This window comes from Netta rufina, assembly GCF_964035555.1.
Source record: "Netta rufina genome assembly, chromosome: 17".
Lineage (NCBI taxonomy): Eukaryota > Metazoa > Chordata > Aves > Anseriformes > Anatidae > Netta > Netta rufina.
Window position 1 is genome coordinate 10,029,710 of NC_140141.1, and position 60,948 is coordinate 10,090,657.

General features: G+C 42.1%; 2 protein-coding genes across 2 annotated transcripts; one reads left to right on the forward strand and one right to left on the reverse strand.

Annotated features, from left to right (window-relative positions):
* Positions 1-22,791: 22,791 nt before the first annotated feature.
* Positions 22,792-28,742, reverse strand: SPRING1 (SREBF pathway regulator in golgi 1). The gene is made up of 5 exons (XM_084296997.1): positions 28,492-28,742; positions 27,809-27,965; positions 26,393-26,544; positions 25,750-25,863; positions 22,792-25,124 (listed from the first exon to the last, which is right to left on the reverse strand). The coding sequence occupies exons 1-5, from the start codon at positions 28,600-28,602 to the stop codon at positions 25,041-25,043; spliced, it is 618 nt and encodes a 205-aa protein (XP_084153123.1). The 5' UTR covers positions 28,603-28,742; the 3' UTR covers positions 22,792-25,040.
* Positions 28,743-28,804: 62 nt separating this feature from the next.
* Positions 28,805-60,483, forward strand: RNFT2 (ring finger protein, transmembrane 2). Its single transcript, XM_084297364.1, has 11 exons — positions 28,805-28,957; positions 29,307-29,495; positions 31,441-31,930; positions 34,757-35,235; positions 36,372-36,448; positions 38,010-38,110; positions 40,606-40,759; positions 51,793-51,942; positions 56,436-56,501; positions 57,491-57,592; positions 59,255-60,483. The coding sequence occupies exons 3-11, from the start codon at positions 31,848-31,850 to the stop codon at positions 59,387-59,389; spliced, it is 1,347 nt and encodes a 448-aa protein (XP_084153490.1). The 5' UTR covers positions 28,805-28,957; positions 29,307-29,495; positions 31,441-31,847; the 3' UTR covers positions 59,390-60,483.
* Positions 60,484-60,948: the final 465 nt, after the last annotated feature.

Consider the following 60,948-nt stretch of genomic DNA (forward strand, 5'->3'; position numbering starts at 1 on the left):
GCATATAGATTATTTGGCTGAGATCTAAAAAGCCAAAGCTCCATCTGCTCTGATACTGGAGATTGGACAGTACATTTAATTCTGAGTAGCCATTTGCCCCAGATTCATGGTTAAGATTCTGCCCATGGATCATATTCACAGCACACTACTTCCACTGTCACCTGCTTTCCCCTAGACACTGGTGCATTTCAGTGACACTATCCAATAGAGATGTTGCTGATCTTGACACATCTCTTTCTTTCATGTCTTTTCATCCCCTACCATTTACATAGCTTCATTACTTTAACACCAATAATCCAAGCTAAATTACAGCATAAGCCAATAAGAAAATCATTCCAGACTTGGTATATTAAGAGCGAAACGACTGATTTTTAAAAACAGAAGACAGACAAATCCAATAATTTATCTTGATTGTATCAGTAGAATCATCCTCCAACATAAACACACAGATATGCTAAATACAAGTTGAATGTGGTCAGAAGGGATGTAAACAAAGAAAGAATTACAATAAACAAAGACAAATGAGAAACTAGCAAATAATACCGTGGTGGTTGCAGGGCTTGAAAACCTCTCAGATCGGACCAGAATATTTCTCACCTCTGAAGAAGCAAGCTTATGAAACCTAGACCTTGTAGTCAGATTGCTGCGTGCTTTTTTTTTTTTTTTTAATATTAAATCAGTAATTAGAAGCCCATTTGTTTTCCATAGGAGCAGACAAAATGGGTTTCCATCCTTGCTGCTCTGCTTCTAAAGCCATGAGAGCCCTATCAAAACCAGGTGCTATTGCAACTGCCATTCTAGATTTCACTTGGACTGAAAAATTGACAGCTGTTTTAATGTTAGCAATTTCTCAGTTTTGCTAAAGACCCATACAATTTTTATGTGATTCCCAACACCCATGAATGTGTGGAAGTGGTCCTGAGGCTGAAATTCTCTATAATTGCCTCTGTGGCAGAGTTCATCCTTCTTACTCAGGTAGTACAACTAATTTATTATATGAGTTTTATGTCTGAGCTTGTCAGCACTTAATTAATTGTATCTTAGAGAACCGGCCGGTCTGTCCTGACAAACTACTCCTCTTCATGCTGCTAGTCTTACTAGGCCATGGAACACTTGTAGCTTAACGTTAAATAACCAGCAACGCAATCACAAACCAGTGCACGGTGGACTGCAGCCTTATATAAGCCAGAGCAAGGCCCTCTAAATGGAGCACGAGAACCTGCAGCACTGCTGAGGGGGACCCAAACCCTCACTTTAAGCAACCACGCAGCTAAAGAGGCTACAACACCACCCACCCATCAGATGGAGAGCTGTGTGCAGCCAGGAACCTACTTACACACATAAGCTCTCGTGTTTAAGACACTCAGTCTTGCCAGAATTCATGTAGTTTAAGGCCAGAAAAATACCGTTAGATAACTTTATCTGACCTTTAAAATCAGAGACAGTTATGTTCCAGCCACTTACCTCATATGTGAACCCAGTACCTTGTGTTTGGCAAAGGATGTCTTTCCAGAAAGCTTTGTAGTTTATATTTGTATCAAACTGCCAGCATTGGGACCTTGAGAACAAATACAAGGCAACTTTCTTTGATTTATGTTAAGTTTTCGGTGGCTGCAACAATGCAATTTAACACCTGTATGCCATTGTGCAGAACGATTCTAGTTCGTTTTGTTTCATCTTTTCAGCGGTACCTATTTCACTTCACTTTCAGCAGTTTGTATATGTAGGGTCAATCTGTCCATTACAAAATGAATTTGCTTTAAATTAGACATAGGAAAGCACTCTGTCCAGGGCAGGACTACTTAAATTATTAATCACTAAATATATTTCCTCCCACCATTTTTTTTTCTTTTTAATATTTGGTCATTCTGTTTTGTTTAATATCACACCACTGCCACTACGGACACACTGCTCTGCCATTTTCCCCAGAAACAGACCCATCCTTTGCTCTCTAATTAGTGCTCCCTGTAATGTCACATTCTTCTGTTTCTTCCTCTTCCGAGGAACCACTGAGATTGTGGGGAGGATCCACATGTTTGGGCTTGGATACTCTGCGTTACGGGAAGAAAGGAAGTGGATGTCCCTTCTTCCTGTGAAAAGCCCTCAACAGGCCACAGACACACAGGAACAGATGCAAAAGTATCTGCTGCATAAACTCCTATACACAGCGCAGCACTGAAGCTTTGCATAGCTCACACGGCCTGAAAGCGGCATAGAGAAAGCACTTCTGGATGTTTTTATGTCTGTGCCAATAGAGCCATTGGCTGCGTTGGTCTGCTCGGTGCTCTGTGTGCCTTGGAACACACTTTTACTACACGCAGTTGTGTATCTTTGAAGGCAGCAAGGCTTTTGGATTGGCTCAGTAATAGTGCTGGGTGAATTGTAACATCCTGGAAAATCCCTTTTAAATGCCAGAGTAGGACTTGGAACACATCCAAGCATTTGCAGCAGGCACAGCAAAACAGCTTTTGGAATTTAACTTTTGTACTGTGCAGACACTTAAGACGGTAGAGGCACGTTCAGTAAAGCTAAGAGCACTTGAAGTCAAGCAGCATAAAATAACCCAGGACACTGGATTAACTGCTGGAAGATTCTGTACAGGGAAATTATGTGCTTGCCTGCCAGCTGAACAGGAGAGGGGAAGATTGCTCAGGAAGCTAAGCCTTGCATTTGTAATAAACACACTTACAGCAAGATCGCTTCTCATGCAGTGGCTGGATAGGGATTGCTGGAAGAAGACTTTATCTAGGAGGAGTTCCAGCTGTTTGTGGGGACTGCCGGTCTGAGCATCCCAAGCGCTGAGTGATAACGAGAGCAGATCTCACTCCACAAAGTGCTTGCTACTTGTTGTGCTAGCAAGAGAGCTCTCCTTTCTGGCTGGAGTCTGCTGGCTGCTCAGCAGAGGAGCTGTCTCAGCTTCAGGCTGCCAGCTGGTAGGGAACTCTTGGATGATCCCCTGCTGTCAGCCATGGCCTGAGCAGAAACCCCTACAGCTAGGTACTCATTTTGGGATCTTTTCCCCCAAGCCTGGAGCTATCGGTTTCTCCAGATCCCCAAACCAGACCTGGCTGGCAGTAAGCAGCTCATTTTCTTTTAGGTGAAGAGTGGCTATAAAACTTCAAGCCAAATCCCTCAATCACATTTCCAAAATTAGCTGGTTTGCAGCAATTAAAACTAATCCTACTTCTACTGTATTTCTGGGTCCTGCAAATGACTGGTTCACAAGCTGGGCACTGCAAAACTGGCTCACTTTTTGTTAAGGGTAGCTACGTACCTTCAGAGCAACCTGTATCCCAGGACTGCCTCACCCTTGCTATTGTATGTTGCTGTACCATCACTAGCTGACTCAGGGCTTTAAAGCAGTATCATCACCCCGGCAATTTTTACCAGCATCCCGAACATTTTGTTTGTTTGTTTTTACAGGTACTTCTGACTCTTACTGTTTGAAGAATTCTCTTTCTAAGCACTAAGGAATCGCTTTACCACAAATAGCTTGAATTTAGAGGACTACTACTGCCATTCTCATTGCAAGACGAGTTTACCTATAAAAGAACACGTGCTCTTGTTTCAGACTCTATCTTCTTGCTCATCTTGCAAAATTAGTATCAAAAGTGAAATCAATCTTAATGTATCCTTTACTGTTCTTAGCTGTTTGGTGGTTCAGGCCCTGCCATGCTTACTTTAGTACAGCTCAGTGCCTGTCACCGTGGAGCTTCTGTTACTGCTGCTCTTCTGAGACTAAAAAAGACCTAGACTGCTTTAAGCTGGGGCAGCACAAACTAATGGAACTGAGGAAGCCCTGGAGCTTCAAGGGCTTTGTTTAATATTCACAAGAAGTAGATCACTAGCTATGAAGCCTTAGTAGTTTGCGGTATTGGTACACAAATACATTTTCTTAAACAAATATTTCATCATCCATGACAAAGTAACCTAAGAATAGCACTAAGGAAAAAAAGGAAGTTGTTATATAAAATGAAAGGAAACTTCTGTGTTTACTACAAGTTTTCAACAAACTGCCTATGGAACATGCTGCAAGTTTGTATTTAAGGCAGTGTTAATTGCTTTAGGATTGTATCTTGTACAATTTTCATGTCCCTAAAAGGCTAAAATGCCAGAGTTTCAGCAGCATATGAGGGCAAAAGAGGAAAAGCAAATGTGGATTTGGCAGTGTGATGAGCAGTTGACAACAAACTGAGCAATGTAAACCAGTTTTTTATAACTTGGTTCTAAAAATGGAAAGCTCAGAATCATCATCTCACCAGGAACAAATCTGTTTTTCCCCAGCTCTAGGGAAAGTTTGTTTTCCTATACGACTCTAGAACAGCTGTGTACCGCTGGGACAGGGAGATTCTGTGAACCTATAAAGATGATGCCCGGTGGCTAAGGCATAAAAAAAAGACATGATGCATACGAAGAAGAGAGCTTGAGCTCTGTTGGTGAACCTGGGAAATCAACATAGCGAGGCAGTGAGATGCTGTGTTGGTAGATAAACAGCTTTTTATACCCAAGGCAGGAACTGATGGTCATGAATTCATGTATCAAAGCTCCACTTGTTATAACATATATTTTTTCTCACAAATTAAATTTTCATGCCATCTATAGCTATTTAGGTGCCAAAAGCACTGGCAGTGTAAATGATGAGAGAGAAGGCAGAGCAGTAGTACTTTAAAACACGGGTTTGGTAAGACAGAAGTAAATCCCAGACTAAAGGGAAAACAGAGGTCGCAACAGAGGGAAGTGAGAACACGATGTGATGACACAGTGCCCGCCTATTCAAACTATCCTAGAGTCATTAAGGTTGGAAAAGAGCTCCAAGATCATCTGGTCCAACCATCCCCTACCACCGATGTCACCCACTAAACCATGTCCCTAAGCACCATGTCCAACCTTTCCTTGAACACCCCCAGGGACGGTGACTCCACCACCTCCCTGGGCAACCCTTTCCAACACCTGCCTGCTCTTTCTGAGCACTAGTTTGTCTCTGTCCCACGTACAATGCTCCTAGGTGTCCTGTTATGCTACGATTTCTGCTCATTTGGGAGACATCTTTTGGAATAAAATATCCACAAGGACTGCTCAGTATTTTCTTCTGAAGTCCATCAGCATACTACACGTAAAACGCTCAGATCATTTTTATCTGCATGTGGCACTCAAAATGTAGCCAAATTAAATTTCATCTACTATCATAGTCATCGTCCCCATGATTTACTTATCTTTGCTTGACATTACAAGCTCCATAGCTTTTATCCACAAATTTTGAAAGCTTATGATCCATTTTTTCCAAGCCATTAATAGATTTAACATGTTAATCTCAACAGCAAATTCTAGAATACCCAGTTATTATTTTTGTTTCACTGCAAGATGCAGTCATTCTCAACAACTAGTTTCCTTAACACTGCATTTTGTGCAGAAATCACACATTTAACCTCCTTTTCCAGACGCTATCATGTAGGTGTTATCTTTGTGTCAAAACAGTGAAGATTCCAGACGAGGTGTAAATTCATATGATATAGTCCTCCTCAGTATCTGTTGAGATTCTGACTCCAAGAAGCCATCCAAAAAATGTGTTCTCAAGAAAATACTGTTGGTCAAACTTGGAAACCATTCTAAAAAAAGAAAGCCTATTTTTGTTTGTTTTATCTAACAAGGGAGGATTAGCAGGAAATTTTCTGTGGAAAATAATTTATGTGAGTGGTCTACTCTACCATTCTTACATCAGAAAATCTTCACTGGCTGTGGTTAGAAGTAAGGTGTTTGCAGCAGCTTATGTGATGTTAAAACTCCCAATAACTCTTGGTGGCTGCCAAGCTTTCCCTCCAAAATTTTTCAGAGCCCTGAACTGAATGTCTGCTGTGAAGTCGGAAGAACAGACCCAGTCGGTGCTGAAAGACACAACCATCCATGTTGGCAGCCTCTCCTGGTTTTATGCCGCTATGCAGCCAGTTGACAAAGTCATTTTATGGGGTCTTGGGCTTTAACTGGAAGCCTTTACTTCTGGGGTAACGTAAAGGAAATCCTCCTGGGTTTTCCCCTTCCACTCCAAACGGATTTTTAGGTCTTGCCTAGCATACACAAACATAAGATGATTGATGAGAATATTCATCCTCTGCTGCCTGTTTCATTTGCTAAGCACTTGGGAAGCAGAGAATAATGTAAACCAAAACTAATTCATAATTTTTCTTGTACAAGAGAGGAAAATTCTTCTATAGAGTGCTCTAAGAGACCTAAAAAAAAAAAAAAAAAGTTTTATCTGGAAAATAACAGCAGCCCTTTGGGAAAGGGATTTGTTGTTAAGATGACTGACCTCCCAAATCTTTCTTCAGAGTTCATGATTCATTTCTGTGAGCCCTCAGCTGGAAACTGAAGACAATCAGACAAGTAGTTCAATTACTAGCACACCACTAGCAGGATATTACCAAGGTATTTCATGGAGCAAGCCGGGTCTGCTGATGGCAGCGGTTAGCCAAATAAGACATGCTGACAGACAACACTTCACTTCTCTTTCTTCACATCACTGAGAAAGTGATTCCCACAAGGAAACTCTTGATACCTGATGCCATGAAGTCACAAGTAAACGGTCAATTTCTATAACCCCAAAATCAATTTGATTCTCTTACAGTCCATCATCCTAAGCTGCCAATGCTCTCCCATGCACCAACACACCCACTCACTCATACAAATCTGCATCTAAGGTACAGTTTTTGCTGATGTAGAATTAACTAATATTGTCCTCAGCAAGAGGACAATATTAGAACTTACTCAAATACCATGCCACTTTGAAAGATGCATTCTTGTTTGCTTTCACTGCACTAGCAGCTAACCTCCAACTGCCCCAGATGGAGCAGATTAATTTTGATGCATTCCTTCTTTCTCAATGTCATTCCCTGACCATGGCTCTGCAGTCCAAAAGCTTCATTTGTAATTCTATCTTGTGTTAGAAATTACAGTATTTATTAAGTCTCATTCTACATTTAAGACTGGTGATGGTTTAAAGAGGGTGATATCTGTTACAATGTCAAAGAGTCATAAAAGAGCATATACAATAAACTTGGCTGTCTGTGCTCATCTTAAATCATGTGTCACCAGGGAAAAGCATTCCCCAGAAGGGAAGGACAAACAAAGTGTATGGAAGGCAGAAAGTGGACAGACCATTGCAACACAAACCTATTCTATTTTCCCTTTAGAGGCCTCCCATCTGGAACGGTACAGAGAAGAGGAACATTTCATATTGTTTGTGGCCCATTGCTAGCAGTAGTCTGCCATCTGCTGATCCACGCAGCTGTGTTTATAGCCTTCAAGGTAAAGCAGTCATCCATCTTTTCTCACAGTCTGCTCTTATTTCAGCGTATGCTGGTACATGAGAATATGAAATGCAGTGTCTGCTCATCTATGCTACAGGCAAGCAGAAGCCAAAGCCAAAACCACAGGATATCAAAGTGCAGCTGACCATTACATTAAGATGCTTGGATCTCTGTCAAAAAGCTATTCCCCATGCTTAAAGCTTTGAACCATAACTTCAAAAAGAGAAGAGGAAAAAAGGGGGAGGAGGGGGAGAAGAGGAGGGTGAAAAAAAAAAAAAAAGACAGTTTACCTGAAGTACCTTCCTGCAACCAACAGAAAGTGGTTCTTAACACAGGCCAGCAAATTGCTGCCTTTCTGAGTAATGCTGGAGCTGCCAAGGAGCTTCATAGCTGAGCACGGTTAACCCCTTCCTTCTGTCCCTACCTCTGCAACGTGCAGTTGTTTACTTTCCCCTGCTCAAAGCCAGCATCCTTCCACCTATTTTCCCCATGCATGAGTACTGACAGAGCATGTGGTAACTCCATTCTCTGCACGTGGCCAGCTGTACAATTCCATTATGCAAATGACAATGCTGATAATTAAAAGTGTTCATCAAGTAACTGCAGAGGAACAGGAGTCTCCTTCATGACCAAGCCACACTCTTCATCATCGTGGGACTATAACAGCGCCTATCCATCACCTTTGCTATGCTTGCCTTAGTAGTTATCCAAGGCACTGACAAAATACCGTATTTTTCTAGGAGATGACTGACTTTCATAGGAGGCTGACTGTACCAGGGGTCTGATAATTAGAGATTTGGGTATTAACATCTGGAAATGAACTTTGAAAATACAGCCTGTTCTACCCTCCTTTTCTAAAGGAATTCACTTTTGAAAGATGAGACGTTCAGCCAGAAAAATAGAAGTGCATGCCTGGTGCATATCCAGGTCATACGCAGAAAAGAGGTTTCAATGGGACCTATTGTAATGCTCATGTTTTCTCAGACCTCTTTAAAGAAAAAAGAAGAAACAACACAGAAAATCGTAAATCAAGATGGCTTTGAGCACCCACCAGCACCATGAAGTACTAAATGAATTCTGAGGCTTTCTGACTTTCACACAGCAATACAAAATCAAAGATTTTTCACTCTCAATGACTTTCCATTAATGCATTTCAAGGGCAAAATGTGGAATTCATCTGAAAGGATAAATCTGAGTGAAAACAAAAATGGGAATGGGCTCAGAAATCCTCGAGTAAAGAAACCAAAGCAGGACAACAGACAGAGAAGTACTGAGAGGGAGGAATCAGTTGGGGTGTCTGGAAAACTCGTGTTCTGTTTGTCCATATTGCTCATGCAGCCTGAGCAGTAACAGCATTCACTTCACCAAGTGACTTAACCTTATCCCTGATGAGCCAGCCACCTTTGGAAGGAGACATTTTATTTTACATATCTATGAAGAACTAGTTCCATTTCGTTAATTAGCCTGAGGGTTCCAGCTGGGATTTGACCAGCTGTTTCTTGGAGGACAAAACTCTAACCCACCAAGTGACTATCAGACACACCAAAAAGATATCAGAGTCTAAAATTTATTATTTATTACTTGGACTGCATTTAAGCTGACACCTCTTAAGTTCATCAAATTGATTTTCTCAGAAGTGTCACAATCCATTAACAATTTGCCAAAATCAAAACAAATCTAGTAAAGCTTTTGATGTCCCTGATAAGACTTCTCAAAGCAAAACAGAAAAAAACGTTACGGTGAACATTTGCCAGTTGCTAGCACTTAGAAAATAACAAAGATAAAGAACGTTGATTTGTTTTGCTTTTTACTGTAGTGATGTTCTTTTACTCCTTTCTTACTACAGATATGGTATGGTGTCCCCTATATTCACACTGGAATCTTTTAGGGGGTAAGATCAGTGACAATATCAGCATAACAACGAAGTGGTAAACAATCAGGAACAGATTTAGAGTGGATATTAAGAAAAGGTTCCCTGACCATCAGACAGATGAGGTACTTTAACAGCTTTTCAGTTCTGAAGTGATTACAAAAGAGAAAAACTATTTGTAAATGGAGGTTAGTAAGCGTACGGAAAACACATCGGGTGCCTGAACTTGATGATGTGCATTCATAAGGCTGGAGGAAACAACTGATGATTCTCCTTCACAGCCCTGCCACGGGTCTATCATCTGATCTGGAGCAACTCTCCGAACTTCTGTATGGTTCATAGGGATCTTGGAGACTTTCACTGGAAAATACTATAAGGAGCCTAGGACTTGAGTATATACAAGTAAATACGTTGAATGTATACAAGGTAGGGAAAGGAAAAAAAAAGATCCTTGACCAGTGCTGACAGTTGTTAATTGTCATCCTGTTATTTTTTCCCTCCCATTAGAAAACACGGTCCACTACAAGCAAAGTGCTCCAGTTATTGAACGGGGAGGGCAGGCGGTGGAGAACATTGCAGCCACTTGCAACTGCTAAAATGTGTCTTGCTGGCAGCTTCATTTGGAGGAAAAATATAATCTCAAGTAAAAGTGATTTATCACAATGACACATCTCAACGCAAAGCTCAGCTAGAGCCACTTAATACACACACAGAAATGAGAATGAGAGGCAGACACAAGAGTAAAAAAAAAAAAAAAAAACAGCTTTTCTGATACCTTCAGAAATGACAGTCCTTCTCATCCATTCCCCACAGAAAGGGCAGCTTTCTTACCAGGCCCTCAATCCAATCCTCTCTCAAGTACATATTATCCATTTATCTGAAAATTCTTCATTGAAAAAAAGACTTTTTTTTTTGTTATTATCTGTGGTAATTTTAAAAATTTTGTATCATGGAAAAAAATTAGGAAGAAAAAAAAATCTTCTAATGGTTTAGTCTTCTAATCAAATCAAAATTAAAACATTTGGCTACCTTTTTTCCAGAAGCTAAATAAGTTTTGATTTAAGAATATTTTTATTTTTTCTTAGCTTTTTAATTTCATCAAAAAGCAATTTTGTAGGGGAAAAAATGATAGGTGTTAATGAGACATTTTTATATTAAACAATTAAATTAGTAAGTACTTATGAACTTCCTGGTTAACACTGTATTTGTCATGGTAGCAATAACAGAATTTTGGTATGCCTGCTCTAAAAAGCCAAACTTTGCTCTCCTGTGCAGCAGCCAATTTTCACGAGGTGTTAGCAGAGGAGCAGCAGATGCAGCTGAAGAGGTCTGACAGCATGCAGGAGGTTGAGGCACGCATACCCACAGCTCCGTTCGCTCCTTCACACCACATCTTCTGGTCACACTGTCCCAGCCTAAAGGCAGTGAGAGTAACAATATACAAGAACTAATCCTTTTACCTCTTCTTAGAACTGAACAGTTGCACGGGAAGCACTTTTCCTCGGGAGCTAGTCCAGGCTTGTAGAAGTTGCCATTCCTACTTCAGAGGGCAGCACGGTTCACACAGCTCCTGCCTCCAGGTGCCATGACCTGCACAGAGAGCAGTGCTGGAGTGCTACAACAACCTGAAAGCGTGAGATGAAAACACCCACAGCTCCTTTCCCCTCTGTAAAGAAGTTCATTACAGAAGCCATTAAAATACTTTTCAATGCAGGATGAGAACTGGACAGATGACAAATAAAATTTAAAAGTCATCAGATACTGTCAAGGCTTTTTACAGGGAAAGAAACCACAACACACAGGTGTAGCATTTATAAGCGCAGCATCTTGCCAGCAACAAGATCCACTTGTATCCAACCGTCTGCTACACCACGGCTCCGTTGGCTCACCTGCAGCACAATCCTTACAACAAGGCCAGCCATTCAGGCTGGTGCCCGAAGCAAAATCCTACAAAGGAAGACAGTTTTATTTGGCATCAGTTGCTATGGGTATCAGTGCATCTTGCTTTTAAATTAGCTCAGGTGTGGTTTGAACAGGAGAAATAAGGGATGCTGTAGAATTTTAGGAAGCCTGAGGACATTTCCCTTCAGAGATCAAATTTACCAGTGTCATATTCAACAGCTTCTCGTAAATAAAATAAAAATTCCTCAATAACCATGAATTGCTACCGGTTGTATTGGGATAACATTACAGTAATTTCACCACCTTAAAAGTTCTCAATTTAAATCACCAAGAAGAGGCAGAATTTATGCGGCTTGGCTCCAGATTTTCAATTCTGTCAAGAAAGCTGGGGAAAGAATAAAAATAGCAGCAAAGCTATGCAGTGAACACTGTCTTTGTCTACTGAATCATCAGAGTGCCCTAGTACAAAACAACAGAACCAGCAATAAGCAATCACACAGCAGCAGTTTGTGGGAATTAACTAAAATAAAGCACATGTATTCAGCAAGGAGATCAGTGAAGTGTCAGAAAAAGCTGCTAATTTGAATACTGCATTTGTTTACATACTAAGTACTTTTAATATAGTAATATACATCTATTTCTTCAAAGAAATCATAACTGACCACCAATAAAATAAATATCGATACAGACTGTAATGGTAAGCAACTGAAAATGACTGCAGTTTTATCTTTTGCTGCCTAGTATACAAAACACCAAAAAAAATTGCCCAACAGATGCAAAACCAAACAAACTAACAAATGATTAAACAGCTCCCTGGCTAGGCTTTGCCTGCCAAATCTCTGCCTGGAGAGGATTTTTATGTCCACGTAATGAACCCTCAAAATTATGGACTTACAAAGGAAACAGCTGCTTAACCATAATGGCAATTACTCTGGTCAGATCGCAGAGCACCCAACCTTGCGGCTGTGGCTCTGGGTGCCTGCCTCGCACACCATGAGACAATGCAGAGCTGGAACTGAGTTAGCATCACCGCACAGAGCTTGCAGCTGACTCACCCACATTGCTCGCCATGAGACAGGGTGAGGAGCACGACAAGGCTGTACGGTCAGCTGGCTGTGGGGCAGGCCCTCTCAGGAAGGATTAGACCCTGCCTTGTACACAGGCCAGGTGGCTTCATCCTAAACTGTTCAGGAATATTTGGAAGTATCCCATCATGGCACAGCCAAACCCAGCTCATACATCCTACATCTTGGGGCAGCTTTTAACCTACACTAGGTTAGCGGGGCCAAGCTCCTCTCCCACTCTGAGGCCCACCCAAAAGCCACACTGAGACATTGTCTTAGGCTCCAAAAGCAGAGAGCTACCCCCTAGTACCCACAGTATTAAGGCTGATACTATCACACAGCACTGCTGTCATCCCACTGACCTGCAAACCGTAAAACAACTCCGGGAGCACGGCTGTTCATCTTACTGAACCTTGTAGAAGGTGGTGCAGGCTCACATGCTTCGGTACAATTGGTTATTTCAGGAGAGACAGGAACTTGTCTTAAGACTGTTCTATAGCAGACAACATTATAGCTGGGGCAAACCTGGATGCAACCTAGTGGTGCATCTTTCTCGTGGTCATTGGGTAGTTGTGAGTGTCCAAACCCAGAAAGCAGGATACCTGACTCGGTGTTATACATACCATAAAAACACTGCTTCCCACAAGTTCTGTTTTCCATTATTATCTTGATTGCCTACATAAATATGAATAATCTCATATACAACATGCCGTAAACTCTCCTTCTGTTCATGTTATCCCATAGATGGAGGCTGATTCTCCCATTACTACAGAACCCACACCAAGTGGGGACACCAAACTGAAATGGTGCTCTGGCTTGCACAGAAATGATCAGCATGAAACATATGTACCTGTATCACCAGCTATTTATTCAGCAGCTGACAAAGGATACCAGTATCTAATGATACCTGCCCTGTAATTTCATACTGGCATGAGCATTTTTGGCTCAGTGACCTGCAGAAGTAACTGCACAGCACGACCTATGAAGTGCATCCATGGTACTGGGAAGTATTTATGTATAAACTGCTCATTCCAATTAAAACAGGATGTAAAAGTTACTTCAATACATAAGTGCACAATAGGATGCTGTTGAATGTCTCGTCTGCCAAATACATTTTTGATGGAAAGTGATTGCTGATATTATACAAGATAATTTCTCTATGAATTAAGTTAAACATGGCTTGTAAGAGACCTGGACAGCAGTATTTCAAGAAACAGCCTGCAGATTAGAGACAAGTGACAAGACTGATCTCTGCAGCTGCAATTAACTGTCTTCCTTCGGTCTCTCCTGCACAGTTCTAAGAAGGGCTACGTTTTTCTCCTGCTGATGAAGGTTGATTAACAGTCAGGTGGGGAGAGGCTCCGGGGATGGCATGACGCATTAATTAAATCACTTCTACCAGCTAAGTGATGACACTTTGATTTATAGCAGAGCTCATTCAACCAGACACTGGCATTTCCTGGGCACAGAGATGAGGAAAAGGCAAGCTGGGAAGCAGGTGGGAGAAGAGGGGGATGTGCATATAAAGGAAAAGAAAGCAAACCGAAGTGAATACCTGCAGCTGATAGAGACTATTTTCAAAACAAAGCGCTTGCTGGAGCAGTAGGAATGACCATGAAATAAGCCGAAAATGATTTAATCCACCTTTCTTACAAAGAAACTATTTCATTTTGTTTGTGTCTCTACCAAAAGCTGGTTTAGGATAGGGTCTTATAAAAATCTCTCCAATTAAATATGATACAAATTATTTCATAAGGCACATTTCAACCTGATATACTCCAAAATAGCTTGCGGTGTTGTGCCTGGAGATAGCACTGACTCATGTCTACAGTTACAAGCTCAGAAAGAGAAGATAGAAATCTCCAGAAAGCAGAGCAGGACAGCATTCCAGGGGCCAGGTTTAGATGCTATGCTCAAACCCGCACATGCTCCATCGCCTGTCAAGAACGATGTCTCCTAAACACTGTGTTTCAATTTCTCCCTCTGCCAAAGGGCGATAATGTTATTTCACAACCTTTGTAAAGGGTTACCTTTATCCAACTTTATCTATTTTGTTTAGGATTCTGACATTTGAAAAGGCTAACTTAAACAACCTTCCTATTAGAAAGCTTCTCTTTCGGCGACAAGGCTACATACACTGCCTTGTGAACTCTGGTAAAAATCACAAACCTGTACGAGAGAGAAAATACTTCTACACCCTGGAATCTGAAATAGGTCAAAACATGATTATCACTACAGTACTGTATTTCATTCCCTCTTCTCAGTCACCAGGCTTTGGTGATTCTTGGATTATTTTTTCTTTAAAAGCCTGAAGCAAGCATTTGTGAACATTGTGGGGTCTAAAATATGCTACTCACTGTACAGTCCTGGGTATTTATTTAGCAAGACATATCTTTATCCTTTTGAAAACAAAAGAGGTTTGTCTGTTCACAACATTGTCTTGGGCAAACAACATGTTGCCTTTTTGATAAAAACTCTGTAATATACACGCAAATTTTCTGCAAGAACCACTTTGGACATCTTAAACTACATCAGACTCAGTTCAAGTTTAATACATGAGGAGGAGACATATAAGGAAAAAATGAAACAATAAGTTTGATTCAGAGGATGTGTTCTTTTTAGTCGATATTACCATCTTTCTTGCTAACCTCTGCTACTGCAGCAGACAGGACTGGGACCATGTCATGGTAGCTGCTTGTATGAGGATTTAATGAAAAGAGAATTCTTGTTCTCTAATGTTTCACAAAAAATGAGCAAAACAAACAAAAAGACCCACCTCTACTGAGTGGCTTTCCTAGCAGCGAGCAGTAGTAAAGTGACTGCTCTTGTAAATCTAAATTCCGATCAGAAAAAGATCTCATGAGCCTCTTTGCTTAGCACATGCATCATGCACATTTGTCTCATCTCATTAACTTTTGCTTATCTAGATATATTTCTCCTTTTAGCTCAAAGCCTTGTTGTGTTTGTTGTAAACAATTTCTATCTCTCCCTCAATGCTACATCTCATTTATAGGTGCAATTACTGTTACACAAGATAATATCTTCAGCTTTCCTAGCATACCCCCTAGAATCTCCAAGTACCTGATAGCTAATTCATTGTGGGAGGCTAATATGAGAAAGCCTTCACAGACACAGCAGCAACACAGAAATTTGGGTCATAAAAGAATTCTGCAGCAGACCAGTACATAGATCAGTGCTTAACCAATATCATTTGTCACTAATCTTCTATAATGCATTTGGATTCTTTTGCATCATCTGCACTTAGTAACAAAATACTTTATTTAACACCAGACTTGGTAGGCAGCTAGATGGGGGTGGGGAAAAAAAGCCAGCTCGCTTTTCAACAGATCTACATGCATCTCCTTTTCATCATTAGAATAAATTTCCTGAGAGGTGAGCAAAGGTTTAGCTGCATGACTCTCATTAACGTTAACTTTATTTCAGTAATGAGGTGAAAGCACAATCACTGGAGCTAATATAATCACAGTGATGAGACACAAAGTATGCTGCAGTAAATACGGCTGAAGAAGATGACATTGACAGTCCGGATAGGTTGCATCGAGGATGGAAAAACAGGAATCAGGAGCAAAATGATGCAGTGAGGGTAAAGACCTTGCCTTTGCATCTAGAAAACTAACAGGAACGAGCCCACTGATGTGAATGAGAGGACTGACACCGGTCAAAGGACTGTCCTTCGAGGTATTCAGCACACCAATGCTCACTCAGCTTTGCTAGTTCCTAGCAAGAACTGAAGAAGCAAAGGGGTAACAGTACTGTGCCCTTAAAAGTCATTTAGGAAAGATAAGGAAGATTACTGTAGCAGCTAAAAAGGAACGCTGAGATAAAACGAAAACAGCAGGTGTGGAAAATCAAAAGCTATTGGTGACAGCCCTTGAAGACAATCCCAGTAATATATTGCACCAGCAAAACCTCATATAATGAAAAGCGTGAGAGTCGTCATGCCATTGCACTCCATTACTTTAGCTAATAGTATGATCTGAACAGAACAAGGCTGGGAAGAATTTTATAGTAATTAGCAAACCTGTTGGTGTCCATTTTTCTTCTGCACAACATATGAACAAAAGAAAAGTACCTACAGCTATTAAGGGAAACGGGCAAGAAGAAAAAGCGGGAAGATGGACAGCAATTTAGGTACCCCTGCAGAAATAAAAACAGTAATTACAGTTTTTATTACAAAACCAGCGTACAAGGATTTTTAGCTTTGCATTAAAAAAAACGCACTGCAATACAAAAACTACTAAATATGTAGCACATAAACATCCCCATCCAAGTACTACTAGTACAGAAGGAGCAGAGGAAACATAATGTATACATCCACCCCATATAATTCTTGCAACATTCAGTACCTCTGTAAGCAGCTCAGTTAACTTCATCCAGATGCCATAAACAGTTGTTTTTTTCTTTTTTACAATCACATGGAACTGATCCACCGCAAGCTGTTTGTACAGAATCCATGAGATTAACCCTATAGCTACAAATGAAGCATACTTATAATGACATGTAAAACCCGTGTCATTTTCACTTGATTTTAGTTATCTTACAGACCCTCTGAAGGCTGGCACAGAACCACTCAATAGCTGCCGATGCTCAGCACTGAAGCTAGGTGATAAGCCCTCTCACCTTCAGTATTAAGACAATGCATATTTGGTTTTGCCATCCCAGCTTGTTGCACTGTCCTAGCCACTGCTATTGCAGATATCCAACCACTGCAAGGAGAGCCCTGATCAATACATCTTTGTTGTGTAGACCTGAATTAACTACATCTCACTTTCCTTTGACAGCGACACAGATCACATGCAGCTGCTACTTCCACTATGAGAAACACGAATTCTGGAAAGTATATTCATTATCTGGTTGTTAAAAGCAATGGAGCGTGCAAGCCTCACCCTGCCTGGGTTACCTGAAAAATCAAGATTTCTGTTTGATTAAGTGACTGCCAGCTAGTCACCTTCCCACTCTAACCTTGATGTGGCAGGACTGCGACAAGTGCATATAGTGTAACATCACAAAATGTTTCACTGATGCTCACAAATAGATAGCTTAATTTGTTTAAATAGCCTGGTTCCTTGCAGCATTTTCACTGCAAGCCCTGTTTTGAGGACAGAATATATTGTCTCTTCATATGGAACCTACCTGCGTGCCAGCTGGCAGGAAGTCAAGGAGAATCCTGATGAGGTCCAAAGCCCTCGGACTTTACCCAACTTACAGCACATATTAAATGTCAAAGGAATTCCACCTGCCACCATCATTCTCTGAGTTGTAGGACTCAGGATCAGAAAATTTGACTTTATAAAAATTATAGCTCCTTAACAGATTTTTTGTAGCTGAATATAACCTGTATATGACCAAAAAACAAAGAAAACCACCACTAAAGGATTTTCCATTTGATGTACAGAAAAAAAATAAGGCCTTATAGGTTTGATTTCTATTTCACAAAATAAACAAACAAAAAACACTAAAGGAATTTCCATTTGCTGTACAGAAAAAAGTCCTTATAGGTTTGATTTCTATTTCACTCATAATGCAGAAATAATAGGGCTGTCATTGGTGCTAACTCTCACTTTTTTTTTCCATGGTTTTCATTTGTTGCTTCTTTTCCAATAGTAGCTGCTGAAGTGAGGTGGCCACAGAAACCTATTTTTTTTTACATAAGAAGGGAAAATGAGACCTCTACAGCTGTAGAGAAGAACTTAGAACTCTGCAACTTCAGTACTCCATCGTCAGACGATAAACAAATACAATTTCTCCCTTATTTTTAAATTGATTATGGTGTGAGAAGCAGACCACACTTGCAACTGCTGAACACTTGGGGTTAGAACTTGCAGCATTTAACGCTGCTGTTTGTGATCGCATATCATCACTAAATCATCTCACTTCCAACTGCAAATCTTTCATCAGTAGAAATGTGTGTAATCCAGACAGAGCCCAGCTTCAATTTACAGACTAGTAAGACAGGAAAAAAAGCATGTTGAGTACTGAGAACTAGTCTTTAGAAGTGTCACTAAGCAAAGGAGGAGATCATTGTTTATAAATTTTTATGGAATTACGTTTCAGCATAGGGCTGGACTTTCATGCAATGAGACGAAGGTCCATGAGTTCAATTCATCAGGGTTCACTTTGAGATAACAGAAAAAAATTAAGTAACTACTAAAACAAATATATTACCAATGCTGGTGACATTTTGGCATTACAATAAATGCTAAATATAAGCCTTTCGTGATGAAAGATTGAGACCAGATAGCATGTACACTTTCCTTTTTCATAAGCCATATTTATCCTGTAAACAAGCCTCACATGCTGTTGGCAGCAACCTAGGATATCATAATTAGGCCAAATGATTTCTTCAGTGAAGCTTTCTACCAGTTTTCAGTAACTTTCAAATAGAGTGATGCTAAAAAAAGTAACCATATGCTTACTAAAGCAAAACCCCATATTCTAGAGATGGGTTTGCCGAGTTCCTAGGGACAAACGCAGCAAAGTTCAGGCTCTGCTTCCTAGACCAGCTGACAGGATGGGTGCCAGGGAGAGTACCAGTTTTCTCACATAAAACTCAGGTTAGGTGTCGGTATGCTTTTTAATGTGTATTGCAACTGCGATACTTTGAAATTTTGCATAAATATTCAAAGCAAAGGCAGACCAAGAGAGTTGAAAGCTACAGCTAGCACCAGATTAAAGCTGGGTGAAGAGAAATTGAAAATGGAGCAAAATAATAGATACCCTTTTGCCTCAAAAGTAAGGGGGAGTATTACAATACCTTTTCTGACTTAGAAAAGCAACATTTCCTCTAGGAGTGAGGATTTCTGTTATTCTACTGCAACCTTCAATAACTGCAGCTGAGACAGACCCAAGGCAACACAGGGGACAGGAGAAAAGATACAAAGGCCTTGAGGAAAAAAAAAAAAAAAAATCATGAGAAACCAGAGCAGCCAGTGAGCTGACTGAAGAAAAATTGAAGCAGGTTTAGGGTGGTGGGAGGTTAAAAAGCAGAAACACAGCTCTCTGTGGTGAGCGGATGGGAAAAAGGAGGAGGAAAACAGAGCTGTGAGGGGCCGAGCTGCCTGCCTCACCCTGCAGCATGCGGCCTGCTCCCGGTGTACCAGGGATTCAATAGGAGACCAGTGAGGTCAGCACTTAATTCCACCTCAAAATACGGGCTTATAAACTTGTTTTAACCGAAACACCACAGCAGGCTAGTTCAGCTGTAGTCAGTCACTCTGGGGAAGCCTCCAAGTGAGCGTACACAAAATATTTTTGAAATAAAACAGCACCTCAGTGTTGACAAAGGTTAGAGCGCTGCTGGTGTGTGTCTCTGTGAGACCTCAAGCTGCCGAGACACCGCTGAAAGGGCACGCTGCCTTACCTTGTTTTTTTCCAGTCAAGAGCTGCCATGGAGGAGCCAGCCGGCTGCACCATCGCGCAGACGGGGAAAGGACACTCGGTGCTCTGGAGCTGGTTACAGAGCTCCTTGAGTAACAGAAAGCTGGTCAGAGACCCCATCCTGCCTCACAACCTCCACCGGGGACCCGGTTCACCTCGCCCTGCCCGTCAGCCTCCATGGCGGGGCCCGGCTCGCCTCGTGCTGCCCGCGAGTGAGGGGAAAAAGGCGGGAAGCGGGCGGGGCGGGGCAGGGCTGTGTGGTGCCTCCGTGACAGGACCACGGCGCCTGCCTCCAGCTGCCCCTGCTCTGACGGTCAGATTTTTTTTATTATTATTTAGCACAGTGGAAATCAGTCAGGTTGCCCCTATTACCATAGGTGTTTTCCTGCACAGCACACAGCAAAAACACACCAGGCCAACGGGGCAGAAACACAGGCAGCCCTCCCAGGTGAGTCCATTTTGTGGGTTTGGCTGCCCACGACCCGAGGTGCAGGAGTGGTTCCAGGCAGGTCACACCACGCGTTTTCCTGGAGCACTGTAGTGACTTTTGTTCTAAGCTTTCCTGCCTCATACCGAGTGAAATGCAGCTCTAAAGGGCCATCTGCCAGCCTGACGCCAGCTTTTATCCAAATGCTGTGGTAACCTCTGCTGGCTGGTCCTCGCCGTTACACTGGTTGAGGCGAGCTGGGAGGCTGACAGAAGCACTTAAGCATAAACCAGAAATAAAGAAATCAAGAGGTGTGTTACCTTTGCTTACTCATAACTACCACAGAGAATTGCTTTTTTTTTTTTTTTTTTAATTTAATGTGCCTCTTTCAGGCATTAGGGATTTAGATAGATTAGTACCATGTATGAACACGTTTACTTTCTCAGCACAACTTTGAAAGTTATTACTAAGCAGCTCTATAACTGTAATTTGCAAATCATTTGCATTTTTCACTGTGAAGGTGTGGATGCAGCATAACCACTGTCACCTTACGCAGATAATGAATGAGCTTTTATGCATATGACAGCATCAACAGCTTAGGATGCTACACAGGCTAGACACATGGGACTTCTACCCCACTGTAACCCACTTCTCCCAACAGTGATAATTCATATGTATATGGAAGACAGTACTACTCAATAGTTACATTAAATGTTTCATGCAAAGCCATCGCCAGAAGTAGTAGCATCTACAAGAGCAGTCTTCTTGCTCCAAGAAATTTAAGATCTGAGCAGATCTTGTGAGGAACAGGAACAGAATGCAGCCACTTGGCACCTGATTTGCATTCACCTTGATTCCCACTAGTCTTACTCTGTAGGTGCATGCAGCAAGACAGAAAACATACTGGATAAATTGGAGCTGGATTTTATTGGAGTATTAATTAAACTGGCAGGAAATCAGGTGCTAGTCCTGAATTCAACCACTACTAACAGAAACTGCTTAATTGTAATCTCACTCATGCAAAACCACAGGTGAACTAACACCTGCCTCCAAACCCTTTTGCAACTCTAATTTGTGATCATTTTAACTGAAATACACACTAGAAGAGTTTCTACAATACAACCTTTTCAGACAGAATTAATTTCATTATATTCTCTACTCTGTAAACTTGTGTTGTTTTACTGATGGTAAAACAGCAGATCACAGCAATAAACGTGCTTCAATTTGAAGGCACCCTGAGAATTCTCAACTAAGATCTGTATTTTTAAACTACCAAGGGCAATGATTTCTAAGAAAACAGTCTATTGTCACCTGACTGCCTCAGAAATGTAGATCATGTAGACAACATGCATGTTGCTACAAGTCAGACTTCTTTGACTGAAAATATTACATGGAACTGCCTTTTTAATCAGATGTGGATCAAAAATTAAGAACTAAGTACTTTCCCATTGCTCCCTGCAGGTTTTAAAGCTGGCACTTTTCCCCTCTTCTATGGGCAGTTGTTTGCCTTGGGTTGTAAAGAAATACATAAGAATCTTATTAAAGCACCAATAATTTGCTGAACTCCATTTCTGTGGAACTTGCTGAGTTCGAGAATTCCTTTTCATCTCCTCCCCCACCTCTCCTTGACTAGAATAACTGAAGAACAAATATCACATAATGGTGCTAGGTTAAAGGAACTAGCGTGCTTGCAGTTTAAGTGACAAGCACAAGACAAAACAAATCCTAAAGCTCAAACTCGTCCAGCTAAATGACAATGGCAGTCAGAAAAACATTTGCTTTTTGAAAGCGCATCAGAACTAAGACTCTTGTTCAGGATTTGCTGTGCTTAGTGCTTTATGTTCAGGAGACTGACAATTCATTAATCCTCACATAGTTTGTAAGAAACTCTTCCAAGTGATTAGAGCCCGAACACTTGCAGGAGATAAAGTGATGAATTGCAACTACAGTGACTGAGATTGAGGATATAGAAACCATGATCCCAATTCAACTGTTTAGTGTTGGCCTCAAGTCAGAAGTTTTCTTTCACCTTTTCAAAACTGCAGTTCACCACAATAGGAATTTTTAATCCAGCTCTCCATATACCACCCTCATGGAGCAGTACAGCAGGTTTTTTCAAGGCCAATGGCTCACATTCAAGTTCAGCTAAAATAGCCAAAGCAGAGACTGCTGTGCCCCTTTGCCATAGCTTACTGTTTCCAAATTGGTACAGCCAAATGCTATACCAGCTCCTTATCAGATGTGAGCTGCTACCATTTTTCACTAGCATTATTATTCTTGTAAACTACAGAAATGGAGTACACAACCCATTCAATTATCCCCAGCATTGACCCCAGTGCAGATAAGTAGAGCTAGTCACTCCATCAAGCGCTCTCATTAAATCTGCTGCCAAAGATAAGTGAACGACGTGGATCTCTTAGCTGACAAACAGAAAGGAGATGCCAGTCACTGACAACCACAGAATCACCAGGGTTTTTTTTTGTTTTTGCAAGAGGGATGGACATCACTTAAAACCACAAAAGTATTACTAGGAAGTACAGATTTGACATTTTTCACCATATCTTCAAGGCATGAAGCAATCCTTTGAGTTCCATTCCCTGCTTGGTCCAGTTTTGTGAAAGCCCAGGTTTTTCTGTGCACCATGGAGAGAAGCATGCTCTTTTCTGAAATTGGAGTGAGAAGTTTGCCATTTGCCTTTACCTCATTGCCTTTATTTACTTATTCAAGTTCAGTGTCCCTCTCTACTCCACTGCATTCTTCAAGTCTCCATTTTAGTACAGGTGCATTGTAGCTTGAGAAAAGAAATGAGTACAGACACTATTTGGAACACATACATTTTTAATGATTTAACATATAGCACAGACAATTTGAGCAGCTTGACAACCAGGGAGGGAAAATGCAGTTTGTCCCAGTGAATGGACAATGGTCACAATGCATTTCTGATCACATCCTGTTTCTCTGAAAGAGAAAGGGGCCAGGAATTCCTACTAACATTCCCTGAATCAGGTTGGTTTCTATGATTTCTCACAATTACTGCTTCAAGCAGTGGTATCACCAGCTAAAGAATTGATAACAAGTTGGAAAAGAATGAAAGAACAAGCCATCAGTATCTTGATCTTGGTGAAACATGAAGTGCTGGCATACTTCTCAGTAGGAAAGATACATCAGACCAACCTGATGGTCTTTCCTGAGAAAGCCAGTTATAGAATGCTGGAACAGGGGGTAAAGAATCCGTTTAACACTGAAAAGAGTAGTAAGTAACCTCTGCTACCTTCTCAAGACAGTTTTTCACACTGTGCCTTCACACTGCACCATGCCTGCTGCAGCAAGTTGCCATAGGATGGCAGCAAAGGGGAGACAGATTTCCAGCTGGATAAACTGCTAACACTAAAGCTTTTGCAGAAACAGGATTTTCAAGAGAATCTGCTGATGGGAATCGTTATCTCACTTGATGACTTTTGGGAAAGAACAATGAAAACAATGCAAGTGTATTTTATCAGATGGCTGATAACACTTGTTTATATCACATCTAATTTTAACTAGATGCACATGAGAATATCCTGCAATAGCATTGTATGGATATCTTGCCACTGTGCTTGTTTTTTCTTAATAAAGCCTCTGTAGATTGTTTTATTTCAGTCAGGGAACAGGAAGTATCAGTTTAAACAAGCATACACAAAGTCAAAATCAGAAGTGCCCTAGCTGGACAGAGATGGCTAGGGCAAAAACAAGGGAAATGACTCTCTGCATCGAAAAGAGCAGCCCAGTTTTGTCTAGCAGTTGGGCTTCACATAGGAACATGTGGGGACAGCACAAGTTTAGTCAACATCTTACAGGTTTTCTACCTGTATTGAGCAAGCAGCATTACTTACAAGGGAAACAAACAGATTCTAGAGCTATAGGAAATTGGGAGAACCAATCCTGCTCTACTGCCATTCTGATCACGCTGAAATTTCAGAGCAGCAAGTATGTCAAACAGCAAATCAAAATACCCTGATGGTTTAACTGAACTCATGCAACACAGTTGTCCTCAGAGGGCTTGCACCACGTTCTGACATTCTAGCATAATTATTTCGTGTACAAGGAGATCATTAAACTGGGATCCTAGAACAACTCCACCCTTTTGCCTCCTGCACAACCAGGAGTGAAGTATAATTGAGCTACCAAGGCCTGAACAAGTTCAAGCAACTAAATTTTCAGTGCTTCCTGCGAGAAAGTGGACTAGCAGAGAGCTGTTCACAAGGCTAAGACTCCTCTTCGAGGAAACCTTTGCAGAGTACTAAGGAAAGCACTTACAGACAAACGTCCCATCCTGGGCAGATCCCTGCTCTTCTCCTGTGCTATGGGACTTTGACAGAGTAACAACTCCATTGGAGTTCTGAATGCTTTAAATTCACTAAGAGGAACATAAGCTCTATAAGCAATGAATCCCAATAAAAATCCTTTTGACTAAGGAGGAGAAACACCAACCAATTTTAGTCAGGATGTAAAATACCCTTTCTACCTGATAGAAAGAAACAGGGACTGAAAGGCATCAACAACTAGCTATGCAAAGCATCAATACTTTCAGCTAGTAATCCGTATAAATTGAATAAATAATTCATATTTGCCTATGTAGCATACACCATGCATATCAGAAAAGTACTCCAGAGAAAGAAGCACAATAGGCATGCTTTTTTACCCTCTAAAAGCAAGAATCCTCTCATTATTACCGTAATTCTGGAAAGTCTCTGGACTGCAGAGACAACTCAACCTACAGGTACAGCTGCAAAGCTACATTAGATTTTTCTTATGTTTTATAGATCCACTCCATGCGTCCTAAAACACTAGCTGTTGTAAGAATTACTCAAAGAATGCCCTTCCAGTGCTCTAAAGCAGGTGCATAACATCAACTGAAAAAAAGCAAGATTCAAGTCCACAGAACTTAAGTCCCTTGCTTACACTGTACACCTCCTGGGTTTGCCGCCAGAAACATCATAAACCATTTACACCGAGGCTCTTGTAAAGCAACAGCTGTTGTCTTCCTTTCGGATTCCAGTCTTCAGTTCCTTCCCCTTGTTGTTTAGATCGTGCAGCTTTCAAACAGGCAGCAGCTCTGGGGGATATTCGCCATAGCAGTATTTTGCAATTGGATCTCTATAGGTGTTTTCATGCTGCACGCTCTGTTGGGAAGAGGAGGAGAAACCTTACCAATACATGTGTATTGAAATAATACAACCCTTTGTCAAGGGTCAAAACCCAGAGTGCTTATGTGCATGCAAAAAAGCTCTCAAATTCTTCTGGAATTCTTCTTTAAGAGGCCCAATGCTCATTTAGACCAAAACTTCTGATAAAAATCACTGCATCTTCAACGGCTAAGAGAAATTCACCTCTTCTCAAAAACAAGAAAGTACTGCAACATACTTTTTGAGTGACTATGCAGATGGTAAATCTAGAAGCACAGCATAAGGTAAATAGCATCTCTGAAGCTACGGGGAACAAGTCACACTGGTCTCATCCTTATGAGATCTTCCCAGTCATTAAACTCAGCTGGTCTTCTCAGTTTATCACCTCTTTTCTAAAGAGATGCTAACCAACTCATCCTGATGTAAACCTATGCTTTGCTCTTCACTTACTGTTGTTACAATTTGACCTTACAAATCAGAAAGTTGCCCTCAGATGAGCTCTCAGCTATAACGTCAGAGTCTGAGAAAGTACCCATATGCAGGCAAACAAAACAGAGCAACTATTCTTAGAACCAAGGGCACTTTTCCTTTTATGAGCCCTAGACACGTGCTAGTGGCTTACCTGTGATGAAGTCCTACATTTCGCCAGGCACAACTCAAAACGATCTTCAACTGCCATGAAGAGGTTTTGGAAAGCAATAGCTGCCCGGTTCAAGAAACGCTCCAGAAGATGTTGCTAAAATAGCAGCAAAAAAAAAAAAAAAAGAATTTCACAAAGAGTAATCAAAACCCACCTTAATCTACACAGCTCAGATTTCAGAGGAATAGCAAGTAACTCCCCTTAGATGTTTTAAGGAGCAATGAAAGGTTAACATCACGAAACTCTAGTAGTAAGAGAATCTAGAGGAGCCTTACACTGTGCTTGGCTAACAGAATACACAAAGTGCTAACCACAAAACTGATACTGTCTGGAACAGCTTTTCTACAATCACTTCCCTTCAGCAAATGCAATTCCACTGAAGCTGAAATACTCTACAAAGCACTCAATACATTCTCCTCTCAGAAGTAGGAAGGATGGATTATTATTATTATTTTTTTAAGCTTTCATTTATAGCTCGCCACATATTCCTTGCAAGCTTTTCTCATCCTTCCAAGAAAAGGAATTGTCCCCTCTAAGGGAAAAGCTCCTGACAAACAAGTGCTTTTAGCCACAAAGGAACCCATCCAACTGAGAACACCTGAAAGGCCAAAGAAAGTCTGTGCACCTTGTTGGGCTGCAGGCAACAGGAAACACAGTACTCATACACACTGCAGCAGCCGTTGGGAAGGCAGCTGTCACAGCTGTACAGCTTTGTGCTGGGCACGTTGACATTACAACAGCCATTGACCAGCAAGTCCTTCCTCTCACAGATGTAGCCTGAAAAACAAAAACAACAGTAAGAACTGTGAAGACTTACTCCTTTTTACGTTCCATAGACATGCTGTAGGAAGAGACACATTACTGACAGTTTTATCATTAAGTTTGTGATCCTCCTTAATTTGACTGAAGTCCTAAGTAGCAATTCTTCGACATGGCACATGGACACAGAGCTGAGTTTTACAACAGCCTGGTGTTACCTGCACAGCTGTTATGTACCTACATTAGCATAGCATATACAGCAACATTCTTTAAATGCCTAATATTCTAGTTCTTATTTCTTTTTAGTATAGTTTATTGTTATGACTGGAAGGGGAAAGGACAAGCATGGTGATTGTACTGGAAGAAAAACTTTGACACATTCTTTTAACTAGTCTGTTACCTGCATAACTCTCTTTACTGTTGACTATGATGAAGAAACCGATTTATCCACACAGAGGAGCTGTAATACTCACTGTTTATAGGAATCTTTAATAGTATAACCAGAGCATTTCCTTACAGAAGCTGTACTACTACCACAGAGTTTGATTGTGAAAGATATCACTGATTTTAGAGACCTTGGTGAATCATCAGTGAGCGTTAACTCAGGCAGTGCTCAATTTTAGTATTTATGTAAGTCACAAAAGATGTGATGATTTCTTTACAGGCTTTCATTTCTGGTTGAGAACAGCCCAGTGCTTGAGCAACGAGAAGCACTTGTCCATGGCAGGAAAGGTTCCACACACTGAAAACAGGTAGTTAATTTGAGAAACTGCAGCAGAGATATCCTTGGGTTTACAAGGGTCAGATGAGCTTGTTAGCTGTGACTGAGCACTAATTATACCAATCCTGACCTGCCTGCGTGCAAGACCAGTCAGGTCTCCCTAACACACCTTCCAGTAGTAACACACTGCAGGGAAATACAAACAGCTCTGCAAGCAACCACGCTGAGTTCAGCGGGACCCAATGTTTAGGTGCAGTATAAAGGCAGATGGGTTTTGCTAAACCTGAGATGGTCCTGCAAACTGTACAGTCACGCTCAGGAGGTACTGTGCCTCAGCTGAGCCCAGCTGGACCCAAGCCTGCTGTGCACAGAACCAGATCAGCAGTGCCTGCAGCCATAGCAAAACTAACACAGTATGACCATAGCAATGCCAACAGCTGAGGTTCTACAGTAACAAAGCAGTAACAAGGAGCAGTTGTTGCTCGGAAGCCCCATCAGCAGAGGGACAACAGAGCGTGCAGCACCACAGTATGCAGAACCAGTTGTTGGTGCTAAGCATACCCAGTTCATCTGTGATGAGGAGCTTCCCCTGAACAGAATTCCGGCACTGGTTGCTCAGATGGCTGCTGTTCCCTGAGCTGAACTGGTCCTTCCACAGGATCGGCTGCTCATGCTCTTGCACTTGGAGGAGGTTCCGATCTCTCACCATCCTTTCTTCCTGCAGGGAAAGGCAGCAATGCAACCAAACACACAAGCTCCTTAAAAATACCCAGCAGTTTTAAATTCTGCAGTGCAGGAAACTCAAACATCAATGGAGCACACAACATACTACTTGCAATAGCTTTCTTTTTGCTACACGCAGCATATAAACAACATAACCCAGTAAAATGAGGGGATGCAAGTTCACCACAGGCTCAGCCTTCACAGCTGGACTCAGCCACTGTAAAGGGGCACGTAGCGTATTAAATACTTGTAGACGCACACATTTCTTTGTGGAATATTTGCTACGGGAATTACAGCTTACAAACCAGAGAGCAGCAGACCAAGTCCCTACAAGATTTTCTTCCAGGTCAGGTTCCAAAACCCCGTTGCTTTTAACCTCAGCACCTGGCTAAACGCTTGGTTAACCCCCGAGCTTTTCAAAGCCCCCCTCTTCAGCAATCCCCCCGTACTTATGGCACCGCTGCGGGGGGCTCCGTCCCGCACCCCCCAAGCAGGACACGGCTGGGGAGAGAAGCACTGACCTGCTTGAAGGTGCTGCTGAGGAAATAAACGAGGGAGAGCCCCAGGACGACGCCGAGCACCCAACGCTTCCGCAGCAGCCGCCGCCACAGCAGCGCCCCGCAGGGCACCATGGCGCTCAGCCGCCCGCGGGCCACGGCAGCACCGGGCCGGGCCCCGCATCCCCGGCTGCGGCTCGGGGAAGGAGGGAAGCAAGGACGGGAGCGGGGGAGGGCAGCGGGGCTGGCGGAGCCCCCCGCTGAGGCCCAGCCGCTTCCGCCGGCGGAGAGGCGGAAGCCGCGGCCGGGCGTGCGCTGAGGGGGCGCGGCCGCAGCGCCAGGGCGGCCCCGGGCCCGCTCGGCTGGGAGCCGGCTGCGGCCTGCGGGGTACGGAGCTCAGCCCCCCCCGGTTCCTGCCTCCTCAGCCCCTCGGTACCTGCCTGTTCAGCCCCCGGGTAGCTGCCTCCTCGACTCCCGGCCCAGCTGGGAGGTAAAGGCCTGGCCTGTGGATACGTGTGCATGCATACAGCTGTATTTATAGGCATCTGTCTGTGGGTATTATATACTATAGCGTTTATATTGGTTTAATCTCTCTATATACATGCTTTTCCATGTATATTAATTTATTTCCTACATGCATGTCACAAAGCCTGAGCACAGCCCAGCAGGTGCCCTGGGAATGGTGGTGCGCTGACCCCCAAGGAGTGCGGCTGCGTTGGGTGGTGTGCCTTCAGGGACTGGGGCACCGAGGTGCTGCTCCTCGCTGCCTTTCCTGAGGAGACAAAAATATGAAACTCTGTGCTGTGGTGAAAATAATTCTGTGTGTGTGCTTCTTACAGGTGCGCCTGTTTGAGTGCCGTGATCCAGGTGCTTTACTCTCAGCTGGCTTGGAGGCCCTGTGATGAGTTTGCAAGTTGGACCGTGTTTGGATTATCTGAGGGACTCCATGTGGAAGGTGTTTGCACCCTCTTGAGCTGCCCTGTCTCCCACTGTGGCACCTTACACCTCTAGTTAAACCTGTTGTTCAGGTACTGTCAACGTGTCCAACTGGTGCAAGATGAAAACCCCTAATCTGGAGAAAATATAATCATTTGGTACTGAAGATGAGTGCCTTTTGGAACAATGTCCATTTAAATTGTATCTGACTTTAAATCTGTGGGACTTCTGGATGTAATACATAAGTTCACATCTTACGAAGTCCTACGTCTTCAATACTAAACATTAATGTCACAGTAATAATAATAAAAAAAAAGCTTAGTAGCTGATGACAAAAGAACAGGTCTTTCCCCACATAGTTATGTGACATTTTAAAAGCTGTTTTCACCCCATATCGCAGTCTAGTAGACTTCTAATGGTTTGGAAGGGAGTGAAGGATTTTCCAAGTTTCAAAGTTACCTACACACTGACTTCAACTCAGCTTGTAGCCTGGGAAGGCTGGCAGATTTCTTTATAAGCAGTGACCCCAGCATTGTTCATAGGTAGGACAGCTTCGCCTGCATGGGTGAGCCTGGGGCCTTGACTGATTAATCATATCTTAATTATTATTTTGGTTAAAAGGGGGATAAAATTATATACTGAGTCAACAGAGATACTGTCAGGTCAGGATTAGATAACACCGCAGGGAAAATGTAAAAGCTCCCTGGAGAACTATGTGTTGTCAATACAAAGGCAGCTTTAAAAAAATCTGGGAGAGAAGTCTCATACATATTTTTTATTTTATGAAACTTACAAATACATGTAAAACAAAATTCAGCCCTGAGAACACAACCTAAATAGAAACGTATATCTAGAGATTAAAATACAGTTTCAAGTTACAGGATCAAAATTTGTATTTAGGAGAGTGTTGGTAACTTATGGTATCTGAAAACTTTGGTGAGAATTAGATTTCTGGTACTCTTGGTGGCTACCTGTATCTTCTCCATAAAATGAGTTAAAAGTTACGTTCTTCCTGCCATATGTGATTGTCCCAATTTTTTATTTGCTTTTGTGTATTTTATTTACATGTGTATATTTATATTACCTGTCAAAGGGATGTCTAAAGTTGGTGTCTCATATTAAAGCCTTGACATTTTCTGTCATCTATGACTCAAATCCTGTGTTGTCCCAGTTCAGCCCACTTGATGGGGGTCTTGAAGACTGTATGGTGCAAGCCAAGTGTCTTTCTCTTTTTTGTAAACATTGATGTTTCTTCCCATCCTTTTAAAAGTTCAATACAATTTAGCTGTGTGATTTATGGATACAGGGCTGCACACTTATTTATGTATACATGTACTCTTGTATACATGAATTACATGGATTCATGCCATATAAAATGCTATAAATAATGTTATCGCTTTTGATATCCGGAAGTATTTAAAGTCTTTTACATTTTTATTCAGTAGCTATTTTAGTCTAAAGCTGAGTAGGATCAGATTTATGTATTTAAATAATCTCTTTCTAAATCTTCTATGATGTGCCTGTAGGAATGTGCACAAATCACTTGCAAAAATTGCCTGTGCCTCAGGTTTTATATAAGTGAGATATCTTTACACTGTGTAGGACTATTTGCCAGGTACTGTGTTCTATGCCTTGATGATTTTCTGTTCTTTTTCACTTTTGAATGATCTTGATTTTAAAAAATGTAATGTGTTTGAGGTTGTTGCCCTAAAATTAGCCACTTGAAAGCAGAGATTTAAATAACTAAATAATTTCTCTCCTTGTCCTAGTAAAAGATCCTGAAGTTAATACAATTTCAAAGCCTTTTTATTTCCTGTTCCAGACCTTACTTTATTTATGCTGGCAGTTCCAGAATGAATGGGACAAGAACATGTGATCTTTTGCACATGTGGATATCATTTGCGGCCATTGTGCAGTTTGCTAATGGCAATCTGTGGTTTAAAAGGAAGGGGTTGCCTGTTTAAAAGAATATTGTCATGCCTTGATTGTATTTTTTTCATTAAAAATGTTTACACATTTTCTTTTTTTTTCCCTCAGTTTTGCTTTTTATTGCTCGGGAAGTTTCTTCAGAAGAAGAGGAATGCATTTCATTTGCAGAGAGCATATGTTGATTCACATGCCACATCTAGAGCTACTCTGTCAGATGTTCTGAAGTTCCTGTCGGAGACCATGCCATCATACCTGTGTACTCTCTTTGTGACTGCACCATGCTGCAGAAGGGGATCTGACTCATGCCTGCCCTGCTTGGAGACCTGTTTGTGAGCACTCCTGTTTGCCATTTGAAAGTTGCTTCTTCACAAGTGTACCACATAACAATTGCAAGCTTCTCTTCCAGAGAAGCCAGTGATTTATTCCAGCCATGTCACTAGCTGAAGGGGTTTCACAGCCCTCTGACTCTGTGGACCTTTGTTAGTCACACTGAGAACTGGTGACCTACAACGTTAATGTTGAGCGTGTTGTGTTTTAAGGTTTTGAGGAAAATGCAGAGACGGCATAGCAGCAACACTGACAACGCTCCTCCTGAAAGGTAAATCTTTTCCCTTCCTTTCTCCTGAAAGGTAAATCTTTTCCCCTCCTTTTTCCTACCTTTTCCTCTCCAGGTGGCAAAGTTCTGATTTAAGCATATGGTGTGTTTCATGGTAAGTTTTAGAAGACAAAAGCTCGGAAGTGAGAAAAACATAGACTTCCTCATCCTGTGCATGTAATGTGGCCAGGCTTTCTGCTTGGGTTTAGGGACAGATTTACTTTTCTCCTTCATGTCAATTATTGACTTCTGCCAACAACAGTGTTACAGGTTTGATGATCCAGTATGGCACATATGGAGACAGCCGGCTTAGTAAAGGCAGGATGTTTTAGAGCTCTAAGAGCTCTCGAAGAGCAATCCATGGCACAGTCCTGCGGGGATACTGAGTGCTGTCAGTCTGAAAGGGTCAATCGGTATGAACAGAGCCTGTATATACTTCTGTGACATAGTATTTTCTAGAGATTTAGGATGATTCTTTACGACATCCTAGAATCTGTATCTAGGTTCATGTATGTGAATAGTTAGAAGTAGAATACTGCTAATTCATTTCTGTAATTATAACATCAGCAAGGGAGGCTTGCCACTCTTGTTGTTGTGGTACTAAACACTCCCTTGTGCTTTCCTAGAGTTAGTGCTTGACTTTTTTTCTTTCTATTTTTTTTTTCTTCTAAAGAAGAAACTAATCTAATTACTAAGACAAAGATGGAACTAACAAATTTCATTGCTCTGGCTCAGCTGATATTATAAGTGAAAGATCTGGATCATAAGCAGTCACTTAATATTTCTTAGTGGTTTTGCAGGTAGAGGGGAAGCTTGATGTCGTGACCACTTTTACCACAGATCCATTCTTAATTTGAGGGCAAAAGAAAAGCATTTTCAACTTGTTCTGTGTGATGCCACCCAAGCCTCAATGCAGTCTATGGGTTTTTATCAGCAGGCAAGTCTGGGCCCTGAGAAGCACATAAAATGCATTGTGCACCTGTCATATGCAATGTAGAGCTTCTTGAGACTACAAACTTGTAAGACACTTTGGTATCTGTTTGAAGAGTTAAAAATATTCAGGGTAGGTATCTGTTATTAAGTGCAAAAGATGCACAGGGTAATATGAACTGGTCTTTTTAAATACTTTTTTTTCTTAACAGAGTAGATACATGTCAGTGACATCAACTGAAGGTTTTCTAACTGTAGAATGAAATTCTTTCGCCACTGACATTGTAGTCTTCACTTTGGTTGACTTCATCAGACTCAGAATTTCATCTGTGTATATTTATTTTTAAATGTGTGCCTGATTAATTCCTTCCTGCTGAAAGCATAGTCGTGTATCCTGGTAGTATTGTTGCAAACAATACTTTTGTATTTGTCTGTAACACTCAGTTCCACCCAATGTGTTTGTTATGTTCCCAGACGTAAGTACAGATCTGTCACATTATGTCCCTGTCTTGTGTATACATCCCTGAGTTGTAATGTTAGGTGTAAAATTCAAAATCTGTTGATGCATATTTTGAACCAAAGAAAGGTGTGCCAAATCTTGTTGACTTGATTCCTTGCTGGAGCCTGTGGAGAGACGTTGGGAATGGGGTGTAGCTATAAAAAGCCTTATTAGGAGTTTACCTCGTGGGAAGGTCTCTCTAGAGAGGTTTGAAGCTATCTCCAGAGTCAGATGAAAGGCAGTGCTCTGTGCCCTGTAAGATGTCTGGGGATGTTTTTGAGCCCACGGGAGAGGGCGGGTTAAGGGCCCTGTATGTGCCTGCATGTGCTGTCTCAGCTTGTGACCACTGTTTCTAAAGTTAGACATCTCCAAGGCTTAAAACCAAGAGAGACTGGAGCTCTGCAGCATGCCCTATTTGCGGGCTATGACTCTCGCTGCACATTATTTATTCTTTACTCTTCTTTTGCAAGTTAGAGAGGTATTTGCTGTCTGCCAGGCATTTACTCCCAGGTAACAGGTTGTTTCTACCTGTTACATATATTGCTGCCTTTCATCCAGACTTTCCACGTGTTCATTTCAGTACCACAGGGTTGAGTTCAAGTGAAGAAAGCATATATTCTTCTGGTATTAGGATGAAGATATTTAAGACTTTCTTTTTGGAATCTGGCTGTAATCTATCCAACAAGCTTAGTAAAGAATCAGTGCCAGACCTAATTCTGCCCAGTGCCCAGTAAACTGAGTACCTCCATGCCCATTTTGCTGAGAATATCAAAATAAAACAATTTCTCTGTGATCCATGAACACATCCTTATTAATATTTGTTGGAACAGGGACACACAGGCAGCTTGCAACACTTCTCTTCCCCAGCTGACTCTCTCATTTGTGTTATTCATCAGTGGGCAAGTATTGATCATTTCTAAATAGAAGATCTTGGGGGTAGATCATTTCCCTAAGGTACTCTGATTAATTTGTATGTATATAATGTGTCCTGGCTTGGTTGCACTGTTTAAATTTACATGTTTTTATCAATGTTTTTATTGAAATATTGAAATCATTATTGAAGATGTTGAATTTAATGCTAGATGTGTTATATGTATGTGTCCTCCAAAAGTAAAGGGAGCGTTTGGGAACTCTGATCCTCAGATGAAGGAACTGGTGCGTCTTGATCAGTGCTTTAGAAATACTCTGATCTTATTTCAGGAGTCTGGTTACTGGTCTCCATTTCTGCAGCTGTGACTTTCCAACAGCAAACAGAGTGAAAAGCATCTGTTATCTGGAGACCTACATATTCTGGCAGTGCATGAAGAACTCTTAAATGATACAGTCGGGAGTGGTCTAAAAGACCAAGAAGTTCTGTGGCACTCATTTAATCACTTTTCTTTAATCTTCTTCCAATGCAGAAACCGGAGCCAAACAGTCAGTTCTGAAACCAGTGTGGATGAAAGTGGAGTTTTTGAAAGTCTCAAGGCTGAAACTTCCTCTCCACAACAGCTGTTCTCGGGCCTGGCAGGTATCCCGTCGGGTACCATCACAGCCACGCCGTTCCAGTCAGGTTTGGTTCTGGGCTCTTCAGCGGGAGGTGGGGAAGTATTCATTCAGATGCCAACCCCGAGGGAGGAAGGAAGCAGTCGTACGGAAGGAGCCCCATTTCACCACCGGCAACAGTCCCATCATTTCCACCATGGCCATCACCGGGGTTCGTCCCTGCTGCACATGGCTGGGGGGGACCGCCACGGGCACACCGAGGAAGGCAGTGACGAACAGGCCGGGACTCCAGCCCCAGCTCTTTCAGAGTTAAAAGCTGTGATTGGTTGGCTGCAGAAGGGACTTCCCTTCATCTTGATCCTCACGGCTAAAGTTTGTTTCCAGCATAAGCTTGGTAAGCACTTATCCTTTTCGGATTGTAAATGTATTAAAGGGTGGGTAGGAAGCTTTATCATGCTGTGATGCCTGATGCATGTATCTCTGTGACAGCATCTAGAGATGGAGGTGTTCTAGCATGAAGGGGGCGTACTAAAATGCATGGGATAACCAGCTCCACATCCTTTCAGCTGACTTTCAATGCAAGCTGTTTTCATCTGTGTTAGTCCCATCTGTTTCCTATTCTGACAAGTAGGAGATCATTTCTGTACCTTTTCCTAATCTCTCCATGACATTCCTTTAGGGGCTGAGGATGTTACCAAGGCTTCCCACTCAGATCTCTCTCTCTGAGAGACAGAGAACTTACATTAGTGACTAGCAAAGGCTTCTGTGTAGCACAGAAGGTCTCAGGGGGATGAGACACTTGTACAGCTGAAACAAGGGTAGTTGTGAGAACAAGCCAAACAGCATCAGCTGTTACATCTTACAGTTGAGATCTTCAGAGTTCCTTAAAGAGTATGTCTATCCCAGTTTCTTTCATGGGACTTTCAGACCCTCAGAGGTCAAGTAAAATCCACTCATCTAATCCTTCTCTTACTGTGAAGTTTTATGTGTGGCGTTTCTGAGGATCCTTACTCATTTGGGGAGTAGTATGCTGAGATTATTGTCACAGGGAAGCCAATAATGCCTAAGTTTACACTGGTTATAGCTGCTGGTATTCCCCAAAAGAGGAATTGATTCATTTCTGCAACATCTTGCTCTTTAAACCTGATATCCTATATGGTTTTGATAGTGTGCCCTGTCATCTAGGATATGCTGAACTGCTGCTGTAATACTGTCTTCTAGCTGACTTCTGTTTGCACAGTGCAGCCACAGCTTGCAGCACTTCTGTTCTTTTTCAGCACAGAGTTAGGACAGAGTTTCTGTATTTGGCTGGGTGAGTGCTCACTGCAGCAGCTTCATTTCAGTTTAGCTTGTATTTGAATTTTGAGTCCAGTCTGCCAGTTTTAGTCATTTATTTATTTTTAATTCCTAGTGCATCCAGAATATCACCCAGTAATATTTTTCAAAGCTCAAGATGCTCTTACCCAATAACTTAGGACTGAAGATCCTCCTACGTGGCCTTTTGTACTCTGACAGTGTCTTTTCCTGCAGGGATTGCTGTGTGCATTGGTATGGCCAGCACATTCGCATATGCCAACTCAACACTCCGAGAACAAGTTGCTCTGAAGGTGAGTACAGCATCTTACTCTCTTTTACTTCCAAGCAACATTGCTCTTTGTATACAAAATAATGTATTTCCTGAAAATTCTTTTGCAATCTAGGGTTGAACACCATTGTATGTATACAGATCTGTCAGAACAAGAGTACTGTGGCAAAATCCTCACTTCTTCTGCCTACTTCTCCCCACTGATGCTCTCCCACAGTTTCCATTCTGCACTTTTGTGAAAGTATGTTATAATAAGTGCAAGGGAGAAAAAGTTGGGAAGATTGTAATCTGCCTCTGGCACTGCACTGGCAGCTTCCCTATGCCTCAGTTTCCCATTATGTATAGCAAAGGTGCTGAAACCAATTTCACTAGTTAATAATGATATTTAATTTATTAGCATTTAGATGTTCAGCTAAAGGAGTTTGTAAATGTGTTACTTGTTAGTGTCTTTTAAATTCTCTCTTATGATATGTTTAGAATGTGAAGAAACCAGATCTTCTGATCTATCGTGATCTTCTTCAGTGTCAGCAGGATACTTCAACAGCACTAAAAGCATAAAACAAGAATTGCTTTTTTGACAAAATGACATGGGTCGCACGAGCATATAAGTACATGTTCCAACAGCAGTAAAATAAATGTGATACAATGCTAAATGAACAGATGAACTGCACAATCGTGTAATAGATTGCTGTTGGCTTTCACTTTTCACCTCTGTCTTTCTAGCAGCATGCCCATTAATCCTTCCGCTTTAAATCTCAACCTAACATCCCTGGCTGTTGAATAGCTACAAAGAGCTATATTCTTAATAAATCAGCCTGCAAAAAAAAATAAGCTTTTTTTTTTTTTTTTTTTTTTTTTCCTCCCAAGAGTAAAATTTACTCTTCAAAATTACACAGGACCAAGACCAGGACAAGATCGTCTGTCTTCCAGCTTCCATCTATAACATTCCTTGTGCTTTGAAATGTAAAATTCTCACTTCTTCTGACCTTTAATTATTTATTGAATCAAAAATGCATGTCATGTCATGGAACCTTCATGTATTCAGATAACATTCACGTGCTGCATATAGTGATGGGTTATGTTATATATGATTTAGCTAAGCCGTCTTCTAAGTGACTATGGATCTATCTGTAAAACTCCTATTTCACAAAGTGTCATTCCAGACAGGTGAAAGCTCAGAATTGTAGTACAATTGTATACAACATATGGAACTGACTTTTTTAACCTGTTTGTCAAGCTGTATTTTAAATATCAGGAGAACTTAGTTGTCCCAGGAAAAATCCCATATTTGAGCATTGTGCTATGCAAGCAAGGCTATCATCTTCGCCAGTGTATTTCCATTAATTTCTCTGAAATTGCTTTATTTGAAAAGGTTAGGTGAGTGAGAGCCATTTCTGCTTTTGTTTATAATCTTTACTTCACAGCCTATTTGTGAGTCTTAGTCCTGTGTAAATAACTAATTACTGAATGCTTAATTGCATATTTGTGTCTCCTGGGTCGGTCGTGCATTTTTCAGCAGTTAGAGGCTCAGTACAACCCTTGAGACTTTGAATTTATCTTCTCTGCTTCTTTTTGTTGCTCAGGAGAAAAGATCAGTATTGGTTGTCTTCTGGATCCTGGCCTTTCTCACCGGAAACACCTTCTACTTGCTTTACACATTCAGCTCCCAGCAGCTGTACAACAGGTGAGCAAAATTTACGTTGTACACGGGAGGAAAAAGGACTTCAGGTGTCTGCTGTCTTTGTTAGGTTTTTATAATAGCTTTCAATGGAGGAAAAGAATGTGTGTCACTTTTACCAGTGGACTGTACTCCTGTCAATAAATGACATAACCAGGTCTGAATGGGTCAGCTGTGATGATACGCTACAGTTTCGGGTTGAAACATGTACACTTGCCACTTTCTCATGTATCAAAGCAGGATGGATAGTTTTGTATAATGGGACTTCTAAATTCCCATTTTGACCACTGTGACTGAAGGTAAAGAGCAGGTGTTGGAAGCAGACGAGAAACTGATCGACTGTTTTGACTTTTCTTGTAATATTTTTCCTTTTCAGTCTATCCAGCTTTTAGTTTGTTACTGGAGATAAAGTAGTAGTATTTTACCTCATTATACTCAGGCTTGGAGATATTTGAGTCTGGTGTAATTAAGATAGTCTCCACTTTAAAATGCTGACTGAAGCAGTTCTCTGGTACAGAAAAGTTAGTGTCCATGGCTATGGTTTGGTGCCGTCCCTGCTCATTGTAAAGGAGGGATTAAATGACAAATAGGAAGCAAGGATACTTAAGCAAGGGGACCTTAGCAGAATAAATAAAAAGAAACAGAGCAATTATCAAACATAGTTACTTGATAAAGTAGTTTGGATACTACTAGTTAAAACCATATTGATTATCTTCCCAAGTAAAATTGAAGGCAACTTAGAAATTCAGACTGAAAATATTTACTGGAAAATACACTGTGCATAATATGCATCAGTTGGGCTGCGGCTGGATGTCTCTTGAGCATTTTTTTTTCTCTCATTTATTTCATTGCTTCTCAGCTTCTTCCCATAAGTGCTGTCTGTGCAGTGAAAGAGTCAAGGGCCCACAGCCCTTGTACCTTTTGGAATTGGCCCTAACGATTTTGGGTTTGATCACTGGAAAGCATTGCATATATATGTAAATGCCTTCAGGAAAAGGGAGAGATGAGAAGTCTTGTATGCGTGGGTTAGAATGAGAGATGGTGAGCTATGGGATAATCTGTATGTGGTTTGTGGGAGGGAATGGAAGAGAAGAAAGAGGTATGGCAGAAAGGCATTAAGAAATTTATTTACACTACAGGAAAACAGCAGCTTTAGGAATTAGGTTAAGGTTAAAGGGATGAATGAGCACAGTTTAAAATAAAAGATAGGTCTCCTAAAATAAAAGATTTTCAGCAATTTGGGGCTGTCCTACGCGCTGGTTAGGGCATAGTTTATTAACTGTGAACAGTCTGAGCAATGGCTTCACTGAAAAGCCCCATTCCTGCAAGTGATGTCGTGGTGCATGGAGTGCCAAGCTCCCGCTAGTGGATCTGTTTCTCTCTATGTGGGCACCTCTGCCTGTGCACAAGGCAGGCCTGTGGAAATAGCTGCTTTGGTTTTGTTTCTTTCTCATCTGTTTTTCATTTCCTAATTTATTTACTTTTTGCTTGTTTGTAGTGCACGAATAGTAGTAAAGTCTCTGATTCTGTTTCTGTTTTTAGGATTTAATTTTACCTGTTGTGCTGTGCCAGTGTTGTGAGTATTTTAAATTCATGCTCAGGCTTTTCATTCTGGGTTGGCTATCTTACCTTTCCATTTTTATTTCTTAAGTTTTTGCTTTCTGTCATTAGGCTTTGGTAGGTAAATATCCTGAACAGGAATCCTGTATTTTCAGTCTGAGTAGGGCCCAGACCTTATGCTGCTCAGGTCAGTAGCTCCTGCTACATGAAGTTGTGCTGTCCTGGACTCCCCTTCTTTAAAGGCCGAATGTTCAGCGCAGTCAATAGCATTAAGTAAGGGATGCTACCTTTCTGGAGGTTTGGTTCAGGTAAGAGTTGCTAACTAACACAGCCCAGTGAGCCACTTTTGGAGCACGACCCTCCTGAAGTTCTGACCTTTCTGCCAGAGTTCTGCCTAATACAATGCTTCCTTTGTCACCTGCTTGTTTCACGTGCACGAGTAGCTTTAGAGATTGCTGCCCCTGAAGTAGCTCTAGTCAGCCAGCCTCGGTGGAGAAGGACACAGTGGTCTTAAGTTGTCCATGACTTTCCTCTTCAAAGACAACTGATGACTGAGACTTCAAGGGAAGAGCCTTCACAGTCAGGCCTGAAAGAGCAAGCTTATGTACTGAAGGTGCTGTGGTTAGACCAGATGCTCTTTTCTAGTGTAGATTGTGGTTTTGAAGACTGCAGTCTCAAAAACAGATTTTGTATGTGTTTGGGTCCTGTTTTCTGATAGTGAGCAAACCTCAGTAGAAATGGGCAAGAACAGACAAAGTCAAGAGGCCCAGAGGAACTGTGGGACTAATTTGCATGTCTTATTCCTGTTGCCCTTAAGGACTTCACTGAGGTTCAGTGGATTTTCTAGGCCTTCTTTGGCCAGCAGTGGATAGAGCTGGTATCAAGAAGCCTAAGCGAGGTTCTCCTCACTGGTATTTGAACCTTGTTGTCATGCCTTTTAGCCTTATATTTCTGAAACCCAACCTTGAGAGACTGGACTTCTTTGACCTGATGTGGATTGTGGGGATTACGGACTTTGTGCTGAAGTATCTCACTATTGCATTGAAATGCCTAATTGTCGCCTTGCCTAAGATCATCCTAGCTGTCAAGTCAAAGGTAAGAACCTGTTGTCTTCTGAATGTGTGGATGTTTGTCGTTGATAATCTGATACCTTTACAACATGTACAGACAGAAATGCGTGTGGAAGGACAAAAATAAGAGAATATCTGCTAAAACTTTAGGAGAGAGTCACCTAGGTAAGTTTTGGTTTTTGAACAATTGCAGACCTGAACAGGGATTTGGTAATGCCAGCAAGCGATTGAAGTCTAGAAAGAGAGAAGTAAACATTATTTGAGAAGGAACGAGTGTTAGCAGTGAGATAACTGCTTTGCTGGTTGACGCTGTTGTAAGTCTTGTTTTCTAAGCAGTCTTTGTCAATAGATGATTGAAGAACTATTTTAAGTAAACAGTTAAAATGTTTAAATACATACAAAATCATACATAGACCATGCCTAAATTTTGAAACTTTCTCTCAAGTTACCATTTCATATATATATATCTATATATATATATATATATATATATAGATAGATATTATTTTTTTTTCTTTTTACTCTTCACAGACCTGTCATGCTATCCCTTCTTCCACTTAGTAGTGTCTCCATTTCAGTGGCAAAGGTAGCAATGTATACTTGCATTTGATAAAGAAACTTTCTGGCAAGTGTTTGGATGAAAGGCACTGTATAGATGCAAGATACTATCATTAATTGCATAAAGTCTCAGGCAGGGCACTTAAGGGGATATCTAAACTGGGAATAGTTTTGCTTACAAATGACATGGGTGGCAAGGGAGTTGAGCAGTTTGTTCCTGCACAGCAGGGCTATTTGAGATGGTTATTAATTTATTTCTGGCGAATGTCCAGGTGCTTTTTTTCTTCTATTATTATTATTTTATTTTGGGAGATTAATGTGCTAGGTCAGAGCATAATCCAGCCTGGGGAGGGGAGGAAAAAGTGATGTGAATAGTCTTCCCAAGATAAATTGCAGCATTGGAAAAGGTTCACAGCCTTTGCTTGCTTGTCTGAGAGCTATCCCAAGTACTCATTAATCCTTGTCGGGAGAGAAGAAAGAGAAGGGGTCTTTATTTGCAGCTACAGTGGGAGGCTGGTAAGATCACATCTGTCACGGGCCTATAATGACTCAGAGCACAGATGCTTCATTTTTAATACCTTTTTCTGGATAGCAATATTTCTCACTTTTTTTAAGTCTCTTTTTGTCTTAGGATGTTGTTGATGGTCTCACTGTCCCTTGACATCTGAGACTGCTGTTACCTACTGCTATGGATCTGGATTTTATTTTTTATCCCACCCTCCACAATGCATCCATTAAGCCAACTAGGGATGAGATCTGGTGTAACAAATTAAGTAAGATCAAACTAGGATGGGAGAGCTCCAAGAGAACCCCAGGATGCCATGGAAATTGTAATTGGTAACCATGTAGCTGAGCTCTTTCCCTGAGTCTGATGACCTACCTTACTTCTACAGGCTAGCACAATGCTACGCATGATTTTTCAGATGATTATTTAAAAAAAAAAAAAAAAAAGTATTTTCTGAGTTTAAACAGTTCTGTTGCACTTCAGACATTAACTTGACCAAATTCTTACCAAGGTATTTGCCATCTGCTGTCTTAATGTTTGCCAAAGTTACTGTTTTCCTCCCCAAATACTTGTAGTAGCATTTCTGCTTGAAGCCTTGTCTATAGCTTGTGAATTTCTGGATGCCTGTTGCTTAATCATAGCAGGTAACAAGCTTTTGGAGAAATAAATTTAATTTGTAGGGTAGAGATATAAGGTGGTTTTTTTTGTTTGTTTGTTTGTTTTCCAGGAAATATTTTTGTTGTTGTTTTTCCTGTGGATAAAACTAGTTGGAACAGCAACCTCTAGCTCCTTATAATACAGGTCCTGAAGAGGAGCCTGGTGCTCTGCCAGGGACAGAGTTCTTCACAGCTGTGAAGGGCTTAGGGGTATTTAATCTTGAATTTCCTTGCAGTACCTTCTTGCTGGCAGTAGATGATAAAACTTGCCAATGGCTGGGATATCAGGGTCTCTGATCAACTCTGAGTAGGCCAAGATATTCCTTGTTTGGGAAGTTCAAAGGCACTTCCAAAGCTAGTCTGGATTTTCATACTGCTACTTGAGATTCTAGTCTTCTCTATTACATGGCTTTCACTGATGCTTGTGTAGTCTTCCTAGTGTGAAGCGTCACCTCAGAATGGCCTTCTCTTAAAGCTCGTACCTCTCCATATCCATTGTGATTGAAGCAAGATCAGATTCTTTCTTTTAAACATTGAAGCCTTCATATATCCAGTCTTCTGTGTAGAAGAAACAAACCCAAATGAGTCTTTTCTCAGATATTCATTCATTCCAGAACTTTGATTTTATTATTGTTCTCTGCTGGGCTGTCTTTGGTGTTTCTTTAATTGCACCCTCAGGTTTTCCAGGACATTTCTCTAGTCTGTCAAGATGATTTTTAAATTATAATTCTTCTTCCCAATGTGTTTCCTACTTTAGTGTGAACTGCACATTTGATAATGATGGAACAGAGTAGGCTTAAGGTCATTCATGAAAATAGCAAGTAGTACCGAACTCCACTTAGCTCAGATGCCTATTTTCATTTTGACAGTGAACACATGAAAAATGTGGGCTAGCACACTCAGTTCTCCCAGTCTGAAGTACCGGTGTTATGTACTTTTAGTATGGCCCCATCACATCAAGAGCCATCTTGTATCCAGTACACATTTAAAAGGAAAAAGCAAAGAGGCTTCCCATCAGCAATGGAAATGAGGTTTACTAAAGCCTGATCCGATGTTATAACTGAGAAAAAAGCAAGCAAACATTAAAAGGTACAATCTCTTTGATTTGCTTTTTCAGTCTGAATACAGGCAGCAGTACACGTCGTTTGGGGCCAAAAAATGGTTGTCAGGAACCAAAATTATACTCAGTGCTGGAATATGAAGCATGAAGACTGCTATGTCTACCCATAGTTCTCCAAGCTTGAATAGCTCAGAAATGGAATATCTTTGCAGGCAGCCCAACCAACGAATGAGGGAAGATCAAAAATTTAAGAAAATCCCAGAGTTTCTTAGGTTCTAAACTAGCCTGGAAAAACAGAGATGCCAAGAGAATCTGAGACTGCAATGAGGCTGGAAGGCAGGGAAAGAGCGGCTTGTGCATGGGGGGAGAAAAGCAGCAGAAAAAGGAAGGCAACCCAAATCAGTGTGATCTTGTACCTTTGCAGTCAGAGGGAGACTGTGGGAGAAGGAGCATGCCTGTGGCTAAAGATGTCCCTTCCTCCCCCACGAGCTTCAGCATACCCTTCAAAGCTGGGTACAAGTCTTAATAGCAGCTGGGCTCATAATTTCTTTGGGAGAGGGGCTTGGCTCCCACCCTGCATGTTGAAGGCTCTCCATCAAAAACAGCAAATAAGATCATTTGGTTCAATATAAAATGAATTAAAGTAAATTAAACTGCAGGAGCCATGTGGCCTGCAGAGGCCTCCATTGTTGTGCACACATAAATGGCAGCTTTTCATTTTCACTGCTAAGAAATGACAGCTTGAGAGGGGTGGAATTAAAAATAAGGAAATAAATAATAAAAAGACATTTGCCAAAGATTTCCCTTTAGGAAATCCCAGGTGCCTGTAAGTCTCCCATCCCCTCCTCATGCTGCTGTCAGTAATCGAAGCTGATATCCTGAGGAATGGAGTGAGACATGGGGGAGGGAGTAGAGAAGGAAAACCAAAAGAACTATGTAAGAACCTTGGATATACAGGAGAGAAAGGCACATACCAAGAACACACTTTTCCAGTAATCTTAATGGTTGGTGCATAAAAAAAGCCCTGAGTAAGAATTTTCTTTGCGTATTCAGTACAGGTGTGCAGCCAAGCTACAACACCAAGGAATCCCAGAGCTCCATTCCTAGAAAGTTGAAAATTCGTAAGGCAAATATCATTGGTTGAAAATGTAGCATGAAGTTGATATTTGAATAAATACTCAAGATTTTTTGTTTGAAAAGTGGATCTAGACATTGCAAATTAGTTTTTCTGAAGTCTGCAGTGATACTGGCATTACTCTTGAAGATTTTTCTAAATGCTTTTCAAGTTGCATCAGTGGCAAGTGTACGAACTAGCACTATTGGCTGCTCACTGCGTCTATGGAAATAGTTGCTTGTTCTCTCTTTTTTAAAGTACTATCTCAGCAAATCCAGTTGGGGAATACTTCATTTGTATGTGTGACAGCCATTCTTTACACTTGGACTTAGGACTAAATACTGTTTTCAGGTGCACCCCATGTTTCCTAGCATGGAATGCTTACAGCTCTACCATGGAAACTAGCACATTAAGCTTTCCATATTCCTTCTGAAGCTTCATTTTGGACATGACAGAAATATCAGAGTATCTTCTGAACAAGGGAATATGATCATTCAACTGAAGCAAATCTTAAAAGAATCTTAAAGCAATATATAACCACGCAGCTGATCTGTAGTAACTTCATTCTGAGTCTGAAGCTAGTAAGGCCTAATTCTAAGTAGCCCCACTGCTCTTCCACATTAGAACGGTGCATGAGCATGAGTTGCTTCAGTTATCATGTTTCTTTCTCAGTGCACAGACAGTTCCTGTAAGGAGAATGAGCACCTACCTTACAGAGTTTAGGACTTTTCTGCAGCCTGCCTCCATCTTCTGTCAGAGCTCAGCATCACAGGATACCACAGTTCAAAATCATGGGACCCTGCCTCTGACTGATCAGACTGACCCATCCTTCATCACACAGTAAGTTGTACAAACAACTTGCACGTGCAGAGGTTTTATGTTCCTCGAGCAACCAGCTCATCTTGCACACAGTATTCATGTAGAACAATCCATCGCATAGAACAGGTCCATCATGATGGCTCATGGAGGAGGGCAAGCTGGAGCAGCTTGCAATTCCTGCAGGCTTCAGCCTCTTCCAGAAGGCTTATATTAAGAGAAGATGCCAGAAGGGGGTTGAGTTAGTTGCAATGGTGATAGCAACAGCCTTCTCCTAATGTCATGGCAGTCCCTCTTTCATCATAGCACCGGATATGTATCAGTCATTTAACAAGAAGGTGATTAGAATATTTTTTTCATCCTGAGGTGGAAAAAAAAGTCACTTGGAGTATTTGAGGCCTCCAAATGCTGCTAATGAAAAATATGGGAGCATTAAAACAAGGCACATGAGCAGTGGGAATTGGTCCATAAATGATGTGTTACAAAAAATGTCAGTAAGATTTATTAATTAATCCTAATCTTCTCCAACAGTGTAGGTAAATTGGTGTTTCTAGATAGGTGACAATAGATAGGCCTATCCTCTTGGATGCTCTCTGGGGGAAAATCACTCAGAAATGATTCACTCTTCTTGTAGAATAATCTGAGCCTTGATCCTCTAGACCATAGGAACTGTGTGAGGGTTCTGTAGAAGCTTTTCCCTCTTTCAGCCTACAGCAGGTGTGGCATCCTGGAGATGAAAGTAAGGGATTAAAGAATAACTAACTAAAGCATACAACTAAGTTCTGAAGAACTGGGACTCTTTCCCATCCCTCTCCCTACCAGGCATTGAAATTCATAGCTACTAATATTTTTTTTAAAAAGAAACACTGCTCTTAACTGCCTTCAGATTTTAACTTTCCAGTGTAAGTGATCTAAGGTATGACTTTCAGAAGCACTGCACTAACTATAAAATCTCACAGTCCCTCTAGTCCCACCTTTAAATTGCTTCTCAGTTTGCAGACAGCACACTGGAGGGAAGGGATCCCATCCAGAGGGACCTGGACAGGCCTTAGAGGTGGGCCTGTGCAACCTTATTAGGTTCAACAAGGCCAAGTGCAAGGTGCCACATCTGGGCCAGGTCATCCCAAGCACAAATCCAGGCTGGGCAGAGAATGGATTGAGAGAAGCCCAGAGGAGAAGGACCTGGGGGTGTTGGTTGATGAGAAGCTCCACGTGAGCCAGGTCTGTGTGCTTGCAGCCCAGAAAGCCAACCGTACACTGGGCTGGACCAAAAGCGGCGTGGCCAGCAGGGTGAGGGAGGTGATTCTCCCCTTCTGCTCTGCTCTTGTGAGACCCCACCTGGAGCCCTACATTCAGCCCAGGGCCCCCAGCACAAGAAGGACATGGACCTGTTGAAGAGAGCCCAGAGGAGGCCACAAGCATGATTAAAGGGCTGGAGCAGCTCTCCTACAGAAACAGGCTGAGGGAGCTGGAGTTGTTCAGCCTGGAAAAGAGGAGGTTCCAGGGAGGCCTTACAGTGGCCTCCCAGTACCTAAAGGGGGCTACAGGAAAGCTGGGGAGGGACTCTTTGTCAGGGAATATTGAGACAGGACAAGGAATAATGGCCTTAAACTGAAAGAGGATAGATTTAGATGAGATACAAGGAAGAAACTCTTTCCAATGAGGGCGGTGAGTCACTGGAACAGGCTGCCCAGAGAAGCTGTGGATGCCCCATCCCTGGAAATGTTCAAGGCCAGGCTGGATGGGGCTTTGGGCAACCTGACCTAATGGGTGACATCCCTGCCCTTGGCAGGAAAGGTCAGAACTGGATGGACTTTAAGGCCCCTTCCAACCCAAGCTATTCCATGATTCAGTGATTTTCACCAGCACCCTCTGTGCCACAGTGCTGTTTATTGCTCCTACCCAACACTTTCTGATATTGGCAGTATGACCTGAAATCTCAGCAGAGCCTGCTCTCTACTGATCCAAATTGCCAGCAGGTCTCAGTTTTTCTAGCATCTTCCTGTTTCAGTATATGTCCTAATGCTGCTGGCAGCAGAACAAGTGAGACTTGGAACTTCCCTTGGGTGCTAATCACAACTTACAGTTGCCTCATTGCAACTTGTCTCACTTCTTACATTCCATTTTAATTCTGCCGTGTAAAACTTTAGCATGCCGTTCTCCATTTCCTTCTGTGAGGCACACGCACGCTTTTACAAAGCTTTATGTTAAATAAGACTACAACATCGATACTCAGGGCTTGTGGAAATTAGCATTGCTTTTGCAGCTGTAATTTGCCCCCTTTTGGTGTTGCATATGTTGCAATTCATTTTTTAATTACGTGATTTTATGTTATTTTTCTGTAAGACCTCTTCATCCATCACCAAACATGGTATGCTGTGCCCCACAGATGGAGCAAGGTGGTATATTGAAAGAAGCTGGTGTAGAAACTGGAAAGCACGTAGAGAACAAAGAGACCATTGGAAGAAGAAAAACATTCTATAGGTTAAAGTTGAATGCTACACTGGAGAATTAAATTCCATCTTTTTCTTTGCCAAATAATTCCTATGTGATTGTAGGAAAGCCATGTACAGCTGCAAACTGAAGTCAGTGGTTTTAAAGGTAATGTGATCTATTAAATTGAATATATTAAAAACTCTAATCCCAGACATCTCAGGTTGAACACCAAAACCAACCTTACCCTTCCTGTGTCTCAAGTTTTCATTTAGAAAATGCAAATAATAGCTGTCCCTTATGTCAGCCAACGATGCAAAAAAAAAGTTTTTGAAAGTCTTATACTATAGTGGTTATGTCATAAAAAAAGACTCAGGGATCTTTAGTAATTCTCTCCTCAGAGCTTGAATAGCATGAAGTGGTAAGATGCAATTTGCCATCATCTAATGAGTGTATAACAAAACAGTAAAGTCATGTGCTTAATGAGTACCACTCACCTTCTGTGAAAATGGTGATCATTGTTAAACACTACATCTACAGAAGGAAGATTGAGATTGTATGAAAATCCTGAATTCTGCTCTTCCAAAATAAGTGCTAGATTTAAAGTACAGAAATTGTCTTTTACTATGATTGAGGTAGAGGAAAAAGGAGGGTTACGCAAGTCACTGACTTAGTTTTTAAACAAAGCATTCTGGAAAAAAACACAAATCTCACCATGTGGCATCACATGGCTCATCATCAGCATTGGTAATAATTAGATCCACAGCACAGTCCTTCGCTGCTTGTGATAATGAAGTGTTTGACAGCAGAAAGCTGACAGCTTTCGCAGTAACTGACCCTACAGAGGTTCAGCAGTGTACTTTCATTTTACTCCGGCTTAATTCCAACTTGTTGCAATGGCTTAATGAGACCAAAGCCAAGGCTTGTTCTGGTATCTGACTCTACCCAACAGAGAACTATAGTTTCTGTTAATTCCCTGTTTAGTCTGTGTAGTCCAGTGTGATGAAATGCTTGCTCAAGGACTGGGACCTACGCAATTCAGACATGCATCACACTCTGCAGAGTGCCTAGGTTTGCACTGATTTTTATGAAATATGAAAAGTCACCCAACAGAAGCAGCCCTTGACTTATCTCAGGTTGTTCCAAATCAGAGATCCACAGGAGAAATAATTATAGTCATGCTTAATATGAAAGTTCTTCCAAACGTGTATGAGAACTACCTGAAATGCTTTAGGCTGAAACTCTTGAATGCAGTTGAATGCAGGTTAAAACAAGTATTTAGCTTGAAAAACTTCAGTCTAGGTAGCCAAGATATAGTAAAGCTGGAGAACAGAAGACAGAAAGGAGTATTGGGTGCATTTACAAATGATGGGTGCTGCTAACAGTGAGTTACTGCTGTTAGAAAGCTAAATTCTGCTGATGAAATTGTAGGTTACAACCTTGTTTTCTAAGCTTCTGGCTCAGAAAACCCCATTTATTCCTGGCACAGCCCTTTGCAGAATTACTTCTGATTTTCTAGGCACTTTTCCTAGCTTAAAAAAGGGCTGGTGTTGCACTGACATGCTTGACAAGCCTTATTTTTGTAAGCATTTACTGGAGCTCTAGTTCTCTTTTAAATGCTGCTCAGCTGTCCTTATATTGCTTCCTTCCTCCTGGCTGTAATCACTCTAAGGTTATCAAAAGACCTCTCCTAAATGGTCAAGTGGATGGTGGTAATAGACTGGATGGAAGGATGCCTCAACTGAAAGGTTTAGCTGCACTCCTGTAAGGGTGTTAATTACCTAGCTGCTAAGAAATCCCAGTATCTTGCAGTTACCAATGAAAACAAGGCTCACATCATAACAGAAAGGAATTTGGAAAGCTCCATAAAGGTGGGGAAATTTTGTGGCTAAAAAGAATTGAAATTTGTTACTTGCTGCACGTTCATTTTAGAGCCCCCACTCTTCCACTTCTGATTCTGCAGCCTGTGACCCACCTTTCCTTACGCTGTGCTGTGGGCTCCAGTGTTTCAGTGTGTCAGTGCTTTGAGTTAGCAGGGCTTCAGCTTTGCCCTGATGTCAGGCTTCAGAGGAAGGAGCTCGCAGACACCCCGCATGCTGGATCCAGAAGTTCCATCTGATGCAATGAGAGAGTAAGCACTGACCTGTCCTAGCCCAGCCTGCTGGGGAAGTGAGGCTAAGTAAAAGCTGAGTGAGAGCCTGTTGGGAGGAAGGAGTCAGAAAGCAAGCAGCTTGCTGCCTCTAGCTTGCTGGTAGCTTTCATCAGAGCTGGCTGAGGAGGGGGAGGTGGAGAGCTGCCTGTGTGAAGGGAAGGAAGTGACAGCGTAGTCATTAGCAGACTGCGACCCTCTGTCACAAGGGCTCCAGAAATAAACGATGATTGTATTGAAGCACGAGGCTGGATAGAGCCCTCTGTGCTAATTTAATAAATTGCTTGCATTTAGGACCCCAGATTGGTGCTGTTACATTTTTGCTATGTGATGCCACCTGGGATTAGCAAGGAGGAGTGGATTGGGGGGGGGAGAGGAAGAAAGCAGCCCAGGTCCGTTAGCAACTGCTGGTGTGACCTCACTCCTTGTCCCAGGGGGGATATGAGATCATGAGAATGCCAGAGCTCTCTGAAGGATTCGATTTGTTCGGTACGGCAGGATGGCCTGCCGAGTGATCTCATCTCTGAGACCCAGGGGAAGGGCGCTGGCTGCCGCTAGCCTCGCGGACCGGGGAGGACTTAATCCCCTCTCCAAATCTCACCAATTAACAACTGACCCGTGATGACATCACTGATGACAAAGCTAACTAGGACAACACAGCAAAATTCCAGGGGAATTTCCCCTTCTCCCTGATCTTATCAAATAAAAGAATTTTGACATATCAAAAAAAAAAATCAGTTTGAATAATGTCACTGCAGTTTAGACATAGTTCTGACTCACAGCTTGCCCTGACCTACTCCACTGGCACTGTTCTCCTTTTAAACCATGTGGGGCAGAACAAATACCCTCTTGACCCTAGATTAGGTAGCCTTATTTAGCCAGTTTGTTGATCCTAGTTTTAGGCGCCTTGTTGTAGGAAAATTTCAGTTGTACCCCATGGTTGTGGTAAGTCAGGAGGGATTTTACTACCTTGCAGGTGGCCTTCAAGGAAGGCAAGCTTCCTAATTGGAGTGAACACCAGAATGGCAAGAACAGCTTTGGCAAGGATTCGCAAAGGATGTGATCACATCTTTGAGTCTTTTGCAGGAAACATTCCCACCAGTGTGCTTCACACAAACACTTTTCTTCCATAAGGTCCTCAGAAAGGTTTGGCATCTTTGAGTTTAAAATGCCCTGATGTTTTTTCAGAGCCAGCCTTATCTGTGTACTGTAAACACTCCAACACCAGAGTAGAAGAGGAAGGACATTGGGAAATAGGCAATTAATTTGATTTTTTTGGGTGATGTACAATGTTGTCAGGAATACCAGTGTCATCTTACATTTAAATCCCTGTACCTTCAGAAGATGTATAGCATGTGAAAGACCTCATTTGCATTCCCTTCCTCATTATTTATAGTATCTACATATTAATCCCTGAAAACCTTAACCTCTACTGCTAACACACTGCAGCACTGTATGGATATGCAAAGAGATATCTATAACCTGCTCTAAAAGTTTGTGACTCAGATGTTTAAAACAATAGCTGGATAAGGCAAAGAACAAGAGGAACACAGTGACAGCAAAGAAACAGTGATATGGGTTATCCTTTCCAGGTACTGGGTTAGATGGCTGCAAAGAAAAATGCATCTTATGAATACACTGATCTTTGCACCATTTAACAGAGCACATAGATAGACAGCGAACAGAAGTCCTATAAACTTCAAGCCCCGCACCTGTTAAATGCTCTTTTGATTTCCTGATAGTAACCATCTATCACTTTTTTTAAAGGGAAAGTTTTATTTGGTTATTGAAGAGCTGAGCCAGTTGTTCCGATCCCTTGTCCCCATCCAGTTGTGGTATAAATACATCATGGGAGATGACCCATCCAGCAGCTACTTCCTAGGAGGGATTCTGATCATCCTGTATAGCCTCTGCAAGGTGAGTACCACCTCAATTAATATTTGTAGCAAGAGCAGAGCAAGAAGCACAGCTGAGGAGAATAAATACACCTTTAAATTGTTGCCATCACTACTTAGGAAGGAAAGCTGCAGCTGCTGAGGACACCCTGTGCTTCAGTTGTCAAAATATTTTGCTTTACCACTATGTGGGCATTGGTGAGCTAGAGAAAGATGTGTGATTGCTCATGCAGTGTTGCATCAGGCTGATGAAGTCATTGCTGTTTTCTAATCCCTTTCTATAAAGGCTAGAAGAGAATGGGAGTGGAGCCTTGGGGGACCAGTATCAGAAGAGAGGTTAGCTACCTCCAGACTTCTAGATTCAGCACTAAAAGGAGGGTTGCAACAGTTATATGTTTTTAAGTCTCTATCTTTTGAGGCAGAATAGGTACTCTGTCATTCACAGTACTGAGTGCAGCAGGCAGAGTAAGGGACTTGCAAGTCCTGCCTAGATAAAACAAGTAGTTCTGGCGTGGCTGAGACAAGTCCAGGATCTCAGTGACAAATGCCATTACATTTGCTCAAAAGTAAGAAGTTCAAAAAAAAAAAAAAAAAAAACAACACAGAGTCTGCCTGTAAAATTGTAAATGAATAGGTGTGACTGACTACGACAAGTCACAAATGTGAGCTCTAGAAACAGCTGTATTTCTAATTATGTGTATTCAGCTCTGCCTAGGGTTGCTATCTTTGTTTGGTTATGGCTGAACTGGAAACTAATATTCCTGTCCTAGGCAGAGCAGTAGCTGAAACAAATGTAGACCTGTTATCCATTCCTCTGAGAAAGTTCTGAGGAAGGCCACATGAGTCTAGCTTGCTGCACCTCTGATGCTTGTCTCACCCTAGGAGAAAGGGACTGGGGGGGACTGAAGAACTGAGAGAAAATATCTCAGCTGAAAAGAGCTCCAAGAGGCTAATGGTTTACCGAACCATGTAAAGTCAAACTACAGTTCTTATCTGAGATATGCCTGTATATGTACAGAAATGGGGCATATAAACCCTGCTGTAGAGGAATTTAGAGCTTTTGTAGAGATAAGCAGAGGAGGTCATGGGAAGCAAGATGGTCACAGACCCATTGCAGCCAAGTCAGGCCAGAAACAGAGCACTGCCAGAATAACAGACATATGAAACTAGTGTGGTTCCCCACACACTCATCCTGACTCTTAGCTACACGTTTCCTGTTCTGAGCTACAGGAGAAGATTTTTGCCCCTTTCAAAAGTATTATTGTCTGAATCTCTTCTGGAGAACAGTATCCCACCCTTGCGTGCCTTTCTGGCCTTGTGGGGGTCAAGGAAGGCAGATCACAAATCAAGGGCAGACTTCAGGTGATCTTTCTGTCATTCTTTCTTGTAAAAGGGAAGGAACACCTGCAGAAGGGATGCTTACCTGCAGTTTGTTGTGCTGTCTGTTGCATCTGGAGAAATCACCGCAGTGTCAAGGAGTAGTGGGGAGCCAGCTGCTCCCTGGGAGAAAGGGAGCTGAGCAGAGCACAAGTGGCAGGACAATGGCCTCACTGGCCAGGGCTGAAGAGCCCAAATCTTCAGGTAAATAGTTTGCAGTGAAGCAGGTACAAGATAACAGCAGGAAGTTAATCCACAGGCCATGATCAGAGGAAGGCAACCAGGGTCAGACATAGTCCCATGATTGCTGGGTGTAGCCATAGTAATGAGACAAGCTCATGGTCAAGGTTGGAACTCTATGGGTTGATAAGCCAAGGTAATTAGAACCTGTAGGTAAGTACACTTACAGCTAAACTGGAAACTAACATTCCTATAGCACAGCTTAAAGAGAAACTGAAGCTACAGAGCTGAGCTTAAATAGAGCTCCTGAGCCCATGGGCAGGGTATGTGGGGTGGAGACCCCAGGTGAAGTTCATCAGAACCATGAAGGCATATTAATGCACTCAGGACCTTTATGCACAGGTACAAGCAGTCCTGTATGGATTGGTTTGGTGCTTTCTCTGTTGTCCAGGAATATTACTGTCCTATGTTGGTGTGTAGCAGTAACTTGGCACCACAGCTGTGTATGGGTTAGGGTTAAACCTGTCCCTGTTGGAGACTTTGCTTGGAAGTGAGAGAGAGAAAAGCAGGAGTAATGGGAGCTCACTCTTCCAAAGCAGGTCATGAAATACTAGGTATGAGCACCCCATCTACTATCACAAGAGCTGCAGGTCTAATTCCTTGCCTGAGACATAGAAAATATACCCAAAGGAGTCCACATTAGCAAAGCCACAAACCACATTAGAAAAACCACAGAAGCCAATTTGGCACTCAGGCCTTCTGTGCTTCTGGCAAACATCCAGGGCTTAGCTAGGGCTGCGTCCCCTCTCCCCACACAAAGAGCAGACTTGGCTTTCCGAAGATTGCGTATAGTGCAGCTAGTGGGAGCTGTCTTGGTGTCTCTGGTGTGAACCTCTGATTTCGGCAAAGAAATCCCAGATGTTCGTAAGTAGGGGCATCCAGGTCTTATACTTGCCTGTCCTGGACAGAAGCCTTTGACTGAGGGTAGGAGTGGTATTGAGGGGGAGAAAATGGCTGAGTGGTATAACAGTAGGTGTTTGCTTTGTTCAGGCTGTGAGTTGAACCCTACCTCAGACACATGCTCTTCAGCATAGTTAGAAGGGGGGTGATGGCAATTAATTCTACAGTAGCTCTTCCATTGACAAGAGAGCAGGCACTGAACCCAGCTGTTGCAGTCCTATTGCTAGAAAGACAACTGATGCAACGTAGTCTTCAGTGCATGGGGAGGTAAAGGGATGTTAAAGGAACTAGTGAAACGTGCATTTAGGGGGGTACAGGAAAGTCCAGGGGAAATAAAGATGAAGGGGGGGAATGGGCTGGGAGAATCAGAGATATCAGAACCAGGGGAAAGGTGTTAAAAGTCCTGTTATAAGCAAAGCAACCAGAAAAAAGCTGTGAACTGTACTGTGGGAGAGAGCTGATCCCTGCCCGTGTTAGAAGATAAAAAGTCTGTAGCAGTCGGCAGCCTCAAGTGCTAGTTGCTGACTGGAAGCATTACTGGAAGGACCCTGGGAGCCTTTTACATGCTGACTGGAAGCATTATTGGTGCCTTCATTTGATTCCACGTCTATTGCACGATGATCTCATTGGCATTCCCTGCAGTGAGCCCACTTAATCATGCTAGAAAAAAAAATAGAAAGCCAACCCCAGGCATTTTGGTGCCTCTGTACTGCAAGTCCACTACAACTCTGCGTATTCTGCACCGCGTCTTCCCCTGCCCTCCAGGCTGCTCCTCACTCAGGTTAGAAATGGAAAGGTCCCGTTATGTCATCTGGCCCTTTTCCCAACTAATGCAGGGCTGTTCTTTGCCCAATCGTTTCTTTCTATCTTGTCTAGTTCATAGTATCTTTCTCTCTGCATCCTGCCAGCAGACAGGGAAGATGGCAAATTGGATTAGATTTCCAAGCCATTTTCCCTTTTAGTAGTATTACTCTGTCCTCACTTTAAGGATGCTGCGTGTCTGCTCTCTTGCTGAGCCCCCAGATATTTGGAGGAAGTTTATCATCTTTTCCCCACACTTTGGTATTGCTTCGCCAAGCTGTAAATATTTATGTATTTCAGTCTCTTTTCAGAAATCATTTTCTGCAGGCTCATTTTCTGCCCTTCTCTGAACTGCTTTTAGTCTGTAATGAGGAGCACTGCTCTCCAGATGCAGTTACATCATGTTTGCTGGGCAGTGCAGGGAGGGGGAAGGAGAAGGACCTGGTGCTGTCCCTGCTCTTGGCCATCTTTGGCTGTGTGCAAGCACCAAGGTGCTGGTAGCTCGTTCCCTTCCAGGCATTTAAAGTTCCTCACTCTTTAGGCAGATGGGAGCAAGCCAGCCTCCGTCCTGCTTCACATTCCTCAGGCTTTTCTTCTCTTGGTAGTATTTAATCACTAAATCTGTCCCTGCAGCAGGATGGGCAATTCCCACTCCTTCTCTCTTAATATCATCTGGGCCCTGAAGTATCAAAGTGTGTGGCAGAGCCTCACAGCCCTGGAAATCCTCCTTCTCCCCAGAGGCTGCGGAAAGCAATTTCTTACCTCTTCCATGTAAAAAGGTAGCCTCTCCTTCCCTCGCTCTCAGGATAACCACAATGTCCTCTAGACTTATTTCTGGACTTCTCAGGGACTCAGGGTGGGAATGGGTCCATTTTAGCCCTTTCCTACCTAGGGAGGGTGGGCAATTTACCCCACCACTACCTCATAATCTCTTTTTTGTACTTTAAAGTTACTGATTTGCAACCCGTTGTTGCCAGAGGTTTTTTGTTGGCTACCTTGCTGCACCATCAATTCACCTTTACTACATATTTCACAATCACCATGAAATATTTTTGGCACTATTGTTATTGAGGATCTTTGTTCCCACTGAGAATCCATTTGCAGAAACTCTGCCACGTGTGTCCTGAGTTTCTGAACTGTATGCACACATACACATGTTTTGTGAAAAATATCTAAAATTTAATGTCTTTATTGCAGTCTTTTGACATCTGTGGTCGTGTGGGAAGTGTCCGGAAGGCACTGAAAGTCCTTTGCACCCCACAGGTAGGTAGTCATAGGTTTCACAGAACAGTTTCCTAGGTGAAACCGTGTTACTAATGAATGATGGAGTTGAAAATTGTTCAGCATATCACGATCATAGAATAAAATAACTTCTTGTCCCATGGCTCGATAAGCTGGTATCTCCTGTCAGGGGTGTTAGGAACTTTTTCTGATATCTGCCCTGTCCCAGCTATGGTAAATAGGTTGTTGCAAGTCTGGCTTTCCTAGTCTGATTGGAAGCCTTGTGTAATATGGATTAATTCATTGACATGAAAGCCACACAAGCTGGCAAAACTTAGAGCTTCAGAGTGTGAGAAGGATTTTAAATAAATGTACATAGTGCCTGATGTGCAGTGCCATTAAGAGATGCTACATTGCCTAGCACTGACATTCAGATCTGTTGCAGTGAAACACTGTGATTTGTATTTTACAATGGTAAAACCACAGACTGTATAGGAAGGGAACATAACATCATATAAGTCTGTTAGAGTTTGCCTTGCTTATTCTGGGGGTTTGGGCTGGTCATTCTTCCTCAGCATGTTTCCATTTCCCCTATTATTGTTACAGTAGGAGAAGCAACATTTACTTTACAGTACTTAAGAAGAAAAGTGAGAAGCCTGTGGGTGCTGCTGCTGTTAATTCTTTCTTCTATTGTCTAACTTGCTAATAATAATACCTCCCACTATCTAAACACCTCTGCAAATGATGCTGAATTAATCCTTTCAGCTCCCTGTTGAGCTCATTAAATTTCATTATCATTGCTCCATAAGTGGAAACACTAAAAGATGGAGTCAGCTCGAGGGGGTAACAAGACAGAGAACACACAACTGCAGTTTCCCTGTGTTCTGCATGCTGATCCCTAAATCTCCCTTCCCTGTACATACACATACATATCTGTGTATGAAAAACATGATCTATGGGTTTTCTCAGACACAAACCAGGTTATCTTCAAACCTCTTGACAATGGCTTTTTTTCCCCTTCTTCCTAACAGACCTATGGAGTTCGTGCCACCAGCCAGCAGTGCAGTGAGGCAGGTGACATCTGTGCCATTTGCCAAGCAGAGTTCAGGGAACCTTTGATCCTTATGTGCCAGGTAAGATCCCAAGCTTCCCCCATCAGGTTCTCCTGTTGGCATTTCTAGGCACAGTTAGCCTAGGTAATTCTAAAAGCTCTTGCTGGGTCTTGGTCTAGGCCCTAGTGGATATTTATCGCCCTCTTCCAGATAGCCAGTGATTCATGAGAGCTGAGCCATATGAACTCCACTCTGTAGGGTCTGATTATAGCAGTTGAGATGGAAAAGATCAGCCTTGTAGTCCAGGGACTGCCAGTTGGCAGTCCAGACCTTGGCTCTGGAATGCAAGACATTTTTATCTGACCCTTGGGGAGACTGGCTAGTCAATAGGCCAGCTGAATTATGAGCAAGAGCTCTGAGAGGGGAACAGATCCAGAATGAGCCTGATAGGGAGCATTAATACTGGTGAAGCACTGTGTAACTGTGGTGTCTGAACACCTGGCCAGGAATACAAGTAGTTCTGCCTATAGAAGTTGGTCACCCCTGCCAGTATGTGGGAATTGTTCTCATTGGGTAAACACTGGCAAAACTTAAAGCTTAAGAATGTCATACTCTGAGTAATGCAGCAGTCCTAACCCAGTGTTGTTAAAACCCTGTGAACACACCACACTGACGTGTTTTGGTCATCTGTCAGAGGCCAGCTGAAGGCATTCCCTAGTGGTGAGATCGCTGGTGCTTCCCCAAGGTTTTCTCTCGCCTGTTAGGGTTGAAATTCTGCATCCTGCAGATCGTCTCCAGGTGAGGTGTGGGTATGTGCGGGAAAACCTTGATGGAGTCACCTGCTCTCTTGTGATGTCAAAATAAAGCTTTAGAGCCCTTGTTTGAAGAGCTCTTGCATTCTCATCCTTTGGAAGAGGAAGTTCAGAATCAATCAAGTAGGTCACCTATGCATCAAGCATGCCTCTTACTATTCCTGTGAACATCTGTGCAGATGTTATCAAGCTGTAAGCCCCAGAGGAAGCTATTTTTGCATGTGCTTGTCAGAGCTGAGATTTTGATGAGCAATATTTCTGCTGACTCCACATGTGTTGAGGAGGTCTGAGCTTCTTACTGCTTCTAGAAATCCCTTCCCCCTTCCTGTTCTTCCAGTCTGGGTCTAGCTGAGGTTGTGTCCTGGACAGCAATCCCTCCTTATCTCTGTTTCAAACCCAGGGTAGGCTGGAGGGAGAATCCTGTTGTGGCTTAGGATGGAAATGAGAGAAGATAAGGGGCAAAAACTGACTCTTATAGAGGGGAAATTGGGACTATGGAAGCTACTGACTGGGACTGGGTGACATGAGCAGAAACAAATGCCATAAGGAGTAGGAGAAGGAAAGGAAGTTGTTTGACTTGTAAAAAACCCAGGGATCTGAGGGTTGAAACAGGGTAAAGAAAAGTTAGAAAGAAAACCTGTTTCTGCTCTCAGTTACTTCATTAGCCCAAATGTTCGAGGCTTTTTTTAGTGTTTCTTTCTATTGATATACTAAGAAACAGAGTAATATCTCATTAGCTTTGGCAAACTGATGTACTAATAATGCTGGGCTTTATTTTTCATATCACTTGAGTATTGCTAGTTGGCTGCACTGTCCATGTGAACCTGAATGGTTCCCTGGTCCCACAGCTGTGCTGTGGAGTGTGCATTCTGCTTAGTGACAAGACTGGACCTCCTGCCTGCATCATGATGTTGCCCTTTTGTCTCCACAGCATGTGTTTTGTGAAGAATGCCTCTGCCTCTGGTTTGACAGGGAGAAGACCTGTCCTCTTTGTCGTTCTGTCACGGTAGAAACCCTGCGTTGCTGGAAAGATGGCACCACCTCTGCTCATTTCCAGGTGTATTAAAACCAACACATACCAACAAATGGACTGACACGTGGAGAAAAGGAAGAGACAGAAATCTGGTGATCCTATGCCCCTGTTTCATTGCCTAGTGTTTCTTCCAGCTCTGTTTCTCCAAGAACCAATAGAACAACAATTGTTACTAGCCAGAAGTTTTACCCTCAAAGGCAAGTAAGATGTGTTTTGTGTTGTGGCAACCTCCATGGCTAAGCTACAGCCAGGGTTTTTTCCTGAACTTACATGGTTATAAACTGCTTGGTGTGTTTCCTTTTTTTCTGTCCTTTTAGTGTATGTAAATACTGCATGTATAAGGAGAGTGTACTGTCAATTCACCACTGCACGTGTATAACCTGGTGTACTAGAAAAAGGCTGTTGTTCTCTGGCTCAAACCATGGGTGAGATTTTCCACATTAAATGTCTCTAACTTCCCTGTATCTGTAGCTTCATAGAATTACACAGTTGCTGCTACATTACCTATTCAGAACTCTTCCAAAATACCACTTCAGAATTGCATGCCCAAAGATTATTTGGGGGTTGGAGAAATGTCATTTCTCAACAGCCCTGTTTCTATATTAATTCCACAAATTGTGTGTTGTCACCTTCATGAAAAGACCATGCTAGTGACGCTGGAACTGACACTTGCTTTTCTTGGGAGTGTTTTTCCTCTTTAATTTTCATGATCAGATTTTCTGATTTCCTAGCATCTGGGGAGAACCGTGGGAGGCAAGGAGAGATTAAAGTCGGTTGATCGGACTATGTGAGAAGTTAAGGTCCTAAGCAAGACAATCTCACAACTTAAAGTATCTCAGCATAGCCACTTGGGGCAAGGCTTACTGGCTTTAAAATCCAGCACCCCTCAGCATCCAGAACCTGTGTGGGTCCAAAACCAGAAGTGTACTCATGCAGCACTGAGGCCACATAGCGCTGTTGCTACCAGAAAGACTGGGGCACCAGGATACAGGGCCCCCTGGGGAGACAGGATTTAGTGAGACTTAGTAGCTGGAGGGCAGAATTATACAGAAGCAGCTGCATTGCTTCAGGAGCCAGCCTGGTTTATACACAAGCTGGATAATCCACCTGTGAGGTGGAGACTTGATTGTAACACCTCCTCTTCAGAAAAAGCTCTTTGAGGAGATGCCTTGTATTGTTAACAGGAGAATTAACATACTTGGTAGCTGAGAAAGAAGAGATTGCTGCAATTTCCATCTCTACTGAGGGTGCTGCAGGAGCACTTGCATGCAAATTGAGTTGCTGTTCCTTTGCTGGAGCTTTCTCCATCGCTAAACAACCTCTGCTTTTTGCTGCATGCCCAGAGAAAGTGCCTCATTAGGCAACTGTGGCATCTTCCAGTGCTCATTGCTATGGAAATGGCCGTAAGGTTACAATCCCACTTGAGTGGATAATCAGGAAGAACTGTACCTGGGGGAAATGAGCCTGTGTGTGCATACCGACTGCCTTCCCCTCCTGCCGTGAAACTCCACAGGGAGAAGAATTAAAGCAAACAGGAGCTAATGGTAACAGGATTAAGGCTCAACATTTCTTTGGAAATAATAGTTAAGTAT

Coding starts and splice junctions, on each gene's coding strand:
- SPRING1 (XM_084296997.1), bottom strand. CDS start 28,602: ATGGTGCCCTGCGGGGCGCTGCTGTGGCGGCGGCTGCTGCGGAAGCGT. Junction 26,545..27,808: donor CCTCATCACAGATGAACTGG/GTATGCTTAGCA, acceptor TTTGTTTTTCAG/GCTACATCTGTGAGAGGAAG. Junction 25,864..26,392: donor GTTGCCTGCAGCCCAACAAG/GTGCACAGACTT, acceptor CTGCTATTTTAG/CAACATCTTCTGGAGCGTTT.
- RNFT2 (XM_084297364.1), top strand. CDS start 31,848: ATGTTGAGCGTGTTGTGTTTTAAGGTTTTGAGGAAAATGCAGAGACGG. Junction 36,449..38,009: donor GAGAACAAGTTGCTCTGAAG/GTGAGTACAGCA, acceptor TTTGTTGCTCAG/GAGAAAAGATCAGTATTGGT. Junction 56,502..57,490: donor AAGTCCTTTGCACCCCACAG/GTAGGTAGTCAT, acceptor TCTTCCTAACAG/ACCTATGGAGTTCGTGCCAC.